Genomic DNA, 72,089 nt, shown 5'->3' with positions numbered 1-72,089 from the left:
TGTGTAAAACACATTTATTCGATATTTCATGTACAATTAACTGAAGGAACTTACGATTTTACGAAGCTTAATATAATACGAAATAAAGGCAAATTAATGTGACTTAAATTAATTCGTGAGCTCAAGAAATGGTTTGATAATTTAACAATAAATTATATATCAAGCTAGACTAATTAAGATGTTTGCAATGTTTAATCATACTTCGGTGGGCGGCATAAAACAAGACAGTGACAAAGTGCTAGTTATAATAAAGATCGAAAAAGTGACATAGAAAACTGTTCCACAAGAAAAACATTATAACTTTTTAATATGGCAAATTGTCTGCAGTTTTTCTAAATATGAATTTAAATTTTTTAACTATAAAGTAATGTAACAGTTCAAAATGACAACTATCAAATAATAAAGTTACAATAATTGTAAAATATTACTAGCGTCACTGGTACCTATCCGCACCCAATGGTGCATAGGGCGCTGCATTGAATTGATGCAATGTTAATTTGATCGTTTATTTTATGAATTTTGATGATCAGTCCAACGGTTTAGGTATCAGTCCAGGGTAATATTAAATAAATATAAGAGTGAAATAAACTTTATTTTTATTGTTATTATTTTTATTACATGAAAAGCAACTATTTTTATTACACTAAAAGCAAAATTTTACTAATTTTAATTACTTTTTTATACATATGTAAATTTCGTTCGGAAACTTTTTTTAACTGAGCTAGTTATGCCATTAAAAATTTTTATCAATTAAAATTAAATATCATATTAAAAATTAAAAATGTAAACTTACGAATCATAAAAACTCCCAAAATTATCTGTTCCTTGCACTCCATGATTGGTAAAAATAAACACTTATACTTTAAGTTATATCATAAGTAAAGGTCCATTAATGAATAAAATAAAAGAAAACACGATCGTTCGTTTTTCGAAGTTTAAACAAAACTGTCGTCGGTTTGTTTATATCACGTTTTCCCGCGCGGACGTGACGTATCTCGGACGCGAACCTTCTCAATCGAAATCGAGAGCTACACTGAAGTCGAATGGATGAATTTTCTTAACTGCCTACACTAACAGCGAGAGCGGGCCAACATAAAACTCAATTATTATTGTTACAAAAATGAAAGCAATGACTTTTAACATTAAATACCTAAATAAAGTATTTTTTTAATATATCGCTCACTCCTTTCGAAAACGTCATAAATCAAAAAACTTAATTTTTCAGGAGAACGTTTTTAAAGTTTAAATATATAATACAATGTATTAAAAATAAATATCAAGCCACTCATTGAACTTTTTACTGTGCAGCAGATCTTTTTAGATAAAACCTGAAGGTTTTTTCTCAGTTTTAAAAATATTTAGTATATTTTTAAAAATAATTAAACAATACATTTTCTTCAAAATGCAAAAACAACATTTTCTGCCCTATAGCGGGTAAATATTAAGGTAAAAATATGCCTCTTTTACTGGGATATAGTACATTTTCTGGGCATTCCGAATACATGCTCAACTGAAAATTTACGATTTTTGATTTATGATGTTCTTGAAAGGAGTGAGCGATATTCTATATCGCTCACTCCTTTTAACAACTTTTAACAACCTCGCCAGACTTTCAACTGTCATTCGCGGATTATTTTCTATAAGTAAAGTTGTCCAAAGTTTTTTGTTATTCTCATAAAGACTTCTGTCTTTAGACGGATAAGTTTATTTAAATGTGTAGGTAACGTTTTGTTTGTAAAAGTAGTTAATTATGATATGCTAGTAGCGCTATCTTCACGTCTTTACGATCAATAGATAGAGGCAACTACAAAAAAACAATAGCGCGTAAATTAAAATAATTACTACGAGCTAAAAAATCATAATTGCATATTACGTATGTCTGTCAAACTGATTTCATGGATAAATGGTTCTTTATATTAACATTTCTTTTCATACCACAAAACGGATGAAGCTATAGTAATTGCGTCAGACTTGATAGAAAAGTGTCTATGTTGATAGCAAGTTCAATGTGAATGTTAAAATCAGTCAGTCAAGCGTTCACGTGTCTTAATATCAGTAATGGTTTACTTTCCTTACAGCGGCAGCGGCGAGTCGCCAAAGCAGAAGCAAAGTGGTTTGTTCAATATAATTCATTATTCGTTATATTTTCTATAAGGTAACCAAACGCATGAACAAACATTCATCACTGCGATTATTCTGCCTTAGGACCGACTCGCACGTACGGTTATACTTTTTTGTATTTATTTTTGTTGAAAAAATTCAGCGACAAAATTCAGCGATTTTAATATCATTGAAATCGAAATAAGTTCATCACGTTAAAAGAACCATTGCATCGTAGAAATTTTCATGAAAGTTTTTACATCGATAATAAACATTAAAAAAATACTATTCATTTCAACGCTTTCGATTTGTTGCAATTTGTAAAATATATTTTTGAAAATAAAAATAAGGTTTTAATTATTGAAAATGGATATTTTAAACGCATTACGCTTTTTTTATAGAAAATAGATGTATTAAACATATTATGTTAATCATGTTGCTACATTTTTATTATTTTATAAAGATATCTTTCATAAGTAGGTGTTTGGTAATGTTTAAATAAAATAATTTATAATTTTACCGATATTTTATTATTGAAAGTTTTTTTTAAAGTTTGAATATTCTATAATCGATTCATATATGGGAGCGTTCGCCGCTCACAGATGCCGCTACTAGGAAACTGACCCTTTAATATCAATAATGGTGATTGTATGGCCAAGATTACGTCTGAAGAGAAATTTAATGTTACCACGATCATTAATCATAACAATTTTTCGACAACAGAAGCCATCGTTCGAGCACCTTTCGCGTTGAAATTTCAGCACTACTATGACTTGGTACAGTCCCGAAACATACTGCTCTTTTATTATTAATATTTTAATTAAAACATTTTTGACAGGCGTTTTGGCGTAGTTGGTTAAGAAATCTAAGTTTTTAATTCTGAAGTAACATTTAAAATATTAAAACAAATTATAAATCGTAATTTTAATGTACAAATCATTATGACAGAAAACTATATGTATGCAAATAAATATTATATATGCAAAGATTTATTTTTCAAATTAGCTACCATAAATTAATAAGTATGAAACCCCAAGTGTCTAAGGTATTTTCCTTATTCTCCTTTAATATTTTTTTTAAACCCTTATCCGCACCCGAATGGTGCATAGGGCACTGTGTCATATAAACGCAGTGTTATCTTGATCGTTTTACACATCAAGGAAAGGTGATCAGACCTCCGCTTCAGGTACCAGTCCATGGTAATATTTAATAAATATTCCAGTAAAAAAATTACTTATATTTATTTTACCCTCCTTGGGAATCGAACCCGGGACCTCCAGAACGGTAGCCGAGCGTGCTGACCATTACATTACGGAGGCGGACAATTTTTTTTTAATAATACCATCCACAATTTTTCCATAACGCAGCGATATCATTCACTCTCAGTTCTGAGCAAATATTTTGAATCTAGTTGTTTTTAATTTCATTAATATCTATCTATATATTTTCAGTTTAATTTTTCTTTGGTAAATACCACTGTTTCTCAAAAATCTATTTTGACACGTGTGTCGATGCGTTCCGCATCATTTTCTAATACGGGTGTTTGAAAATGATGCCGAATGCATCGAAACGCGTTAAAAATAGATTTACCAAGTAAAACTCAAATTTAAACATAAAGTTTAAGTTAAATGTTTATTTCTGTATAAGACTGTACATAAGACATTTGTACCAAAAGCGACTTCATTGATATAATGAAATAATTTTTATCTTATTTTAAAAGCAATCTTCATAAATTTGATTGTTTAATGGGCCATTGTGTTAGGTGAACTAGAAAAATGATGTGCACTAATATTTAGTTAATGTAAATGGTGAATGAAATTGATAGAGAGATAACACGATTTAAACTCTTCTTGAAATCGTGTGTTTATTCAAAACTTTCATATCATTAACTCGAATTTATTCAATTGAATTAAGCTATTTGTTTTTTACATTGGTACATGTTCTCTGTATTCAAGAGGTGAAAGTGCAAATAAACTCTTAAAAAATGTTGATATCATTATTTAATCTCCGTAAATAAGAATGTCAACATGATTTTATAGATAGTCTAAAATCTTTTACAGTTATTTACCGAATGCTTTGAAATGTTAACAGAACTTAGCTAAGCGGGTGAAACATGAAAATGATTTTTTTAACTGATTATTTTATAAACATGGCAGCACGATCTGCTGAATGTACTAGCTACACATATAATACTAAACATTCGATGAATAACGTTTTCATGTAAAAATGCACAATTTCTGCATTTTTTACTGTCTTGAAGTCTTGAAGTCATTCCTGTCAATTAGATCATTCTTGGTTCATTTTCTTTCTCTCTCTCTTTATCTTTATTCAGGTATGTACATGGGCAAATATAAAAAAATGATCCATTTTTATCTATCCTTGAACCCTAACTGTCTATCATATTATTATTCTTTGTTTCTTCCACCTCTTTTCCTCACCTCCTAACCTGATTCTACTTCCTTTTACCTCCTTATTTTCATTAATTTTCAGTTCCATTGATATAAATATTGTAATTAATTGTTTTATTAAAATTAAACACTTGAATAAACAACTTTAAAGAGTTTTATTTTTATTTATGACTAGTTTCGAAAACGACCGATGTTTTCATCTTCTGGTACAAATTAAAACTATGTTCTAATTATGTTTAAATTTGTACCAGAAGATGAAAACATCTGTCGTTTTCGAAACTAGTCGTAAATATAAATAAAACTCTTTAAAGTGGTTTATTCAAGTGTTAAATTTTAATAAAATAATCATGTCATTCCACAAAGTTAATGCCGAATCAATAAATAATATAATTAATTGTTCATTTTAAAAAATTCTGATGAACAAGCACAATCTGCCCTTTTATTTCAAACAGTTGGATGTGATAAAAAACATTGAACAGTATCCCCGGTATTTTTTTGTTTGATTGGAAGATATGGCTTCGTAGCAATACATCCGTCAATGAACATATTATCTGTACAAGAAGTAATAAATAACAATATTAAAATTAATATCAGTGTTGCACGTTGTTTAAATATAAATCTTCGAATTACGAAATTCAAGAAAGTCTATACTTAATTTTTTGTTCGTTTTTGAAAACCTTTCTATACAGTCTATAAAACACAATAGAACTTATTAGTTCACAAATCACGAATCCGTCTCCATTTTTTTCCGTTCTTTATGGAATTATAGACCATTGCAATAACACACTTGATGAACTAGAAATTAGGCCCGAGAATGTGAATCGTGCTCTGCTGTGATGACTCGACAACACTCACTAAACCTTTCTCAGTCAAAAAATGATGAAAATTTAACAAATATACTTTTTTAAATGGGAGTTGAATATATTATTTACCATGCTTATTATGTACAAGGTTTATAGATCAGTAAGTGGATTTTAGTTTCTTCTTACTAAAAAAATGCTGTTTTATTTTATTATTTGTAAGGAACAGGAAAAACAGGATAATCTAGTGTGGGTCAATCGGGAACTTCTCAACATTTGTTCACTGCTAGGGGGAAACCACCGAAAACTCTCCTGAGGAAGTTGGACTGTTGACTGTCGTCAATAGACCTTCCGTGCCACTAGAAGAGGATTCGGCGTTTTGTGTCCTCGCTTGGGTTTTGGTACCAATGTCCTTCACTATTTTTATCAAGTATGATTCCACCTCTCGTGACAAGTTTCTTGTGAACTATCACGGATCCGAGGTCGGATAGGTCCTCCCTCAGGCTCCTGCAACGCGCTTCAGTTTTAGTCTTTAGTCTTTGAAAGTTAAAGGGGGCAAAGGAGCAACAGGTAAGGGACATCTTGAGGTATCTCATCATTACACGAATAATTGCTATCGATCTCGGAGAGCTTTAATGATGCAGGTAGTTCATGAACCCACAGTGACTTGTGAGGATTTGAATAAGCCAAGTTTCTACAGTCTCCTGAAATCAAAAGCATGAAAAATGGTCGATAAGAACATTTTGGTCAAGTATTAAATTAAAAAATCAATAATATTCGGATGTTAAATTATCGCTTATGAATTCATTATAAAAGGTATTTCAAGGGTTTAAAACAGTGTGCAAGAATGTTTTAAGGGAGTACAGGTGTACCTTAATACAATTTTTATCTAGAAGCTTAATGTTCTTTTATGTCACGCTTTTCTACTCCTTGAAGAAAAACCATGAAATATCACAATACTGTGAATGTATAGTCATAACTCTGTATTCAACTCTCTGCTAAAGTATTTAATGATAGTAGTTTCTGATTCTCCTACTAAAAGTAAGTCCATATTTTCTTGTTAAAGCTGGGTTTATTCAGAATTCGATTCGAGATTCGTTTAAATTTAAAGTTTTTTTTTTTTTAATAATCCTTGTTTTTTTCGTAAAATATTTTTTGATATATTGAAATGGATAAATATTTCATTTCAGCAGAGAGTCGCGAAATATTGTTTTATGATAAGCGAAAATTCAGCTTCGAATTACTTAATACGATAATGCAATTATTTAACATGATGCCAATTAATTACTGCAATAATTTTTGCAACAATTTAGAACGATTTCTTTGTGCTCATTTCGCATATATAAAAATATATAAAAGGAAACCATTTTCACTTCCGAAATCTTCTTGAAATATAAACTAACTTACAATATATTATTCTTTTATACATACACACACACACATTTCATCTGAAATTTGAATACTGAATAAAGTGAATTTATATCTGTAAGTAAACATACCATCATGATCATAGATCGATCTAAGAAGTTTGGTGATCTCGGGAACTCGCTCGAAGGTTTAGAGATAATAAACGAGTTCCAGTTCCTTGGATCTCAAATCAGCAATGAAGGAACTTGTGAAGGAGAGATTAGACGTCGTATCGCCATCGCCAAAAGTGCCATGTCTAAGCTAGGCAAAATCCGGAAAAACCGGGGTGTGAGTAACAACACCAAGATGAAGCTTGTCAGGAGCTTGGTCCACTCCATTTTTCTCTATGCTACTGAAACATGGACCATAAAAGCAGCAGAAAGTAGAAAAATTGATGCCTTCAAAATGTGGTGTTGGAGGCGCATGCTCTGAATTCCATGGACAGCTAGACGCACCAATGAGTCCATTCGCCAGGAACTACGCTTGGATGGCTTGACTCTGGCCAATATCTGTACCCGACGGATTCTCCAGTTCTTTGGACACGTTGCGCGTGGTAACGAGGATAGCCTGGAACTAGTTGTGATCGGTAGCCTGGAGGGAAAGAGAGGGAGAGGACGATCCCCACACGATGGACCGATCAAATTAAGGCAGCAGCAGGCACCTCAGTGGTTGGAGCGCTACGTGCAGCACATTCAAGGGATAACTGGAGAAGAGTCATTGCTTCTGCAAGGGTCACAACCCTCAGCAATGAGGAATACGACGGAGAAAAATCATACAATTAATGATAATACACATACGTAAAAAAAATTCATTAATGTCCTAGTTATATTTTTTAAGCTGTAATGCTTGTAAAACTTCAAAGCGTTCAAATATTTGTGTACCCATAATAATGGAAAAAACGAATTTATTTTAATACGAGATAAAATAAATACCAAATAATTTTCAATGTATCAAATTAAAGGAAATGACCAAGATGAAAATGAAAAAAATCTTTACATAAAAAATTTACTGAAATCATTAAATCGCTGTGCAATTTTAGTCTTCATTCCGCAACTCTAATATTATTATTTTTATGTTCATATTTCGTTCTGTAGATATGTTTTAAATAACATCAATTTAAAATGCCATTTCAAAACTCAAATTATTGCTTTTTATTCATTTAAAATAAAGGTATTTCAGTGCTTTGAAATAGTGCTCAAGAATGTTTTGAGCTGCAGTACAGGGTGAAGCTTAAAACATTTTTTATCTATTGTGGATTTTTTTCAATTAAACTTTTAAGATAAAACGTAAAACATAATGTATTAAACATAACATAGTGAAGTGACAGGATATAGGGGATAAAAACCATATTAATTTCAAGGAAGGGAGAACATTACAAATATCCTAATGAGGCAAAAATTCAACTCTCTGCCAGTAAATTTCTGATCTTTATATTAAAAATTAGGCCATATTTTCAACATGTTAAATCTGGATTTAGTCTGAATATCTATTCAATTTTGTTTTAAACTAAAAACTGAAACCTGATATTGACAGAATCGTTTTTTAATGTAATTTCAAACAGACGCCGGCGCCGCGCCGTGGCGTAGTTGGGTAGACGCTGAACAGCGAAACTGACGTCGCGGGTTCGATTCCCGCCAATTGCAAAATAAATTCAAGAAAGATATACTTTCAATTGGTCTGGGTATTTTTGATGTACTTTTCACATTTACTTTCCATATCCTTACTATTCTACCTGCAGACAAGCCTCTAAAAATAGAGGCTTTGCGAGTTATTCCTTCAAAAACATATAAAAATAAAAATAATGTTTAAAATAATAAAATCATTTTATTCTTCAGATACATTTTTTTAGGATCCTCGGATCTAATTTATTTGTTTATTAACAACAGTAAAAGGTATTTATTAGAGAAAGTGAATTTAGTACAAATAATTATTCTCAAATATTGACGTCAATTATTAATAGCTTGTTAGTTTAAAGCCACCGTATTCCTTAGTATGATATTCTAAGAAAGTCGCTTTATTTCAAGTAACTAATAAATACAATTTCCATTTTAATTTTACATGCCCTCTGGGAAGGCAGACATTGAAAAACAGCTTAACCTACTTACAATTCAATAAGACAGACGGATACTGCGTTTTCCCATGCGACCGCGTACGCCCCTCATTATCAAATACAATTTATCTCTCATTGTACATTTGGCATCATTCTACATACTAAGGATTCCTTTTTAAAGGTTTAGTTAATTCACACAGTAATCTAAACAGATAAAATTACTGTTTTTATTTAAATGGGTTTATTTCTTCAAATGAATATTTATACATAAATGAAATATTTTTATTGTGTCCAAATTTTCGTTCAGAAGTGCTGGAATTTCTCCACTTGTACATATGAAGATACTCATATGTACAAAACTCAGTTTTTTATCGATACCAACTTGGACGGAGAAGTCTATTTCAATCTTAATAGACATTTTTTTAATTAAAAAAATATGAATATTTGTCATTTTGTTATTTACAAATATATTTCAAATTCAAACTATTTCTGTAAACCTAAGCGGTTAATTTTTACAAAAAGGCATCAAATTGTGGTAGAGTGGGTTCCCAGAAATTCTGACTCAAGAGTCCGCGACACTTAGCACCACCCACAACCTAACACTTCTTCATCTATGTTGAGATATCAATAAAAGCCTTGATGTAAATAACTCTGAAATAATTCAATCATTTTTTAAAGAAAAATTTAACACTCAAAATATTGTAAATAAAGTAGTGTAAATAATTGTAATAATTTAAAATGATATTATATTTACAATCGTCTCCTTTATAAAATATTTCGAAAAAGAAAAATAATCACATATAACGTTGGTGACTGATTGTTAGCCCTGAAAACAGACTTCTATATTACCACTTCAAAAACATTTTTTCTCTATTGTAATATAAGTAAACATCGTTATGGTTTTGTAATTACGAATCTATCACAATTAAAAACATGTATGTAAATTACTACCGCACGTGTTTAAGCGTAAGAAAATTACCTATCTGCTTATTCCATGTTTTACATCATTCGAAAAAATGCTAGCAGTAAAGGGGTGCAAGTTTTTTTAATTAATATATATTTATCGTTTAAAAAATAAATTGATTTTGGCACATGGGAGGGTAACTATTATGGGAAATCAAAGAAAGATTTTTACACCAATTTTAAATGAAAAGCAGTAATATAAAAGAACAAAGAAAACATAGTAACATAAAGAGGGCTGTACCCGTGATACGGAATCCACAACGTTATTATTGTATGTTCGTAGTAATTTTGAAATTTCAACGTATAATTAAGTCAATTTTTATAAACTAGAAACGAAATCTACAGAAATAATTTCATCGTGAATTGCGACTTCTATCATTTCCGTTGTTTTTTTGCAAGATTTTTTTAATTACAGATAATATACTACTACTCAAATATAATACTTTGTTTGATAAAAATCTATCAATTAGGACATTACAGGTAAAAAATTATCACATATTTGAGAATTATGGATTTAATTTTAATAGAAGGATTTAGTTGTTTATAAAAAATAAACAGTGTACTATTTTTTTGTTATTTTTATTTTAATTAATTTTTTTTTATTCATTTTATTATTATGTTGAAATGTATGGAAATGCAATGAAATATATTATTATATTATATATTTAACAGCCTTTTCGAGCCATCTTTTGTGTATTTCTTACATCAAATTCTTTTAATAAGGTTCTATCAGTAAATGTATACGGTGTATCACATCCTCCTGTCTAACAAGGTACGAGTTTACAGAATTCGTCGGTAGGTGTCGCCTTAAAAATAAAAATAATTTCTGTTTTCTTTAAAACAAGGTCATCCATGCAAACATTTTTTTTTGTAATTACGGTGTATATGTTAGGTAGTAAAAAAGATATTTTTTCTGAAAAGACTGACCGATAAAAACATAAAATAATGTATTATTTTTTGACATCTCATCAAAGATGAAGAAGAATATGGATGTCTGGGCATTTACGGGGCTGACGACCGTCATAGGCTGGTTGAAGTGATCACTTTACACACGTGTAACATTCACCAATTCTACCCATTATTGACAACCACACTACTCAAATTCTTGGAAGTTCTGTAAATATGAACCAATTTAGAAACCTTGTTCTTGAATCACTAGAACTTCACTAGAGACATCTATTGGTGAGATGTAAAGAAGCTTTTTATTGAGCATGAGATGTCAAAAAATAATATGAAAATAACTCCTGTAATTGGAGATAATCCAGATTTTGTGAACAAGTATTTGGACACACTCAAAATGTTGTAAAATAATGTAAATATCAGTGTGTTTAAACGTTATAATACTATGCAATATTATAAGCGTATCAAATCTTTGATTGTCCATTTCTTAAAATCCAGGATTGTCCTGGATTTTAAGAAATGGACAATCAAAGATAGTCCATTTCTTAAATGGACAATCTTTGATATAGGAGTTTTTTATATTGACATCAAAATAAATATGAATAAGAATGAAGAAGCCTGGAATAGGATTTTAAGGTTGTTATTGAATTTTAAAGTAGATGATTTTGATGATCGAGGACAAAAGAAAATAAAAGGTTTTAATACTTGTATTTAAATATTTTTCAAAATTTTAAATATGTGAATGACCAAAGATTTTTGCTAAATGTTTTGATATAAACGAAGGTATTAATAAGTTTATAATATTATTTATTACAAATGAGTAAATAAGTTTTTCAAAGTTAAAACATAGGTTTAAACATGGAAATAGTGCTACAACCATTTTTTATCATAAATAATAATTACACGTTTTCATTTATATTTTTTATTATTTTTAAATATAAATAGGCGCATACATACATACATATATTATAATGTATGGGTTATATTTATAAAACTAAAGCACGATCTATCACGTAGGTAGGTAGGTACTTATGAAACATTTATCGTATCCTAAATAAAAGCAGAAAAGTAGTTGAAATTATTTAAAACTCCGTATTGGAATTTCACAAAAAAATTAGTAAGATTTTTATTAATCACAAAATGTATGCCAATATTGCAAAACATTGATAAAAAATATTATTTTGGGTAAAATACAAATAATTTCAATTACACCGTCATGTATTTTTAATGATACTTAATTTTTAACATACAAGTATGAATCACTAAATAAGTGATGACCAAATTATCATAGATTTAATAAGAATAATTAAAAAAAAAACAAGTCGTTTTTAAAAGCTAAAAAGGACAATATTGACTGTAAACAGCTAAAGAGGGGTATGTGAAAGATGTCTACTTTTTAGGAGAATGTTTCCATTTCGATGAATCTATGAATAAAGTTGGTTGCTTCAAATAAACTATTAAAATAAATAGCAGGGATGATTGATTGCATTTGATTCATTGATTGATATGTATTTTAACAAATAAATACAACTAACTTATATATTTTAACATATGTATTTTAACAAATAAATACAACTAACTTACGACTCGTCCGCCTCCGTGGTGTAATGGTCAGCGTGTTTAGCTACCGTGCTGGAGGTCCCGGGTTCGATTCCCAGGGGGGGGTGAAAATAAATATTAGTGATTTTACACTGTAATATTTATTTAATATTACCCTGGACTGGTTCCTGAGCGCAAGAGTGATCACCTTGCCTTCATGTAAGTAATGATCAAGATAACAATGCGTCAATTCGATGCAGTGCCCTATGCACCATTGGGTGCGGATAAGGGTTATAAGTAAGTAAGTAAAAACTTACGACTATCATATATAAAGAATTATGGCAATTAACCGAGGATTTAAAAAAAATTTGTATGTTTTAAAATTAGGTATTAAAATTGTATCTTCCGAATGGCTCTATTCAAAGATTTATAATTTTTTATTCCACCCAACTACAACATTGATAACACCACTTGGCCTGGGCAACGAATGGACATTGTCTTACCATTAAGTATATTAAAAATTATGTATTTTATGTGTCACAAAAAATAGTGTATTTTTAATGATATTATAATATGTTCTAATGTTTAGAAATTAAGATTATGGAAGTTATAAAGGTAGTCGAGAAGAACAAAGAGACGCAGTTCAGTAAGTTTTAAATGTTACAAATACTGTCCCCACCCCATGCAACGCCTTTAAAATAGTATTTAAGGGGTGGCGGACAAATATTTGTGTGTTCAGATTAGACAATATTCAAAACGCGTATACGCCGCGCTCGCTCTGTTTTTATATTGGTGTCGCTCTGTTCTTCTCGCCCTTGTGTTTGGTAATTTTCGATATATTGGTGAAATTTTGTTATTTTCACATTTATAACTTTGTAATTTTAATAAATAAAACATTGTCTTCATTTGCGCGTTTTCGTCTTCCTAATAAAAGTGATCCAGTACCGTTAGTAGTAACAAAAATTATAAAAGTTTATGTAGATATTATCGATACACCATATATTACATAAAATATAAGCAATGTTTATTAACAATAATAATTCCGTAAGATACGTGAAATTAGGCAATCAATTAGAACAAGATTCAATCAATTAAATTAATAGTTTATTAAAGTTCTATGGTTTTCAAAATTAACATCGTCTTATCAAATTATCTATGCAGGAAGATTTAAGAGTATGAATTGTATAATTATTTTTATTCAACATAACTTCTTACTCTCCTGACTAACCAACTCTCTACGTTTGGACAAAGTTTACATAAGCTATGCAATTATTAAAATCGATTATACAGTTTTTAAAGCAATACATTCTATGAAATAAGTACAAAAGTAATAATAATAAAAAATATCTCACTTTCAATGTCAAATCGGAAAAATCATATATTTGAGTTCTGAAATTAATACCACTCGAAAACATAATGCAATAACAGCTATAATTTACAGAGAATATAAATAATTAAAATTATAATTCTTTAGTTTTTACAAGATACGTTTTTTTGCAGCCAACAATATCTTTATCGTATTATTAAATGTATTTATTTCTTAGTTTTCAATGCATTCTGGTAACATTTTATGTACAATATTTTAAAAGTAAATGTATTATTATTTATTCTTCTTTATTTTGATGTTTCAGTTAAAGAAGTCTTTGAGATATTTATTGCATTTTTTGCTCACTTATTGTTTAAAATCTTACTGTTTATGTAATCATAACATCATGACGTTCGAAAATCAGAGGTGGATTTTTTCTTATTAAAACTAATTTATTTAACGAAAATCATGAAGTCGAGATATCCAAAAAAGGACTGTTTTATTTCTTAGAGAATATATTTTCTAGGAGATCCTTGGTGATGTATCGGTGCGGTTTGGTAGGCTCCACAGTTGGTCTCCTGTAGAGACGATCATTTAGGAAGTAAAGCTTCTCAGAGAGCTCACACCGGACATTGAACCACCAATCGCAGACAAACACAGACTGGGAGAATTGTGTGCCGTTCGGACACAGGAAGGTTGCTTGCCTGCCATCGATATCGCAGTAATGCCAACCTGAAAACAAAAGTTAATAAGTGAATATGAACAACACCAAAAAACACATTGTAGCGAGTTGCAGATGTATAAAATTGCTCTTAGATTAATATATATCATATAACATGATGTAAATTAGTTTTTTTTTTTATATCATGATTTTTCTTTTTCTTTAAATACGTTTTATTTTGTGCATATAAAATATATTTATATATATATGTTTGTACATTGTAATTGGCTTTAACGTCTTGTATATGTAAATTTAAATAAATAAATGAATATAATTGTAGAAAAAATAATTGCGTTTGACGTTTGTAGGCTATTTTGACAGGTTTTGTAGTAGTTTTGGTTATATTTTAAGTACCGCAAAAAATTAATTGTGCTGTTTGTAGAAAATATAGAGCAATATACGTTAAAACGGATTATTCAAAATTATTGTCGGATAAAATAGTATCAAAATATTGATCGTTCAAAGGCTGCAATAAAATTTTAATTTGGAATTGTTAGTTTTAAATTATTTCACATGTTAAGAATTCTTTCGCATTTCCCTTATATTATTTTAATATTCAATATAGTAAAAAATGTAATTAAACTTGAAACATACATGGCTAAAAATCTAATCATGATTCAAAACACATTTTGACCTTAAAAATGGTTATTAATATAACTATTGGCACTATTTTTCTCACAATATAAATTTCTTAATGGTGTGATGTATTTTAGAAAATCAATTGTTCAAGAAAAAACCTAATGTTTAACAATGGGTATGCGGTATAATAAAGAAAAATATGGTTCATTTAGATTTAAAAAAATTAAAAGATTAATTGATTTCTAACAAATTTAAAATTTAAAAATCAATTAACCTTCGAAATTGTAATAAGCAATAGTCATGACTGAGATTCTTTACTTTGAGTGAAAAGTAAAAACGAATCGCGTGGGTAGTAGAAAAAAAAACTTTTAAATATAGACATTTTTGTATGTGTGTGTACCTACGTTTCATGTAAAATACTAAAATAATAAATTTATAAACAATATTATAATAATTATATACAAAATTTAATTATTTTTAAACAATATTTTGATACTGACATGGCGTAAATTACTGCCTATAAACTTTAAAATATTCCCAGCAAAATGGAGCGATTTCATGAAGGAGCGATATTGAATGGAAGCCCAAAAGGACTCTTAATTCGAATGGAAAATCGTTCATTTTAAAATAAAGAGGCCATGTGTTGCGAATTTACGACCACTCTCAAACAAAGGCCAAGGACTCAAGGATTATAAATACAATTCTTAGCAGTACCAGAGCTTAGGGTAAGTTTTTTCCTACACTTTACGATATTTTGTGGCATTCGTTCAATTCTAAAGAAAACAGATTTACATAATCAGCGACCTAGCTTCATTCACACGGTCAACCTTTACCTACATACGTTCAGCCAGATCAATACAACAATGTGTATATACCTAAACGATATATATATATATATATATATATATATATATATATATATATATATATATATATATATATATATATATGTGTATATATAATAAAGGTTATTGAAATAATGTTTATACTAATTTTGCAAGTATAAAATACTGTAATATCCAGTAACGTGCAATTCACGTTGATCTTATATCTAAGAGTGCATGAAGTGATAGGCATACATTCTTAAATTAATCTTATTCAGAAAAGCTCACCCACATGTCATGTTTATTTTACATTCAAAGTCTGTATGACCTTCTAATTGATATAACATTTACAGTTCAGTTTTGGTAGGATGGCCACACGTTTGTAGGGAAAACTATTGATTTAAATCAGGATAATCTCTACAACAATATGAAATATCTGAATTGTATATGTGCCGCAAATATCTTTGCGACTTAACCGAGGACATGGGCAGTTCGACGTATGAAAAGCTGAAGAAGGTTTGGCAAAATATACCGGAATGGCAAAGGAGGTGTTATTTGTTACTGCAGACCAATCCACAAGATTGTGACAAAAGAAGAAGATATTTATTTCGAAAATAACCAGGGTCACCAGTTGCAAACTGCATAGTATGACAAAATACAATATATCGTATCGCATACAGGAGAAAGACACCAAGTGCATTTTTTACAAAAACGTGATCATTGACTATTTGATATCTTACTAGCTTAATATTGCCATGAAAAAATCCCAAAGGATTTTAAACTTGGAAGTATAATATATTGACTTGTTAAAAATGACTAAGTGCATTGATGTTTATTTTCTTGCCAAGTAAAAGTGACTTAAATGGCACTCCTGAACATTTTACGTTTTTTGTTTGTTTTGAATATTGAAAGCATTAACTTTGTGGATCATATTGATATATTATTTCGAGAAATAAAAATACTTTGTGTTCTAATAAATATAACCCCAAAGAGGGCAACAGGTTGTTGCCGAAACTAGTTGGTTAATAAAAATTTGAGTGGATCAGAACACAAAGTATTTTTATTTCTCGAAATAATATATTTTACGTTTTGTTATTTGGTCACTTTCTCCTGTGCTACTACGATATGTATCTCAGCTCTAAAGAAAAACCAAAAAAGTTATAATTTTGGATCAAATGTCAAATTTCTACCATTTTTTATTTGACATTTGATCTAATACCTTTCGCATGGTCATCGTCATTGTTTGTATTGTACTATACCATATAAACACGTATTGGTTATGTGGATTTTTTTGGTTATATTATGGCAATATACATAAATGAATTCAAACATATGTACTTATGGAAACAGTATTTATACTATATACTTGGCATAAACGAGTAAAACTGTTGAATGCTGGTTTAATCTCTATATTTTTTTGTAGTATTTTTCTATAATTATTGTAATATTGTACTATAATGGCTCCTAAACAGGTACTAGAAATATTACTCAATATTTACCGACAATAAACACTTTACAAAAATGTTTTAATGGCTTAAAACCCACATGGCAATAAAATATTACTTACATTATAAATATTTTTTATTCATTCCACATTAAAACTGAAATGTAAAAACGACTGACTTCGAAAAAATAACAAATAATTTTTATATTTTTGAATTCTCAACATAGATGAAGAAGAATTTCGTGTTGTGTTTTCTTGTAGTTATTTACAGTCTTATGAGTATTGTTAGATACCTACAGGTTATTTCGCAGAAATTCTTGCGATTGAGCAGTAATCAGCAAACTTAATAGCCAAAGTGCATATTACAACGATTAAAAATTTTCTTGAGAGCCCAAATGTGTGTGCAATTCTAATACACCTTTATTATATTTTGACATCTCAACATAGATGAAGAAGAATATTAATATCTGCATATTTACATGGGTTATGTCATAGGCTGGTAAAGTGATCACTTCACACACGTGTGATATTCACCATTCTAAGCATGATTGACAACACTACTCAAATTTTTGGTCACCCTTTTTTTTTCTCTGACTACCCCTGCGTCAAAACGGCTTGTTATTAAGTCATCTTCTTTTTCTTTTTAGTAAGGACTGTGTCCTGTAATTCTTGGAGTCCGCTCCTGGGAGGTGGAAGACCAGCTGTCTTCCAACGTTTAGGTGGTCTTCCTTGGGGTCTGTTACCTCTTTTGCTGCTGTCTGCTGCTATCCTCACCACTCGATCCGAACTTGCTCTTCCTACATGATTTCTCCAGAAACGTCTTCTTACTCTTTCAAATCGCACAAAATCTTCGACATCGCCGATTTTTCTTATTTCAGAGTTTCTAACTCTGTGTTATTTAGTGAGTTAGTTAAATATAAAGTATTAAATTGGTACCTTGACATCTCGTCTCAGGATCAGCAAAGAAGCCAGGATAGGGCTGCTCGTCACAGTAGAAATTAGTGTAAGGAACCTCTCCCAAGATAGGGTAATCAGTTCCCGGTCGTCCTGTAATTGAGAGAATATAATTTGACTTAATTAAATAACCTTATAAGGCGGAAATGGGAGGGAAAACCAAAATATAGGCCAAATTTTTATTTATCATTATTTTAAATGTGTCATAATTTACGTTAAATGTTAAAATAGATTAAAAAAAATTGTATGCATTGTAAAAAACTCCATCGATAAGACACAAGGTGGCTTGGTGGGTCTCTGAGAAAAAAATTATGGATATGTCGAGTGGTTATATACTAACATTTTTGTAAAAATAAAAATATAAGTAAATATGACTAACCACAAAGTAAAAGCTTTAAATATTAATAATATTGAGAATATTAATTAAATGTACTTGAATTTATTTGACCCGCCGTATTTATAAATTCAAATACATTTTATTTTTTGACATCTCATCAAAGATGAAGAAGAATATGGAAGTCTGGGCATTTACGGGGCTTACGACCGTCATAGGCTGGTTTAAGTGATCACTTTACACACGTGTAACATTCACCAATTCTGCCCATTATTGACAACCACACTACTCAAATTCTTGGAAGTTCTATATATATGAACCAATTTAGAAACATTGTTCATGAATCACTAGAACTTCACTAGAGACATCTATTGGTGAGATGTAAAGAAGCTTTTTATTAAGCAGAAACTCTTATATTAGTATGTGAGATCCGAATCCTGGATTATAATCACACACATGAGAAACGCCAGAAAATATATAATACGTTTGATTAATATTCTCGGCGGGTATGTATGTATGAGGAGATGCATGAACGTGGAAGAGGCGAAGAATGTTTGCAAGGACAGAGTGGTCTGGCGCTCTATTCTCTCTGCCTACCCCTGCGGGTGGATTGTTAGTTAGTTAGTTAGTTAGAATTTATAAATGTATGCATGTATGTGTACATATATGTGCGTATGTTTTTTACAAATAAATTAAATAAAAGAAGAAGAAAGATATATATGAAGGAAATATGTAAGTCTCAAATAATCTTCGCAAGTCAATAATTATTTTAAATATATTTGATTAACGTGTTGAAACTACTCGGGCTAGATATTAGAGAAATCCGGGTTAAGAAATAAAAAATGATTTAAAGTGTATAAAATTCACAACATTTATTACGATCATATATTTTATTTGAACACATTGAGTAAGCTGCTCTGTCGACATAATTGATGTTCATTTTGATCATCAAGTGGTTTATTTGCCTTCAACAACGTTTTTTTTATTCTAATGCTTAGAATAATTTGTAAATTCTAGTTAATAAATAATTTATCTCTCAAGTTTATGAAAAAAGACGGTTTAAGTAATGCAAAATGGATATTACTTTATTATTATGGTATCTCAAAGAATATACCACCGTTCATGATTAAACAGGAAGGCAAATTTGATGAAAGGAAGAGTAGGGAATAGTATTATAAGGTCATTCATACATTCATACGTGAATAATAATATAATTTTAGCATTCTTATGTGTGTGCAAATACTTGTTCACATATCTGGATAATTTCCAATTAAAGGAGTTATTTTTCATGTTATAAAGTTTCGTAATTGGTTCATATATCATATTTAGAACTTCCAAGAATTTGAGTAGTATGGTTGTCAATAATGGGTAGAATTGGTGAATGTTACACGTGTGTAAAGTGATCACTTAAACCAGCCGATGGCCGTCAGCCCCGTAAATGCCCAGACTTCCATATTCTTCTTAGTCTTTGGTGAGATGTCAAAAAATAATATGACTTTTTAAGTTTATTGAATATTTAATTAAGATAATCTTTCAATAATGTATTAATTAATACATAGAAATAAACGACGACTAAATAGCTTTTTTCCATTGTTAGCATTCCAGCATATTGAATTCAACTTGAAATCCTGAAATAACTGCTGCCAATAATTCACATATGAAAGAAAGTGTCAATTATACGATATATTATATCCGAGTATATGAATTCGAAAATTTTAGTAAAGTGGTAGGCAATCATGGGTATAATGGTGAATGTTACACGTGTGTAACGTGATCGCTTAAACTAGCCTATGACAGTTCTGTAAAAATCCAGACTTCCATAATCTTATTCACACATCTGTTGAGATCTCCGTTTATTTTATTTGTGCAGTAATTGGGTTTCGTCCTTACAGGTATCATTAGACTGGTGGGATGCTTTATTTGGTATTTAAATCTCAACAGATGAAGAACAATATGAATATGTGGACATTTACTGGGCTCAAGACCAGCCATAGGCTTATTTAAGTGATCACTTTATTTATACGTGTAATATTCGTCATTCTACCTATGATTGACAAACCATACTTGTACTTTCGAAAATCATATTTACACTTTCGTGTTTCGTTGATATCTTTTATTAAAATAAAAAATAAATAAATACTAGCAGAAACCTTCATAAAATGTGTGTATTTAAAATATTTAATAAATATTCTTAATAAATACCTTACCTAACCCTTATCCGCACCCGATGGTGCATAGGGCACTGCATCGTATAGAAGCAGTGTTATCTTAATCACTAAAAACATGATGAGCCTTCTGCTTCAGTTACCAGTCCTGGATCATATTAAAATAAATAATAAATACTGAAAACTCACTAATATTTATTTTGACACTCTCGGGAATCGAACCCGGGACCTCCAGCATTGTAGCGTAGCGTGCTTATAATAAATATAATAACTGTTAAATAAATTAAATAAAAAAATATTTTATTACTTTTGTCTTTGATTATTTTTTTTCTTTAAATATTTTAAAACCATCTCAGTTGGAGTAAGACTATTTCTCTAATACATTGCTCAAATGAAAATTTACTTAATACGTAAATGCAAAATGTTATGAAAAATATTGATATTTCATGTAAACAGTAATCAAATACCGCATACTTATACATGAGTGTAAAAAACATATACATACACAATGACTTATACAAGCATGATCAGATCTCGTCCTCTTCTTACTGTAACCTCGCGTGACCGGAGTGAGTTTTTGACTACGCTAAGTCCTTGGAATATACAATAAGAAGGCGCGTTTCGGTATTGTGGAAATGTATATGTAATGTGAATACACACGTATTACATGAATCAGGGATGGCCAAAGCGTCGACCCCGTTACCATTCTTAGTCGCCCGTCTGTCTGATTTTTAAACACTACTGAGTAATGAAAAGCTTTTTAAAAATATGGAATACCATATTTCTAGAGCGTCCTCTGATACAGGTTTTTCACTTCAAATTTGACATTTTACAAACCAAATTAAGCGCCTTACAATTCAAAATGGATGTTTATCAAATGAAACTGGACGTTTTACTTAACAAATTTGATGTTTTATTACACTTAAGAAGCGGATGTTTACAATAAAATAATAATCATATGTCAAAAAATGTATTTACTGTGAAATACGAGCATATTCACATTTATAACATCCCAATATAAAAATACTAAAGAAGAATGTGCTGAGTAAAGCAAACTAAAGAAGAAATCATAGGCTGGTTAAGTGAACGCTTTACACGCGTTCAACTTTCTTTCTTTAAAGAAAGAGAAAAAATTGTGTTTTTATTATTTTCATAAATATTTCAATTTCACAATTTTTATGTGAGCCTTAGCGGCTCATTATTAGAAATAGGTATCAAATTACGGTAGAAGGGTTCGAACCGAGAAACTCTGACTTAAGAGTCCACGACACTAACCACGGGACCACAACCCGATCATTGTAACCATGGCAACCATTGACAACCACACTACTCAAATTTTTGAAAAAACTCCTACATATATCATTAATCTCATGACAGGAAACTCGAGGAAAGCTTTTATTTAGCGGAGACCCTTTTTTTTAAAACTCAGATTTGTGAACAAGCATTTGGACATACAAAAATGTTGTGAAACATATTCCTTTATTGATTTCCATTCTCATGTAAAAGTTGAAAGTAAAAAGTAGTGCAAAGTTAGTAAAAAGGAAATTGAAATAATTTTATTCATCCTATATCCGTAATAACTATTAAATAACTTAGCTCTTGATATACAATTATATTTTGTAATATATAATATAATAATGTAATATATAATAAATAACATTCTAAAAAATTCTAAAAACTCATCTTTAAGAGTTATTCAAAGATAGCTTTGATATTTTGAAGGAACGTTTCATTTGAATACTAACACAGTTATTTATTTATATGCAGTTTTCTTTTTCATTAAAAGAAATTAATTTTGAAATAAAAAATAATTATTATTTCTTTTCAAAATATCTTGATATTGAATTTGTATTTTCAATGCTAAATTTGATATTTTTTACCTTAAATGACATTGACAACTTCAAACCTAATATTTTAGCAGACCGTCGCTTATTATTTAAAAAACAAATCTGCAGTAGAGATGAAAAGTTTGGCCACCCCTGTTATATGATTTTGTGGTTTTATGTGTGACGTATAATAATCACGTGTGTGTTGTTTGAAATGAATTATTTAGATTTATCCGGGGTTGAAGGTTGTGTCTTGTCTCATGAGTTTTGATATGTAAACATATATTTATTTGCTAATTTAACTCACATATACGCCCACATGCTTTTTACAAGAATAAGCTACACGAAATATAGAATTTAGTTTCAGTAATAAAGTCATGGATATGTGTAACTATAAATGTTAAAAATAAATAACATTCATAAAACATTGAGTAAGGGATTTTTTTAAAGACTGCTGTGGTTTGGTCGAGTTGATAGAATTACATGTATGTACCATTACAAAACGCACCAATTAAATATTTAATTTAAAAAAAAGATTCAACAAAATTCAGCTATTCCTAATGAAAATATAAACAAAGAAAGATGTATAATTGATTAAAATTTAAATTTATTTATTTATTTAAATTTTCATTAATTTTTACAATAAACATGTTTTACACCTAAAAATCTATACAAAAGGAATTTTGATTTGAGTTTGAAAGCCTTTTAAGGATGAAGAGATTTCTTTTTGAATTTAAGTTTAAGTTTGTAAAACCACTATTTCTTATTGTGATAAAAATTTACCTAGATTTTTAGACAAAATAAAATAGATTTATTTTACCTCACAGTGACTGCTGAATTAATTAATGAAATTAAGAGAAGTTCTATAGTTCGAAAGAAGTTATGATTACATTGTATATTTTGTGTATTTTTTTCTTGAGTGTTTATTTTATCTATATCCGGTTACCCGTGCTATGGCTCAGTCATGTTAAATAAAAAAGAAACCACATATTTCTTATTTTTTTAATTCTTAATCCTTGCGAAGCAATGTAAATATTGCAAATCTTAAACCAATAATACAGTCAAACACATTGAAAATGAAAAGTGACAGAAAATGTCAAGAAGGAGGCTGTCCGTCAGAAGCAATATTTGATATTGCGCTTATTGCTGTTAAGTTCAACAGATGGCGCTACCATTGCGTTAAAAACTGGTTTTATAAGTCACTGGTTAAAAAAATGTGGACATAAAAACAGACACGTATTGGAATGCAATAAAAATTTAAAGCAATCACTTGATTATTTTAAGAGATTCGAGGTTTTGAATAAGCTAGCATTTATGTTTTTATTTATAAAGATTTATATGTTCGATTCATTAGACTGCTCACTTTCAGTAAAAAATTCTTCTAAATGCATATATGCTAAAGAAATAAATAAAATCAAATAATAAATTGGTTTTTAATAAAATAATATTTTACATATCTCCTATCCTACGCAGTTAAATAGAAAATATAAAAATACAATGAAGATTATGTTGAACAGCATAAGAAAATCCACAAATAAATCTTAGAATTTGCATATTTAATTTAATTTAAATGAATTCAAAGGCCAAATGTCGCATTCCGTATGAATCTTGAATCTGTGATTTACCAGCGGAGATCTCAAGCAAAAAATACTTTTTTTAGATCTTCTTCTTAGAACATCTTTACCTAGAAATCTTGAATTAGCATACTGGTTTTCTTGCTATTGAATCATAAGTTTAGTCATGGTCTTACCTAAAATCAAAACTAAGTTGCTATTTTAGCATAAAAAATTCAGTACAAAACTTAAACGTTAGTTTATATTTCGCTCACTCCTTTCAACATCAAAAAACTAGATTTTTTTGGAGATCGTTTATAAAGTTTAAGAATATAATCAAATGTTTTAAAAATAAATATCAAGTCACTTATTAAACTTTTTACTGTGACAGATCTTTTAAGGTAAAACCTTAAGGGATTTTCTATATTTAAATAATAATAAGTATATTTGAAAAATAATAATTAAACAATATATTTTCTTCAAAATGCAAAAACAACACTTCTGCCCTATAAATATTAAGTTAAAAATATGCCGCTTTCGCTGGGATATAGTACATTTTCTGGGCATTCTGAAAATATTCACAACTCAAAATTGATGATTTTTTATATATGACATTGTTAAAAGGAGTGAGTGATTTGTTAGATCTGATTACGAAATGTACAAATGTATTTATTGAGACTGCGTTGCAATGCATCTTTATCATTATTTATATCACAAATTTCGTAAAAAAGTGTTTACTGTGAATCAGCGTATAATTCGGGTATCAAGGTAAACCTAACTTCATCATCGACCCCAACATGTTCCTACTAACGCAGACGCAATGCTCGTATATTGTATATGGAGCGTTAAAAAAATACTTTGTGTTTTTTTGTCAGTCCTATCTTCTTCTTACCCTTATCCGTACCGAATGGTGCATAAGGCATTGCATCACATAAAAACAATGTTATCATGATCATTTACACATGAAATAAAGGCGATCAGCCCTGCGTTACAGGTAATATAAAATAAATATTAGAGTAAAAAATCACATATTTATTTATTTATTTATACACAAAAACGCCCAGATCACAGGCACGATCACGTATGCCAAATACTTGTAAGTGGTCAGGTTAGGAGTCATAACTATCGGCGGGTATGTATGAGGAGATGCATGAACGTGGAAGAGGCGAAGAATGTTTGCAAGGACAGAGTGGTGTGGCGCTCTATTATCTCTGCCTACCCCTGCGGAGAAGCGGCGCGATGGTTAGTTAGTTAGTTAGTTATAAACGCCCAGAGGGCTTTTGCAAGTAAAAATTTAAGTTACATAAAAATATAAATACATATTTGACCCCCTCCTGGGATTTATACCCGGGTTCTCTAGTACGATAGTCGAGCGTGCTGACCATTACACTATGGAGGCGGACAAAATTCAGTTGGGCTTATATAGATATAATATTCAAAACAATAACTTAAGTGTTGTTATCTCAATTTTGATGGCGTTCGGAATAAAACATTGTTAAATTATATTATTTTATTTAAATATTTGTACTCATTATACAATGTTTATATTCAAATATCTATTTGGCTCAGCGGCATCAGTTAACATGGCGAAAGATATTTTATTATTATTTATAAAATACAATTTCACACTATTTCTGTGAGCCTGAGCGGCTCATTATTAGAAATATGTATTAAATTGTGGTAAAGTGGGTTCGAACCGAGAAACTCTAACTCAACAGTCCGCGACACTAACCACGGTACCACAAGACGACGCTTATTTTCACCTAATGATGTAGTTTCTTTATTTTTAAAGTGTGTAATACATCATTTAATCATTTTCTCGTCCGCTTCATAGTCAGAAGTTATCTAAATTTAGGACAAATTTGATGTATTCTTGCTGCCCGTGTATGGATGACATTTTTGTGAGCAGCATCGTCACACCAAGCAGTGAAACAATGGCTGTTTGGTTAACCCACGTTTTTATTCATCGAGAGAACAATACCGGTCGATTATATGTTGTGAACAAATGAGGTTTTTCCTATCTGTGATTAATTCCAACTGAAGAAAAAAGTGAAAACTATTTACATAATATATCCATTTTATTTTTTTTTGTTAATAATATTTATTAGTTGCCTAAGAAAATTCTCCTTGCTTATTATGTACAAGGATTTAAAGCTTATTCAGTTTATTTATCTTAAAAATGACACTACTCATATTCTTGGAAGTTCTATATAAATGATCCAATTTCGACACATTGTGCTTGAATCATTAGAATTTTCACTAGAGACATTTATTGGTGAGATGAAGAAGCTCACTTAAACCAGCCTATGACGGTCGTAAGCTCCGTAAATGTCCAGATTTACATATTTTTCTTCATCTGTGTTGAGATCTCAAAAAAATAACTCCTATAATTGGATATAATCCAGATTTGTGAATAAGTATTTGGACACACTTAAAATGTTGTGAGGAAAAATTGTATCCATGAGCATTATGTCTCCCTCTATTTCTCTAAATGCCCAGACTCCCATAATCTTCTTCATCTATGTTGAGATGTCAAAAAAAAATATATAATTTTTCTTACCTGGAATAGATTTCCCCAGTTCTAGATATTCCAGGACTGATGGGCTGAGGAACGAAGGAGGCGCTTGCTCTACAGCAGAGAAGTCATCTCCCTCCCCCGCTCCCTTCGCTTCTTCGTCTTTGTCGTGCCTGACTCCTTCCCGCGCCCCATAGTCCAGCCTCTGCGGAGGGTCTCTGGGGGGGAGGGGGGCGGCGGGGGCGCGGGGACGTTTCCTGCTTACCCCCTCTTCAGCACATTCTGAAAAGAGTCGACAAATAAAAGAGACAATAAATAAAAGAATCAACAAGTAAAAGAGTTAATAAATAAAAGAGTCAATAAATAAAAGAGTCAATATAAAAATAGGAATAAAAAAGGGTTATTAGGTATTTTTAGTAATGAAAAACGTCGATATAGTGTAATAGTTACTGCATTTGGTTACCGCGCTAGATATTGCATAGGAGCTCAGAATAAATATAAGGGAATATGCGCAAAATCATGAGAGAGATGGTTCCAAAGACAAACGCCGTGGTAGACGCTCGACTGTTGTGTAGAAACTGGCGTCGTGGGTTCGATTCCCGCCAAGTGTAAAATAAATTTAAGAAATATTTATTTTTAATTGGTTTTGGTGTTTTTTATGTATTTTTTACATTTACCGTGCCTAACCTACCTGCAGAGCTAAGCCTCTAGAAGAAGTAGAGACTTCGCAAATTCTTCCTTTAAAAATAAAAATAAATTAAGTATAAATATAACATCCAAAATTTAAGAAGTGTAGTTGTCAACCATAGGTAGAATGATGAATGTTACACATGTAAAAAGTAATCATGTAAAGCAGTCTATGACAGGTCGTAAGCCCTGTCATAGAAATAAATCGATAAAAGAAATATCCAGATTTCCAAACTTATATTTATCTAGGTCGAGATATTAATATAAATTTGAGTATTTTTACTCCATTATTCATTTAAAATTATTTTATAGTATACCAGTATGTAGCGTAGAACTGATTACCTGGCCTTCATATGAATAACCATCAAATTATTATTTATCAATTTGATACAGTGCCCTAAGCATCACTGAATGCGGATAAGATCAAAATCAGTATGATTAAATTATTTCAAGTCTCAAGGTAATTGAGAATTTTACCATGTGAAATACTTCTCAGCTTACATACTAACCGCACCTTGAAAAAAATCCTATTTTACAATGTACTAAAATCCTATTTTACAATGATCTAAATTTTGTTTATTTGCTTTTTAGCAGACATTGATCAAACAATGCCTTATAACTAGAGGTCAACACACCAAAAATATTTGTCATTGTATACAATACATGTATTCTACAAATGATAATTATAATTAAATTTCTTCGTGTTCACACAGTCCGGTTACTATGTATGTATCTACCATAGAAATGGATGAAATCACTTCAATTAAAGAAATTATTTGCTACATTTTCCAACGCGATACAGAAACTTTATGTTACTTGTCTGATGCCCACTTGCAAAGCAAAGGTTCAGAAACTAACATTTTAGGTAAAACCTTAAGGGATTTTCTATATTTAAATAATAATAAGTATATTTAAAAAATAATAATTAAAGAATATATTTTCTTCAAAATGCTCAAACAACACTTCTGCCCTATAAATATTAAGTTATAAAAAATATGCCGCTTTCGCTGGGATATAGTACATTTTCTGGGCATTCTGAAAATATTCACAACTGAAAATTGACGAGGTCAACATACCAAAAATATTTGTCATTGTTTACAAAACATGTATTCTACAAATGATAATTATAATTAAATTTCTTCGTGTTCAGACAGTCCGGTTACTATGTATGTATCTACCATAGAAATGGATGAAATCACTTCAATTAAAGAAATTATTTGCTACATTTTCCAACGCGATACAGAAACTTTATGTTACTTGTCTGATGCCCACTTGCAAAGCAAAGGTTCAGAAACTAACATTTTAGGTAAAACCTTAAGGGATTTTCTATATTTAAATAATAATAAGTATATTTAAAAAATAATAATTAAAGAATATATTTTCTTCAAAATGCTCAAACAACACTTCTGCCCTATAAATATTAAGTTATAAAAAATATGCCGCTTTCGCTGGGATATAGTACATTTTCTGGGCATTCTGAAAATATTCACAACTGAAAATTGACGAGGTCAACATACCAAAAATATTTGTCATTGTTTACAAAACATGTATTCTACAAATGATAATTATAATTAAATTTCTTCGTGTTCACACAGTCCGGTTACTATGTATGTATCTACCATAGAAATGGATGAAATCACTTCAATTAAAGAAATTATTTGCTACATTTTCCAACGCGATACAGAAACTTTATGTTACTTGTCTGATGCCCACTTGCAAAGCAAAGGTTCAGAAACAAACATTTTACTAGTTGTATCCAGCTACGCGTTCCATGGTTAAGTCTAGGTAAAAGGAAATGATGTTTTGAATATTGAAAGCATTAACTTTGTGGATCATATTGATATATTATTTCGAGAAATAAAAATACTTTGTTTTCTGATCCACTCACATTTTTATTAACCAACTAGTTTCGACAACAACCTGTTGCCCTCTTCAGGGTTTCATTTACTACTAAATGAAACCCTGAAGAGGGCAACAGGTTGTTGCCGAAACTAGTTGGTTAATAAAAATGTGAGTGGATCAGAACACAAAGTATTTTTATTTCTCGAAATAATATAAAAGGAAATGAATCAAAACGGAAAGCACATTTTCCTATTATGTTTAATTTCACAATGCTTGTCTATATACATTATTTTAGTACATTTCAAGAAGCGCGCTGTCTTCCATGAGCAATGTTTAAAAGTAGAGCGTATAGCTGGTACATTTAAAAACACCAAATAAAAAATTAGTATTTCACGAAATTGCATCAATAATAAATCACTACACGTTGAATAACGATGGTACATTATTAGTAATATACACGCTGAATATTCAGTTTTCTTTTTGTCAAAATATGTTGCAAAATATTTTAATTTAAATTATCTCTAATGATTGCATTTGATTTATTTTCATATAAGCACTGTTTTTTGCTGAGTCACTTGTGAAAATATCAAGAAGTATCCATTATTCTACAGATATTTAGATTCTATACTATGTAAAGCGTCATTGGTTGCGAAACATTGAATTTCACATTCATTTAATAAAATTATCGCCGCATTCACTTCTTATAACGGTCCCATTAATGATCTCTCTTGATATGCTCGACATAGTTGTTTTTAGAAGGCCTCGAGTCTAGCGAGTCTCTTTATTAAACCTTTCCCGTATTGAACATTCAAAAATGATACGTGATCCAAAGCGGGGAACCAAAAGACCCCGGTTCATATTTGTATGGAAATCGTAGTACGCAGATTGTAACTCGCCGCCAGCTGAGTCACAGATTCCACATCCTTTCCAGCGCGTAGCCGATCGCCGACTAAGCGAGAGCGAGTCGATCGAAATCGGAGTTGTCTAATCGTCTAACTCTCTCCTTGTGGTTATACCACATTCATTATACAATTACCGGCACAATAGAAGTGACGTGGACACGGAGTACGCAGTGTGTGCTCGAATTATTAAGTCCAAAATGGGCATGTTCAGAAATATGCGCACACATATATAGCCTCACATGGTGAAGACGAAATACCCGAGCGCGAGTTGGGAGTTATTATTATTAGTGAAAGAAATAACGTGTCGCTAGACAGACAAAAAAAATAAGGTCCTGATACATAAGTACGTAGAAGTCGCGGTACCGACTGATTTTGTTTATCATCAAAGAAACTTTAAACGATTTAAAAATCATAAAATAAAAAACTTATTTAAAAAAAAATAAACATCGCACTGTACGGCCAACCCCATGGTAGACGACTCTCAAGCAGACCATCAAAGAAATAGATCGATAGCTGGGAATCGACACGCAGGAGGCTAATCCCTCTTAAAAACAGGCCACAAGGCCTACACCAAGAAAAAGAAGAGAAAAAGAAAATAAAAAAATGGGAAAATTTTCTTAACCATTATTCTTAGTATTACAAAAATATGGAGTAAGTAGCTCTTATTATACTTAAATTATCGAATTAGAATTTATATGTGGGGTATTTCAATCCCCCTGTCCGAGTCGGCTAGGTTGACAAAACCAGAAGTGTTTAGCGAAAAAGGTTAAATATTAAATTAAGTACAGTTTGTTCACACAATTAACAGCACTCGAGTTCAATTACTAATAATGACGCTGACTTATAATATATTTTAAATATTTTTCTAGAATTGCATCACTATACGAGTAGATGGATTAAGTTTTAAAATGATTTTGGTTGAAGTGTCCTGTCAGAATTTGATCACGACATTTGCATTAACCTATTAGAAATCGGTGTTTACTGACGTAATTAAGAAAAGAATATTTATTTTACAATTGAAATTAAATGGGACTATACGAGTAAAAATAGATTGAGATTTGTTTGTTGATATTAAGTGATTGGTAATTTAAAAGCTCTGTTCAAATGAAACTAAAATGTAATTAAATATCTGACAATGATTTAATAACGCATAAAATATTATCTACAGTGAATCTACGGTTATTTTACCTCTAGTTGTTAGGTTTTTTTGTAAATATAAATAAAAGGTAAAATAAATATGAACATTAATAAAATAAATATGTATAAAGTAAAATAAATATGAACATAAATAAAATAAAATAAAATAAATATGAATATAAATAAATTGTATATATTATTACATTAAAACCAATATTTTTAGCTTTTCCACTTTATTTTTATTTGACCAGCGACCGGGTTTCGTCCTTACCGACATCATCAGACTGATCTACTCTGATGATGTCGGTAACGACGAAACCCGGTCGCTGGTCAAATAAAAACAAAGTGGAAAAGCTAAGAATATTGGATTTAATCTAATAATATATTAAAATGCAATTCCATCACGAAGTGTCAGTGGATAATATAAATCTTTAAATAAATTAAAGGTAAAATAAACAGTACATGATTCAAACAGAAAAAAATACAACATTTTGAGTGTGTCCAAATATTTTAATTGTAAAATGGAAAATCACAAAGTTAGTGCTTCAAATATAAATTATAAAAACTTGATTCCTTTTTATATCGTTGATATCAAACAGCAACGTCACTTCACGACGAGTGTCCAAAGGCAGTTTTTTTATATCTAAATAAATTATTAATTTTTTCAAAATAACTTTTTTTAAATTTATTTTAATCTTTTTTGTATATCACGGACTTTCCGCTTTAACTGACACCCCATCCCTCAATTAATCCCTTATATCGAGACGTTACTGTATAAAATTCACACAAGAAATGTATATTTTCAACAACAAAAAATGAATAATTGAGTATGAAAAATAATTGTTTATAATGTAAAATATATCCCATTATTAATTTCCATTATAGCTTAAAAATTGAAAGTAAAAAGTTAAAAGTAGTGCAAAGTTAGTATAAAGGAAATTAAAATAATTTTATTCATCCTATATCCGTCTACAATAACGACTACTCAATAGGTTAGCTCGTGATATACAATTATTGCGTACATTATGTAATATAAAATAACAAATAACATTAATAACAGCAAAAAATAACTAAAGCTAAGCACGCGACTCAACACAATTGGAATCTTAAATGCTAAATGCTTCACCACGAGATTTAATATAATAATAATTCCAACAGATTAAGGCTACTTTCGGATTTATTATTCACCTTTAATATCAGCTTAAAAGTAATAGGTACTTTGTTGTAAAATGTAATATTTACTTTCGATCTTTACTTTTGATCTTTTCTATCTGCAGTATGGTAGTTGCAAAACGTATTGTTAATAGAATCATTATTGAATCCGAATTTTATATACTTTGTAATATTAAAAAATAACATTATTTGGAATTAGAAAATGATGTAAATAAAATTCAATACAATTATATTCAAACTCTAGATCTCTACTCAGTGTAATTTAAAAAAATGTTTTTAATAAAACTAGAAAAAGCTTTCTTAAAATAAACGCGTTCCAGTTATATTATCTTCTGTCTTTCAATTGCCAGTATTAACAATTTATTATTTTTTTATCAATATTTATAAACGGGATAATATCGACACTGGATTAATCACCCTTCGGATATAGACATATGTCTATATTATTACAGTAAATCGTAATGCGTTATTTAGGCAAAATAAATAAATGTATATGTCTCAACTAGGGATGAAACGTCTACCTTTTTTAAATTAACCGCCCTACACATACGAACGTACGTGATACGCGTGGTTTTTCTTTCACCATTCCGCGATAACCCGTATGACCTACGCGCATCAGAAAAGATATCTGTTCCAAAGATATTTAATGCGTACCGGATACACTGACACATTTCAAAGTTTCATACCTGACAATATTTTTTGACAACAAACGCTGTGATTTTTTTCGCTTGATTATAAAAAAATATACCTTAAAATAACCCGAGAGTAGGGTGGTTAAGAAAGTCTGAGCATTCAAGGGCTTAGGACCTAACATTTGGTCGGCTATATATATATATATATATATATATATATATATATATATATATATATATATATATATATATATATATATATATATATATATATATATATATATATATATATATATATATATATATATATATATATATATATATATATATATATATATATATATATATATATATATATATATATATATATATATATATATATATATATATATATATATATATATATATATATATATATATATATATATATATATATATATATATATATATATATATATATATATATATATATATATATATATATATATATATATATATATATATATATATATATATATATATATATATATATATATATATATATATATATATATATATATATATATATATATATATATATATATATATATATATATATATATATATATATATATATATATATATATATGTACATGTTAGTTTACCAAGATCAGGGTAACATGCGAATAAATCATTCAAACAATATTAATTCATAGTTTAAATGCTATTTCTAATAGAAGGTCTAATAATTTAAAAATCAATTATCACAAAAAATTGTATCTTGACTAACGTTTGCAAGAGTCTGTAGTAATGTGTATATCCAATCGTGACACTCCATTTTATCTCTTGACGATATCCTGATCCAGATTGTGCTTAAAACGTTCTCATATTAATTTTGTGAGTCATTATGTTTATCTGAATTATTACATTATTGATACAAAGCAAATTATTTAGGCTGACCGAAGGAAATAGTTCAAGGTTTGAAAGTTAGTCGTGACTTTTTCACTTCCTCTCTAAATAAAACTATTCACAACCATTGTTGGTCTACTACAGTTGCCGGCAAACTTATTAGCCTAACAGCCAAATATCTGAAATTACAAAATTGTTCAAAATATTGAGAGTCAAATCTGTTACACTCTAAGTACAATTCTAGTACAATTCTGCAATTCTAGTACACTAAAGTACAATTTTGAGCCTTTATTAAATTACGAATATACTCAATAATACTTGAATTACACATTGTTAGGATTATATTCATTGATAAAAATCTTTTGACTAACCAAGGAATCCACAAAAATCTCCTTTGAAACTTTGATTAAGTCAGGTTTGTATATCGTTATTTAAAGCTGCCGCCTCCGTCCGCTTTCGTCCGTCTCTGTAGTGTAATGGTAAGCATGCTCGCCTACCGTTCTGGAGGTCCCGGGTTCGATTCCCAGGGGGGTTTAATAAATATAAGTGATTTTTTCACTCTAATATTTATTCAATATTACACTGGACTGGTACCTGAAGTGGAGGGCTGATCACCTTTCCTTCATGTGTAATCGATCGAGATAACACTGCGTTTATATGAAGCAGTGCCCTATGCACCATTGGGGTGCGGTAAGGGATTTATTATTTTTATTTAAAGCACGTTTCCTGGTTCTCTTTAATAAGACGATTTCTCGGATTGCTTTTATTAAGGGTTATGCTTCAAAAATATTGTTCATATGAATACGTAGAGTATATTTGTGCCGGTGCCGCATTTCAAAGGTCAAAGAGCCACATGCGGCTCCCGAGCCACACTTTACCGACCTATGGTCTAGAATCACATTTTTTTTAAAAATATAATTTTGCCATATAACTATAAAAATACAAAATGTCATTTCAATAATAATTTTAAAAGTCTTGTAGTTTTGTTCAGTACGCACAAAGAACATTATTTTTTAAGGGACTCCAACATTATATAACTTATCGTCCAAGTGACGCAAGCTAATACGAGTAGAGTTATACGAACCGAGTGCCCTTACCATAGCTAATATTAACTGTTTTCATCCCTAAAAGTAGGATTGTCCTACACCTTGAGCACCTTCACATTTATCATCTTCAAAAATTTGTGTTATTGTCAATCATGGTTATTGTAGTTAGTATTACACAGCGTATAAAGTAATTACTAAAACCAGCCAATGACACGTCGTAAGCCCTGTAAATTTCAACCCCGAGTAAACCCGACATCGATATTTTTTTTCATCTATATGAGATATCAATAAAAAATATTGACACCATACGCGGTTTAACTTAACATACTGTAGAACGAGGCTACTTGAACTTTACTTGAGCCTAGTTTAAAAAAAATTAGATCGTGGTATCGATCGAAGTATCGTGACAATAAGTGTCACCTATCAGGGAAACAATGAATCATATCGATACGTTAATTATTGTAGACCAAATACAGATTTTTTTTTGTAGTGGGCTTAAGTTACACATCAAAGTTCAAGTAGCCGTTCTACAGTACGCATTATGTATTTTGATTTACATGCCTTTAATGTACTTTTAAACTTAAATAATATAAAATTAGAAAAAAATCATTCTATACTAAATGTAAAATAGAGAATATCATAAGTCAGTTTTTACACAACGTAATTATGAAATTAAACCTTTTTTTTTAAATGTTCGCATGTGCGTTCTTAAACGAGTGTTTTTTTATGATTTCTACGACTAGTAAAATAATTATCTCAACTTAACTTCCTTCATCGGAAGATAATTGCCTCAGGTGGTACAGTAAATTACATGTACTCTATATTATAACACAGTCTTTGTTCTACCAAAAGTCATTAAAACATGTTTTTGAAAAAATTACTTAGCTTAAAATTGAGTACAAGTTTATTGGGTTGGTCTTAAATACCATTAACACCAGAAACGTAAAAAAAAATCTAAACGAAACACAAAATGAGAACTTAAAAAAATTGTGGATATTCTAGCTATTTTGAATAAGCAATTAAATTAATTTAAACTTTTTAAAATTAAACAACTTTGTTTTAAGCACTTTTTTATTATTAGTACATTTTAACCAACCGGTTTCGACAAGAACTTTATCATCATCAGGGTTTATTGAATTCTAAAACATTAAATGCTCATAGTTAATTACATTCCCTTACCAAAAACTTCCACACACTCCGTACACCATATAGAAATATGATTTAAAAAATATGATTTGAAATATGATTTAAAAACTCCTTCATGTCATTTTTATTGTACATTACGTAGCAACTCCAAATAACAACTACGAATGGAATCGCCCAAAAACATTCAAAATATTAAATTAATGAATTTTTCAATATTTTAGAGCTGCCCAAGAAAGATACAATTTCTTTCAAATGATAGTTGACGTCCAGGGGACCTGATATGACACAAAGAAGAAAAATAATTATTTCTGAAAAAAAATATTATTTGAATATTAATGACTTACTTGTAAAATGTTAAGTTTATCTTACGAAAGCTGCAGTAGGATGAAAAGCCTTCAAAACGAAAAGTTATTGTTATAAATAATATTTCTTAGCTTTAATTTATGTTACCTTTCCAGTACATTATTATTTCTTGATAAACGCCAAGTTATTCATAAACAGATAAAATAAAATAAAATAGTTTTTATTTTATATTACGATTCCATAACATAAGGATAGTTTAGTAAAAATTAATAATATTTCTTGAGATTAGCATGCCACATAATTGAAAGCCCCTCAAGAAAGGAGGAATGTAAATTCGTGCAGATTATGTTAATAATAAAATTCATCGTTAAACTTTTCTCCCTTTTAAGTTTTAAGCCGAAATCATAATTAAATATATATATATTCACACATTTTTTTATGTTACTATAAATTTATGAATCATTATATCAATTTTTATCAATAAATACATTCTTGTTTATACCAATTAAAGAACCTTTCCAAGTATACAAGGAATTGATTGTTTTATAAAGCTTTTATTAAAGTTAGTGGTATCCATAAATCACTGAGTGTGTGAATAATAATTTAATTGACGCGGTTATATCATTTTTGCTATTTCCTTAATATAATCCTCATAAATTCAAATCAAAATACAAAAAATAAGGAATACTTTATATGAAGAGCATGTGTCTATTTAATTGGAAAAATAATATAATTAAAATAGTTTTAATCCATTATCACCGCAATATTTTACAATCTAATGTTGAAGTTTTAGCACATTCATTATTTAAACATAACATATGTGTTCGCGTCATGAAATATATTAAAATTAAGTGGTAATGCATAGCAAATTGTAATGAATTATTAATGATGGTTTCATGAAGCATACCCCAACCAAAAACAATAATTTAACAATGGGAAAAACAAATTATATTTTAAAATTTAACATTACTTTATACCACTTAATTGTAACTCGTGTTTTAATGCACTAACCGTCATTATCAAACACTATATATTGTATAATATTAAAACACGACAGATGTCCATTTTATGAATAAAATGGATAACATCTGTCTGATTTTTTTAACGTAAAACGTATAACAAAACTCGTGTCAAAATACATTTTCAAGAAATACTGGTTTTTACAAAGTAAAAATTAAATAATAAAAGTTAATATTCTTTATGTTTTTATAAAATAATAATAAATATATCATACTGTATGCAGTACACTTTATATATTGTACTTTTAATTTTATACTTTGTACTGGGAACTGTCAGTGTATGCAATCATATTTTTTTGCATATAATTTTTTACTCAATTTAACTTGTTTTATTTGTTTATCCAATTTTGGAAACTTAACTGGTAAAAATTATTTGTTTTACTGGTAAAATTATGAATATTCTTTTATGCACCGTTTACTTTGTTAGCCAAATAAATACAAGTGTGAGGTTAAAACATTTATTCGGAAAACCATACTTTTAATATTAATTTAACACGATTTTTTTATTCTACTAAATTTATGAACTTTGATTTCTGAACCCTGCCCTTATCAAATTGACATGAAAAACTCATAATAAAATAAAGTATACTGACGTTTAAGTAAACGTTCCAATGAACAATCAGTATAATTAATTCATGAACGATTGGAAATCCAGGGGCGTGCATTCCATATAGGCAGAAATGCAGTGTCTATCTTAACTTGCCCACGTGACATATAAAAACACAACCAGCACCTACCCTACCTTACTAAGTAGTACCTAGCTTACCTTACTACCAACCTATACGGCTTACCTTAGTAAGTAGTACCTATGTAGTGTCATTCACCTTAAGTATCAAATAACATCTAAAGGCGATACCGCACACAAGACACCAGATAGCACTTGCAAATCCCTGGAAAACATTCCGTAGAACAATGGAACGACCGACGCGACTTCTCACGTCCTGGGTATCAAATAGCGTCTGGAGATAACACATTGTCTGGGCAGGAACAAATGATCTGGAGAGTAAATAAGACTGATCCCTCAGAAGCTACTATCACAGTTCTCTACCGGGAGAGTGGCCAGTACCATCGTAGTTCTACATTAGCGACGCGAGCTCTACGACCAACGAAACTCGGAAACCGCTATGCGTCTACTACGACGCTATGTTAATTACATGAAAAAATACTATCAATCCGAGTGTTTCAATCACAATCCCTGGCCCCCTATAACCAGCGAGCCCATACCAGCTTACCTTACTATCTACTTCTACTGCCTACTCTAATTAATTTACTGTGCACGCCACTGTAAAAGCATTGGGTGTTTTTTGTGTGGGAACAATCTTGTTGAACGTATCCGCACGATGTTTCCGCTAGTAAAACAATTAAAGTAATTGGAAATAGGGAAATGTATTGTACACCGGTTCATAAGCAATAACAATAAGACAGTTGTTGGTTGCCTGGCAGTAATTTAATGTACTGTTCATTCATATAATACAATGTACCAGATATTTCATGTTCAAACTACGTTATACATTGTTCATTATCGTATTTACAACTTCCCTGAGATTCCACTTCATGTAAAGTGAAGAAAACATTCATTGAAAAAAAAATTGATGGACAGCTCACGATTTAATGGTCACGCGATAGATTTTGGTAGCGTAACGGTAAAATGGTTTCCATTTCACCTTGTATTTTAACCAATTACAAAGTATCAGCGCCACCTTGCTATGATTACTGTCCGTTCTACAGTACGACACTATTCACCAGTAAATTTAGAATATAACCCCACACCAATCTTCCTTTGCAATCTTCGCCTCTTCCGCTTTCATACATCTCCTCATACATACCTGCCGATTATTCCTACTTCTAACCTGATCACTTTCAAGTATTTGAACATGCTAGGTATATATTAAATATATATATATATATATATATATATATATATATATATATATATATATATATATATATATATATATATATAATTATATATGTATATATATATATATATATATATATATATATATATATATATATATATATATATATATATATATATATATATATATATATATATATAAATATATATATATATATACATATATAATTTTATAATCAATTATCTTTTTTTTTAAATACTTTTCCTCTTTTGGCTCGTCACCTAGTTGACATTTTAAATACCTAGTGACCCTAATCCGCTCCTACATCAAATTGATACAGCGTCAATTTGATCGTTTACTATACGGAAGGAATGAATGTGATATTCGGTGGTGATATGTGAACTCTCACTTATACCGTATTTGATATTCGATGGTTATCTGGGAACTGTCACTTATACTGCATGTGATATTCGATGGAGATCCGTAATTTGTCGCTTAAACTGAATGTTATATTTGTCATATCATGTAATCTACCTTTTAGTCCCCTCAAATATATCAGTTTTATTCCAAAGTCAATATGAAAAATTAACTTGAACGAATGCACGTGGTATTTGTAATCATTTCTACTGGTTTATTTAGACAATTATCATATTCACCCACAAACAAATCTTTAAAATTCTTTCCTGATCAGATCATCCTCTAAATTTATGGTTTCTTTTTTTGGTTATATTGAATCAGCACTATCCACCCACTTCTTCCATAAATCAATTATAGTTGGGAGTTATAGCTATTCAATGCTTTGCAAACATTTTATATATTATATTATATTATACATACGAAATATGTGTATGACGAACAAACATATCAATAAATATTTATCCTTTAATTTTACCAATTAGTTTCCATTCAGACCTATCCATCAATAAAACTTTTCTTTTCTTTTTTTAATCATATGTTGGTATTTAACTAATCATGCAAAGTTGTTAAAATATATATTTTTTAAATATATATTACTGATGAATTCAAAGTCCGCATCACTGTCAGTGGGGCATGTAAGTTAATACAAACTAGCGTGTGCAATCCACCACTATGTTCTTATACCCAAAGTGACAGCGACAAGAATGTTCTACTAAGGGGGGTCCCTTAGGAAACCACCCGCACTGACAGGCTGACCTCCCACGCTCTATACTCACCCCTAAACCAAAAGTCCTTAGGAAAAATACCAAATCACCTAATATTATCACTATTGAATCCAATTTTTTTTATTTATTTATTTTTTTTTATTATTTGATACGGTAACAAAAGTTTATTTTTTAAATAATTTTAATTCATTTTCGAAAGATTTCTACATAGTTCTCTCCAATAAAGAAACTAAGCTCTTGTGCTTGAAGAGGGACTTACAATTGTTATTAGTTATGTTTGTGGGTAGTAATTTTTATTTTATTATTTATTGTGATTTTTTTCTTTCTTATATTTTAGCATTTTAATGTCTTCAATTTTTTTATGTCTGTAGGAAGGTTGTTGAAGCACTTAGTTCCCAAATATTCAAAGTTCTGTTAGAATTGTTTGGTTTTGCATTTTGGTATTGTTATGTCATGTTTATATCTCAAAGATGAACTTTTATTTAGATTTAAGTAATTTTCCTCCTTAAATAGTTGGAGAATTGGAGTTAAGTTGTTTATACTCAAAATGTTTTTTTAAAATTTATATGGAATACACAATAATCGAAATACCATTTTGGTTAACGACTTTAACTACAAAACGATTAACAATATTTACATTTACAACATTTGAGTGTGCCCAAATACTTGTTCACAAATCTGGATTATCTCCAATTAAAGGAGTTATTTTTCATATTATTTTTTGACATTTCATCAAAGATAAAGAAGAATAGATGTCTCTAGTGAAGTTCCAGTGATCTCCAATTATAGGAGTTATTTTTCATATTATTTTTTGACATCTCATCAAAGATGAAGAAGAATAGATGTCTCTAGTGAAGTTCTAGTGATCTCCAATTATAGGAGTTATTTTTCATATTATTTTTTGACATCTCATCAAAGATGAAGAAGAATAGATGTCTCTAGTGAAGTTCTAGTGATCTCCAATTATAGTAGTTATTTTTCATATTATTTTTTGACATCTCATCAAAGATGAAGAATAATTGATGTCTCTAGTGAAGTTCTAGTGATCTCCAATTATAGGAGTTATTTTTCATGAAAACTAACTCTTATAATTGGAGATAATCCAGATTTGTGAACAAGTATTTGGACACACTCAAAATGTTGTAAATAAATAAACTAGTCAAATTATAAGCTAAAATAATAAAAATATAAATGATATTTTCTGGCATTTCTCATGAACTAATGTGATTATAATCCAGGATTGGAACCTCACATACTAATATAAGAGTTTCTGCTTAGTAAAAAAGCTTCTTTACATCTCACCAATAGATGTCTCTAGTGAAGTTCTAGTGATTCAAGAAAAATGTTTCAAAATTAGTTCACATTTATAGAACTTCCAAGAATTTTAGTGGTGTGGTTGTCAATAATGGATGGAATTGGTGAATGCCCAGACTTCCATATTCTTCTTCATCTTTGATGAGATGTCACAAAATAATATGGAATTAACATTATGTATTATTTCAGACACTAGATTATTCACCCTACGGATGAGATGAAACATGTATCATTCTTGCTTAGACTTCTTTCATCTTATTTCAAAAAAGGAAAGAATAATACATTTTTCATATCAAGTTAAGACACCTTTAAAAAACATAGCGACGAGTTTGAGAGAAACAAAAATTGAATGGCCATATTCTATTTATTTCTAAAAAAAATTATCTATCCATTATATTTTTTTAAATTAGATATGAATAATATTATATGTTGTAAACTAGTGTTTACCAAACAACATACTACAATTAAGGCTATATGTATAGTTAAATGATTCATTGAAGTGAATGTCTTTACGTTCTAATACTACGTTTGAACATTACGTTATGTAATAACCTCACACATACAATATTATAATAACAATTACCTATTATGTTAATGCTGCAAACACTAAAATGGTAGATTTCATGCTATCACACCCTATCAGATGAATCCCAAGGCTACTTACTATATACCTTACTATGTATAACCTTGTATAGGGTGTTTTTTTTTTAGAGGTTTACAAATATTTTTTTTCTTTTAACCCTTATTCGCACCCAATGGCGACGCAGTATTAACCTGATCGTTAAACTATGAAATTAACATTGCATCATGCAACATGCATGGGTCGATCTTCTTCAAACCCTCATCCGTACCTGATGGTGCATAGGGCACTGTATTATATAAACGCCATGTTATCTTGATCGTTAACACATGAAGGAAAGGTGATCAGCCCTCCGCGTCAGTTACCAGTCGAGGGTAATATTGAATAAATATTAGAGCGAAAAAATCACTTTAATTGATTTAACCCTTCTGGGAATCGAACCAGGGACCTCCAGTACGGTAGCCGAGCGTGCTGACCATTACACTACGGAGGCGGACGCATCATAGACATTGACACTAATTTAGTGTTTTTTATATTGCAAAATAATATGAAAAACATTAAATAAGTGTAACTGTATATGATATTCGCTTTGTTATATAGAAAATTTAATAATAACATTTTGAGTGTCCAAATACTTGTTCATAAAATCTGGTTTATCTCCAATTACAATTAATTGGTTCATATATATAGAACGTCCAAGATTTTGAGTAGTGTGGTTGGCAATAATGGGTAGAATTGGTGAATGTTACACGTGTGTAAAGTGATCACTTAAACCAGCCTATGACTGTCGTAAGCCCCGTAAATGCCCAGACTTCCATATTCTTCTTCATCTTTGATGAGATGTCAAAAAATAATAAGAAAATTTCATGCTTTTATTGTTTAAATATCATTTCGGGCATATGAGAGCGTCGTAGGTTCGGTGGATGGGCCGAAAACAATATTCAGCTGTATCCCCTTTTTCAACGGAAAATTTTGTTCACCGATGAGGTACATTTTTGGTTAAATGGCTATGACAATAAGCAAATTTGCCGAATTTAGAGTAGAGAAACCCCAGAAGCCTTTGTTGATATGCCCTTACATCCATTAAAAGTCACTGTTTGGTGAGCTTTATGGGCAGGTGGAATCATTGGCCCATATTTTTTTTAAAGACTGTTTTAATGTAAAGATGTAATCAGTGCTTTTTCTTATTACCCTTAAATTTATTTTTAACATAACCTCTATTCTTCATAGCAATTTATAATTTTGAATCCGATGAAGTGAAAGAAAAACTCATTTGAAATGAATAATACTATATATTTTATTAAATTAAATTAAAACTCAACTTGTGTAATATTAAGACAGCGATAAATACAATATTACAGTGATTAATTATTGGTAACTAAGTAAAATATTATTTATGAAATTACCAGGATGTTGGTAAATGAATAACTTTACCGGAAGTTTACTAAATACCTGGGACCTAGATACATTTCGCACTCAGATAATTATTTTTAATTTTACGGTATAAAATAATAAGTAATGCGTTTAGATTAATCACAATATTTTAATTTAAATACGGTTTAGTTAGTGATATTTGTAATTATGTTGTAGCTGTAAGGTACACAGCAAATTTATATACACATCTATTTGATTGCATCATACATAACCTAAAGCAGCGGTTCTCAAAGTGTGCCCCGCAAGGCTCCGCCAAGGTTCTGCCACGGCAAGCAGCATAAAAGTATGAATCTTTAGTTCAATGAATCTTTTTTAGAAATGACACCAAATTTAAGCATGGAATTATTGTTCAAAACAATATCCCTTTATATTTTTTATGTAGTTTTTAAACACCTTCATACTTTCCGAAAACAATTTTATAAATTTACTGTGAAATTAACACGTAATATTCAGTATCGTATTATTTTATGTTTTTTAATGTAAACTGTTTTATAGACTACAAACTAAAGTACTGTTTTATTTTTGATTTTTTTTATTTATGGAAAATCAACAGCTGCAAATACACGACAGTAAACAAAACAATTAACACAGCCAATTTAAGGTCTTCACAAATAGATAGGTACATGGTATATAACAAACGTTCATTCGCAAACAAACACACTCACACACATACGCTCACATGGACACACTACACACATAAACACATACACTCGTATGGACACACTACACACATATACACACACGCACTCACACAATTACATACACATACATATGCACAATTAACCATTAATCGGAGAGCAAGCGCCGCACACTAATGTGATTGTTTTCTAACAAGTCCATGTTGAAGGTTTTCGAGATTGTATTAAAATTGTTAAAAATTCGCCATAAATAAGAATTCTATCTATAATTACTAAAATATTTGTTTTCAGTACTATCAGCAGTGTGTTATCTACCTACTTTCGTACTATGTGATTTCTATTAAATAATGAACATAAAACGAGGTTTAGCTTATTTTAGAAGCCCCGTAAAATAAGAGTTTTAAAAGAGTTCCGCCGCCAAAAAAGATTGAGAACCACTGAACAAAAGTTTCGTAATCTTTAGTATTGTCAAAGATAACGACAAATTGAATTGGTCCGTTGGTACCTACAGTTAATGAATTTTAGTTTAACACGACTCCAATACGCTTACTTGGTGTAACTAAGACATAATATGAACTTTGTTTTTTTCTATGGATATTTGAAGTTTTTTTATTTTTTTATTTTTTTTTATTCATTTAATATATTTACATTTTTATTTATAACATAATACATTTGAATCATTGATACATATGGAGAACTTTTATATTTCGATTCGCTGTGCCTCTCCATAAAAGAGTCTGTGCTCTTGTGCTTGGAAAGGGACTTACACTCGTGGTTTAATGTTATATAATAAAATATATAATAGTTTTTTTAATTTTTTTTTAAGATTTAAATGTATAGAGCTTTAATTTCTTTCTTAAGGATTTTTATATCATCTATTTTTTTTATTTCTTTAGGGAGTTTATTGAAATGTTTTATTGCCAAATATTTGAAGTTTTGCTGAAATTGCTTGGTGTTGCATTTTGGAGTAGAAAAATCGTTTGAGAATCTCGATGATAAATTTTTTGTTAAATTTAAATAGTTGTCACCCTTTAGTATTTGAAAAACTGCGGTTTTTTATAAATGGATACTATATTTGGGACTTATGATTATTAGTCATAATTTAATATACAAAATACGAGACAGCCACAATAGAACAAACACTCTTTCGCAGATTTGATTGTAGCGACATATCATATTACGAATCTTTAATTATTCATTATGACGTTGTTTCACTAAATGAGCAAATATCGTAAATTTGCTATGAAATTGGTAAATTTTAAATAAAAAACATAAATAATTTATAAAAATAATAAAAAAAAATATGATACTAACCACTACTCCGCTTCCCCGTAAGGATAGGCAGAGATAATAAAACACCAAAATACTCTGTTTTTGCAAACATTCTTCGCTTCTTTCACATTCATGCGTCTCCTCATACTACCCGCCGATTATTCCTGACCTGGCCATATTCAAGTATGTATTTAAGTAACGTGATATTGCCAAGTTTTTCTTAGTCCTTTTTTGCCCCTGCTTCCAACAACGTTCGCCTAGTATATTTGTTTTACTGTTATTTCCTCACTCATTCGTTCCACATGTTCAAACCATCTCAACACACCTTTCTTAATTTTATCGATACTGCTTATGTCAGCCTTGCATTCGTTTTCTTATTTCACCATTCGAATATCTATCATACATTGTTTAGCCGTACACTCGTCTGAGAGATCGCATTTCTATTTTATTCAATCTACTTTTATCCTTCTTTTGCCAATCTTTCATATATCGCTCACTCCTTTCAAGAACGTCATAAATCAAAAATCGTCAATTTTCAGTTGCGCATGTTTTCATAATACCCAGAAAATGTACTATATCCCAGCAAAACCAGCATATTTTTAACTTAATATTTACCTGCTACAGGGCAGAAAGTGTTGTTTTTGCATTTTTAAGAAAATGCATTGTTTAATTTTTTATTTACATAAACTAAATGTTTTTCAAATGGAGAAATAACCTTCAGGTTTTACCTAAAAAGATCAGATACACAGTAAAAAGTTCAATAATTGGCTTTATATTTATTTTTAATACATTGTATTATATTTTTAAACTTTAAAAACGTTCTCCTGAAAAATCAAGTTTTTTGATTTATGACGTTCTTGAAAGGAGTGAGCGATATATCCATCCATTATTCCGACTCCTAACCTGTATTAAATACTCTCCTTATAATTCATCGTTCACATTGTGTAAAAAACACTACTTCATGACTACCGGTTTCGGAACAATCATTCCACCATCATGTCAATTAATATTACCATACTACAAAGTTAACAATGCTCCAAACACACATAATATGTTTCAGTATTCAGACATTCAATTATTTGAAATATTTGATCATGCCAAGTTTTCTCATAAAATAAATTACATATAAATTTAATCAGAAAATTCGTCGACCTATTAAGGCTTTTTTTAAACCCTGCATTTTGCAAAGATTTATGGGAACTATGTCAAACATGCATAATGCTCTAATTTTTTCAGTATTAAACAAATACTATATTTTATATAAAGCAAGAAGGTTTGTTTTTGCATGCACTATGCCTTCTCATTACATAATGTTTTTATTCTAATGTTAATTCTTAAGCTTGATAAATGAACAATGCGGGAAAAAAACACTGATTTTGTATGCTTTGAAGTGTGACCAAAGAGATTAATTAAGCGAAAAACTATGAAGTACAGTGTAAGTACATGAAATACTTTTAATTTGGTTGATTAGAAAGTGATATCTCTCAGTGTTTCTGATTGATACAAGTCGTCCAGTGACAATTTCTGCACGTTAATAACCGGTTATGAACCGATTATACAAGTCGGTAGAATGAACAATGAAAAACGGTAAAAAATGATTACATATCGCTCACTCCTTTCAAGAACGTCATAAATCAAAAATCGTCAATTTTCAGTTGTGCATGTTTTCGAAATGCCCAGAAAATGTACTATATCCCAGCAAAAAAGGCATATTTTTAACTTAATATTTACCTGCTACAGGGCAGAAAATGTTGTTTTTGCATTTTGAAGAAAATGTATTGTTTAATTATTTTTATAAATAAATTAAATATTTTTCAAATGCAGAAAAAACCTTCAGGTTTTACCTTAAAAGATCTGTTGCACAGTAAAAAGTTGAATAAGTGGCTTGATGTTTATTTTTAATACATTGTGTTATATTTTTAAACTTTAAAATCGTTATCCTGAAAAATCAAGTATTTTGATTTATGACGTTCTTGAAAGGAGTGGGCGATATGTATATCCAGGGCTTTTTTTCATGTAACGCAATGAGACAGCGTTCCGACATCTTTATTACGGATTTTTTTTCTTATTTTTAAAATAAATAAGACGAAATAATGTTTACACTTACGTTATTACAACCATATTTATATAATTCATCAAAATCATTCAAATCAATCATGTCGGTTACGACGAAACTCGGTTGCTGGTGAATAAAATTCAATTCAATTCATGTAATTTAAATGTGTAACGATATATTATATATTATTGATAGCTTATAACCCTTTCACTTGCCAATAGTGCATAGGACACTACATAAAATCAAGGCAATAATAACCATTAATTATATATAATAATGGAACAAATATATTGGTTTTTCTACATTTATTTTATTTGACCTGTGATAGGATTTCATTTTTACCGACATCATCAGAATAATGTCGGTCATCACTGACGATGTAACGACAATATGTCAAAAGTCAAATGAAATAAATATGGAAAATAAACTATATGGTTGTTATTTTATTACATAAAATACAGATCCACAAAACATATCAGTCTAAAACTTTAAACTATTGATGACACAAAGGTAAAGTGACCAGTTTTGCGCTTTTTATTTTCACGTAGGTATATAAATTTAGCACTTGTACGTATATAAAACCACTTAATAAGTTTTGTTTCATTACAGACGATCAGTTTCTAAAACTAAAGATGTTTTCATCTACAGTTTTACTTTTCACTTGTAGATAATAACATCTGTAGCAATCGAAACTAGTCGTGTGTATTGAAATAAAACTCAATATATGGTAATAGAAGTGGTTTTTTTATTTAATTTTTGATATCTCATCAAAGATGAAGAAGAATATGGAAGTCTGGGCATTTACGGGGCTGACGACCGTCATAGGCTGGTTTAAGTGATCACTTTACACACGTGTAACATTCACCAATTTTACCCATCATTGACAACCACACTACTCAAATTCTTGGAAGTTCTGTATAAATGAACCAATTTAGAAACCTTGTTCTTGAATCACTAGAACTTCACTAGAGACATATATTGGTGAGATGTAGGTTTTTTGTATTAAAAGATGATATTAAATTCTGAAAGAGATGTTTTGAGATTCATATTTATTATGTAAAAACATAAATATAAATAAATAAATAAAACATTTAAAAAGTTTTATAAGCTTATTTCAGTGATAAGTGATATTTTTAATGAGCAACATAAAAATATGAATGTAACCTTGAAAGTTAGTATATTTTTAATGATAAGTAGTACCGCAGTAACTTTCATTCATTATAATGATTAAAGAAAACTCTTCGTTTTTTACCACTTGAGTTTTATTATAGACTACATGTTTCAGAAGTTAAACTTCCATTATTCAGGTCTGTATAATAACTAAAATATAAAATATAAAATTGTTCTATAAATAAGGAGAGGGGAAAGTAAGGGGAAGGGGTTAGTTAAGGGACGGAGTTTGAAAACAAAGGAAAAATGGAAAACAAAGGTGAAGAATTTTGAAACAATATATTATTTAATAAATTATTATTAGAATTTAGGTTTTTTTGGATTTCTAAATTTTCAAGATAATTCATAATGTGGCCTTTATATGGAACAAGGTGTAATAATTTTAATTTATGAGAGTGAAATGAGTAAAACTCAAGTGGTAAAAAACGAAGTGTTTTCTTTAATCATTGTAACATGTCTTACCACAAAGTTAATGCCGAAACAATAAATAAAATTTCATTCATTATGATTATTATTTTATGTGACATGTCTTTACGCCCGTGTAATGATGGATCCTTTTATTATCACCGGTAAATGAAATTAATACTGACTTTTTATTCGCTAAGAGAAACACCTTGACATTATTTAACTTGTATTATTGTATGCAAACCGCAAGATCAGTCAGACGACTTTATTATAATACCGAAACAAAAGTGAAAATGCAATTAATATTAATGATCCGAAATTCAGGGACGCCAAAAACGTAAGTGAAACATATTCAAAGTTTATGTTAAGTGTTTATTGTAGCTAGCCATATTGGTTTGTAAGGGAAACATATTGAAGGTTTATTAGTTTTTATTGTAGCTGAAACATATTAATGTAAGTGTTTATTGTAGCTAATCATAAACGTAACCAGTAATAGTTACTCCGTTTGTAAGTCAAGTTTCAATGCATTTTCTCTACTTAAAAAATAAAAAGAAGAGTAAATTCACATTATGAATTAGTGTTTATTGTAGCTGAAACATTTTGATGTAAGTGAAACATATTAAAGGTAGGTACATGTTAAGTGTTTATTATTGTTAATCATAAATGTAACCAGTAATAGTTACTCCGTTTGTAAGTCAAGTTTCAATGCATTTTCTCTACATTAAATATAAAAAGAAGAGTAAATTGACAACATTATAAATTAGTGTTTACTATAGCTAATCATAAATGTAACTAGTAAATGTTACTCCATTTGTAAGTCAAGTTTTAATGCATTTTCCGTAATTAAAATATAAAAGAAGAGTTAATTTACAAAATTATGAAATAATTTGAAATGAAATGATGTGAATAAAATAACTGGTCAAATTAAAAGCTGCGTAAAATCGAAAATTAGGTTTTAAGGAGCTAACCAGTATTTATTTGATTAGTAATTTAATTTAGTATGTACATTAGACGAAGTGTTGACAAAGACAGAGCGGTGAGGAGTTCTTTTCTCTCGGCTTATGGGCGTTTGTGCACTACACGGAATTACACGGAATTTTACCGTCCGGCACGTCAGTTAGCGTTTTAAAATGATGATTGGCTTGGATTGGCTTGTGCTTTTGTCCATCTTTCTTCGGATCAGTGCTCTTGATCGGTGTGTGAACATGTTGCGCGTAAATTCGATCAAGCTTAACTGTCGTAATCACTTTCATTTTTCAAAACCGGACTGCCGGACGGTGAAATTCCGGGTAGTACACAAACGCTCTATCTCTGCGGGGAAGCAGCTGACCAGTAAGTTGATAAAAAAATTATCTAAATTTTACTTTAAATAAAAAAGTGAAATTTTAATTAAAAGTGGATAGATATTACCACAAAGTGACTGCTGAATAAATTAATGCAATTAATTAATATCTGTTACAATTGTCATACCGATATAGTGCGTTCTGCACCATTTGGGTCCAGTAAGGAGCCAAAAACATATTTCAACATTATTGCACAAATTCCAAGTTACGCGGTAATTACTTCTTTAGCTAACTAGATACTTAACTTCAAGAAGATATTATTACGGAATTTCTTGAGAAAAAATGATGAGAAATCGGGTCTAAAGCATGGACCGATAATTCTTGGAATTTATCGAATTGGAACCAACTCCGAGTCGAACAATCACATTTACTCCATATCTGTGTTGAAATCACTAGTTTACAATAATCGCTGGAACTGAACAAAGGGAAAATAGTTTTAAAATATTCGGTACATTGTTTAATCATATATTCTTAGTAGAATGGAGAAACAATACCGAATTGCGACTTCTTTAATTATCTAGGATCACATTATCTAGGATCCAAAAATGCCAGCCAAGCTTAAGGGAAAAGTCTACCAAACTATTGCCAGACCCGCACTTCTCTACGGCGATGTATATCACCGACTCTAGGCAACTAGAAACTACTAAAAATGCGAATTCTTATATGGTTATTTTTTTTTAGATGGGAATTGCATTTATTATTTACCTTGCTTATTATGTACAAGGTTTATAGATCATTTAGTGGATTTTTGTTTCTTCTAGCTAATTAAATATGTTTTTATTTGAATCTGTGTTGGGAACAGGAGGGATAATCTAGTGTGGGTCAAATAGGAACTTCTCAGCATTTGCTCATTGCTGGGAGGAAACCACGTAAAACTCCTCAGGAGAAGGCGGACTGTTGACTGTCATCAGCAGACCTTCCGTTATTCTTATATGGTTAGCTGGAGTGTCCCTTAGAGACAAAATAAAGAGTTCACGCATTCGTGGAAGTCTGGATGTACGAGTAATGTACATCAAGAGTAAGGTATATGAAAGCAATTGAGATAGCTTAGGCACATACGACGCAGAGAACCTGATCATATTGTGAACCAAGCAATCGCCATGGATCTTCCCCGAGAGACGTCTAGAGACAGACCAAATAATTTATGGATGTTGCTGAAAAAAAATAATATTTGAAGGTATGTCCTAGGTAACGTTGCCCATGACAAAAGGACCTAAAACTTGAGGACGAGGAGAGCTGACCCCAACAGTCTAAAGAGACGATTAGTTGGGATGGAGCCGGGAAGAAGAAGATTTTTATCCAGATGTAAAAAAAAATCGTAGTTATTAAATCACAATGATTATTGATTTTTCAACTAGATTAAGAAGCATATGGATCCCTGGGGATCCATATGCTATGCTAATATCCAGATATTTACACGGCTTAAGACTTGTCATAAGCGTGTTTAAGTAATCACTTTATCAAGTGTGACATGCACCATTCTACCCATAGCTGACAACCACACTAATAAAATTTTCGGAACTCCTAGATATATAAATCAATCTTATATTAAGTTATTATGTTTCAAGTTATATTTATGCTTCAATGAGAATTTATTTTTCGTATGCTACTTCTTCGGCACTCTCTATAGTTGAATTTAATTTAAAGTTTTTTTATTGGCAAAGACCTTCATGAAATATATGCACGATTCTTGCCGAATTATTTTACACACAACGAACGCTTAAAAATATCATTTAATTTATTTTTTTAAACTATTTTATGTTTCATTCAATTAAAAAATTATACCATGTGCTACTTATTTGGCGACATCTTTGGATGAAGATTTTTCTTCTCCAAAGTAAATCGTGTTATTTTGAAAACATGTTAAAATAAAGTTCCGTCAAAGCTTTTTTTATAAACTCTAGAATATTTTTCAATCAAATATCATAATTCACGACAAAATTAATGATTAAAAAAAAAAATCCGTAAAAAAGTTTTAAAAATCTGCCATAGAGGTTAATTTGAGTAAGGTTTTAAAATTTTTGTTAATTTAGCGAAATATTTAGCAATGGTTTTATCTGAGAACGAAAGTAATGGCAATATTACAATAAATTTAAACATCTGCCAGGTAATAGCCTGAGTATTGAGCAGCAAAATATTTCTCAATAACAAAGTCATCGTAGATTCGCTGAGCATTAATTTTTATTTTTGAGAATAATGAATAAAATAAGTTGCTTACTTATCATGTCGATACCTCTACGAGTCCATCTATGTAGGTACTTAATTACTAGATCGTAAAATATTACCATGACTTAATTATGCAATATATGAGCTACACGCCGATCGCCATTTGATAACAACAAAACTAACACAAAAATGAAGAAAATAAACAGTTTTTTTTTTATTTTATTTTGAACAATGGATCTAAAAAAAGATATTAACATTTAAAATTGAAGAGTGCACAAAAACAATACTGTACGGTACATTTAGCAGAAATTCAGCAAATGATGCAGAAAATCGAGGATAATTTTCTTCATTAGTCTTTTACTAAAAAATGGAGAAATATCTTTACTGTAGTAAGTATATTATAAATTCAAAACATTCCTTCGGGCAATATTTCTTTCTTTTTTGTGGAGTGTAAGATATTAATTTCATCTAAATTTGCGAGTACATATAGTGTATTGTATTATATAAGAAACATTGTAATATAACAAATTGTTTTAGTTATTGTTACTCACTCGTGTACGTATGTATGTATGATATATAAATGTGTGTGTGTGTGTGTGTATGTGTGTGTGGATATATATATATATATATATATATATATATATATATATATATATATATATATATATATATATATATATATATATATATATATATATATATATATATATATATATATATATATATATATATATATATATATATTTATATATATATATTTATATAAATATATATATATATATATATATATATATATATATATATATATATATATATATATATATATATATATATATATATATATATATATATATATATATATATTATTATTAAAACCCTTATCCGCACCCCAATGGTGCATAGGGCACTGCGTCATATAAACGCAGTGTTATTTTGATCGTTTACACATAAAGGAAAGGTGATCAGCCCTCCGCTTCAGGTACCAGTCCAGGGTAATATTTAATAAATATGATATAGTGAAAAAATCACTTATATTTATTTTACCCCCCTTGGGAATCGAACCCGGGACCTCCAGAACGGTAGCCGAGCGTGCTGACCATTACACTACAGAGGCGGACAAAATAAATATATATATATATATATATATATTTATATATATATATATATATATGTATATATATATATATATATATATATATATATATATATATATATATATATATATATATATATATATATATACATATATATATATATATATATATATATATATATATATATATATATATATATATATATATATATATATATATATATATATATATATACATATATATACATAATAATAACAATAATAATCTTGGATGATTTATATAGCGTACTTAGTAAAATAATAAACAATGTTTAGTATTACGTGTGTTGCTATAATGTTCAACAGATGACGCCGCCATTGCGATCGTGAAATAAATATTGTTTTCAAAAAAACATATTCTTATATTTCACAGGTATATAAAAACACGAATTGTACGAATTCAACATTGTTTCGTGATTTCAAATCAATCAGTGAATTACCTTTGTAGATAAGACTTTAAACAAACGAATATTTACATTTTTATTTATATGTAAGTATACATAAATAAAAATATCCTTAATTAAATGTCCGCCCCCGTAGTGTAATGGTCAGCACGCTCGGCTACCGTTCTGGAGGTCCCGGGTTCGATTCCCAAGGGGGGTAAAATAAATATTAGTGATTTTTTCACTGTCATATTTATTCAATATTACCCTGGACTGGTACCTGAAGCGGAGGGCTGATCACCTTTCCTTCATGTGTAAGCGATCAAGATAACACTGCGTTTATATGACGCAGTGCCCTATGCACCATTGGGGTGTGGATAAGGGTTTTATTATTATTTTTATAATTAATTAAATCATTTTAAAACTGGTAGCCCTTGAATTAAATTTAAGAATGAAAAAAAAACATTCCTTTGCCTTTTGACTAATTTGTTTGTTCTAAATTATCTATTGTTATTAAATTATGAATATATTTACCGATACAAAATACTACAATGGAAATACTAAATCAAGTCGTTCGTGACAATGTATTATGTCATACAAATCAATTTCAAGGCGTTGTGAGACAGTTCAGTGCCCTTGACTTAAAAAAATTAGCACAATAATACTCGAAAATCGATGTGGTGAATTGTCTATGAACGATAGTAATGTTCAAAAAACATGAGATCAAGTTTTAAAAAAAAGAATAACAAATCGATTTTTAATTGATAATTCGAACCTAAATTGTTATTTTATCAACAGTATCTATATTAAAATGTATGTAAAAGAAACACAGGAAAGATTTTTTCTTCGTTTCAAATGATCGTAGGTATCAAAAATCCCTCTAAATTGTTATTTCAGGTTCTTTTTCCTAAAGTAAAACGTAACTACAGTGCAAATAACTTTTGTTTCTTCTTTTAGGGCATTTTCAAATGGACGTGCAATATTGCCACGAAAATATTTTTTTTAGATCGACGCAGTACCAAAAAACTGTTTTTTTTTTTTTTTTTAATTATGTTCCTCAACACAGTTCCACAAAATAATGGGGCATTTTCAAACGAATGTGCATTATTATTGTTACAAAAATATTTTTTTTAAAACATAAGCTTACTGCCAAAATTTTTGTTTTTCTTTTCAAATTTATTTCCTCAACACAGTTCTATAATAAAATTAAATATTAACTATACATCGGTCTACATACTTTTGATACAGGGTTAGCTTTGAGATTGTTCTATTCGAAATACGTATTTCATGTAGATATTTGGAATGAAACGATTACACTTGGGTCTGTTTTTATGCGATTTTTAAATGTACCATAATGGAACCTATCCTTTGTTTTTTAATGTAGTTCAAGTATTTTTTATTATATTTTAGATTTTAAAAAAATCTAAAATTTAGACTGGTGCAGGTCACAACCGTTAAAGTGTGATTGTGTCTATCTACAATCTAACATCGTATTTCAAAGATGCTTTATTGGAAAAAAAACAGAAGAAACACTTGTAATTAGGATTAAAGATTTATCTCAAAAACAATTTCCCATATGTAAATATTTAATTAAGGAAAAAGCTGTTTTGTTTTTATTTTTATAATTATTTTAAAAACTTTTTTATGCGATTTTTGGTACATTCTATCATTTTAATTTGAAGTTATGCGGTTTTTAAAAAAAATAGAACCTATCCACAGTTTTGTATGTACTTCAAGTATTTTTTTATGCGATTTTTTTAAGCGACTCCCCGTGGAACGTATCTATCGCATAAAAAGAGACCCATGTGTATTTTGAAAATTAATTTCATAGTTATTATTCGAACATTTTTCAAATTTGGGCTAATTTTGGCAATCATAGATATAAACGATAAATACCACACATCAAGTACCTACGAGTATTACAAATCATATGAAATCAATTTTGTAACTCAAGTAATCATTTAAAAAAAAGTGTTTTGACCAATATATTAGTTACAGAGAATTATCCAAGCGACTAGGATATCTAATTCAACACACATGTATAACAAATATACCATAATGTAGAATAATATAGACAGTGCTAAGATCATTAAATAAATTGTGTGTGTTTTATGGCATACATTTTTATTGCAATGCCATTCTTATTATCAATTACGTATCTTTATGAACCATATCGTATCTTATTTATTTTTAGTGGGGTCAACGTCTAGATTTTTATTTTTTGTATTCATATTTGTTTTAATATTTATTGTTTCGGCATTCACTTTGTGATACGACATCATTAAATTAAAAACAAAATATTCGTTTTATACCACTTAAGGTTTATATTTCATCACGACTGGTTTTGGAAGCTACAGATGCTTTCATCTACAAGTATAAATATAAACTCATATATTTATACCTGTAGATGGAAGATGCTTACAGTTTGTTAGTATTGTTTCAGTTTATATTATTTCAGCATATATTTAAAACTGTATGTAGTATATGGAAGCATCTGTTTCCTTCTTCAAAGCTTCCAAATCTAGTTGTAATAAAATATAAAACTCAAATGGTATACAATACGTTTTTTTGGGTGTTAATTTAGATTTTAAGATCTATGGAGCCTCGGTATTCGTCATTAATCCATTGAGTGACGAATATGAAGAGAAATAAACACGTAGAACTAAAAGCGATTCAATTGATTTATTCTTAAAAGAAAAAATATTAAATAAATAAATTTATCAAAAAACTTTTATTGTACCGAGAATATGTAAGAGTATAGATGAAAGAGATAAGAAGTAAGTATTGTTTAACCACCCTACTCTCGGGTTATTTTCAGGCATATTTTTTATAAACAAGCAAAAAAATCATAACGTTTGTTGTCACAAAATATTGTCAGGTATTTTTTTTTTTTGAATTACCTAACGTCCAAGTGACTCTGAAATCTATCTACAGCTTATGCAACACCGCATATCATGACCCTACTGAGGCTTCAACATTTCAAGTTTCATTGCCTATGCCTACTTGTGAGTGGATTTACTCTTTATGTTTAAAGTTACTATAATTTCATGTAATTCATGAGTGAAAATTCTAGGCAAAAACACTCGCTTATATTGTCAGGTATGAAACCTGACAAAAAATTGTCAGTGTATCCGGTACCCATTAAATATTTTTTTTTACGTCAGTGTAGGTCATACGGGTTAGCGCGGAAAGGTGAAGAAAAACCGCGCGTATCACGTACGTTCGTATGTGTAGGGCGGTTAAAAGGACAGATACATCAATATAATGTAACCATCAAACCATATTTATGGTATAAGTTTTTATTTAGCTGATGATTCAGTAATGTTCGATTAAACTGAGAACTTATCTAATGTTCTTTGTAATTGTCTGTTTTTTTTTTAATGTTGTTTAAGTAATTCATCATAATAGCATTTTTTATTTCATCACCCGACTGACCACAACTCCCCACAAAAGTGCTGAGTGATTATGCGACCATAGTGCTAAACGATGTAATTTCCATCGCAATGACAAATATCTACGTATATTGGAACATATCATATTTTGATATAGAACTGTGCCGAAAATAGATGTTAACGAATATGAAGATTTTAATATACTAATAGAGAACTGTTCTTTGAACCAATGCAAAATTACTTACTTATAACCCTTACCCGCACCTTTTGGTGCATAGGTAAACTGACCATTTATTTTTGTCCCCAAAACAGGACATTTACCAATTTTAACCTTATAGTATGGATATTCAAGAAAATACGTATTTTTTCATAATTTTTATGAATTATTAAAAAGAAAGGAATTGATAAAGAAAATAAGAGGAATAAATTTTATAAAAATGAAAAAAAAAAGTTGTTTTATATTGGGACAGGCTATGTAAAAACGGGACGGTCCCGTTCAAAACGGGACGTATGGTCACTTTATGCATAGGGTACTGCATCGAATTGACGCAGTGTTATCTTGATCATTACTTACATGAAGGCAAGGTGATCACTCTTGCGCTCAGGAACCAGTCCAGGGTAATATTAAATAAATATTACAGTGTAAAATCACTAATATTTATTTTCAAAATATGCTAAATTACTTTGATTCTAATAATATTTACGAATTATTCTATTTCCACTTTTTGCTTCAAAACGACAAAAGTTTCCTTTTAGAAAATGTAATCATTTATTTTTATAAGTACTAGTAAATTATTCAAATTTACCCTTAGGGCAATAACGTTTCCTTTTTAGTAATGTGAGAATTAATTATGTACTATATTGGAATCTACATCTGGAATTGTGTAATATTGATAAACGTAAATAAACTATACCAATTTGTAAGAAAACCCGTCAAATGCACATTTTAATCTTTAAGCTATTGAAACGTTTTTATTTTTAAATAATAAAACCTGAAAAGCCTATGTTTTTAAAGACTTGTTTGAGGAAAGGATAATTAAGATCCAGAAGAACGGTGTAACTTTGTATCACAAATACCCAGACGAATTGAAAATAAATATTTGTGGAATTTTGTAATTGGCGCAATTCGTACCCGCTATGCCAGTTTCATGGTCGAGCATCTTCTCAATTACGCTACTACTATTTTTTTTTATTTTACGTATTTTTACTTCAGTACACGCAGGTGCAGTTCGAGTATTATAAAACAAGTACTTGTAGTGTTTCAATTACAAAATTCCACATTTGTATAAATACCTGGAAGAGGGACGGGAGGGAGGAAAAGGGGAAAGGCGAAAGATCAAAGCACAAGTAAAAGACAAATTGTATGAAGCAAGGGACATACCACAATATCAATGTCGAGTCTAATATGTTTTAATTTTACTCTGGACTGGTACCTAGAGCGTAGGACTAATCACCTTGCCTTCATAAAAAACTATTAAATTAAATTCACATTCATTTTAAAAAGTGCCCTATGCACCATTGGGTGCAAACAAGGGTCAGTAGTAGTTATATTTGTACCATTTATAGTTGTTTTAAATTGGTGAATTGGTAGCGCTAGTATACATAAATGAGAAGAAAAAATAAGTATATATAATGAGGAGTCGCTGGATGTACAATATTATTACATAATTATAATTGTATGTTGATGATATCTACTGTAAATTGTCGAAAAGAAAGGAAAAAAGTTGGGAGAAGATGAAGAAGAAGAAGAAGGAAAGATGAAGAAGGAGAAGAAGGAAAGGATGAAGGTTTTCAAGGAGAGATTATAATGTTTAAGATTTTTTTACTTAGAGAGGTAATTTATTCCACAGTCTGACGACTTGACAATTAAATATATTACTGAAGAAAAGTGTATTAAAATATAACGAGAATTGGAAAGTCAAGCGTTTTCTCCTCTGAGAAGTGAGAAGCAAATGGTACATGAACCTCTTAACAAGGTATTTGTGGTGAACTGAGATTATATAGAATATTCTAGAGAGCTGTGGTAGATTGATTATGCGCTGCTCAAACGATCCCATTTTAGTTCAGTGCCCGAAGGTAATACATAAGAGGAAATTACACCTCTGAAACATATGTTGTTTCTTCGTCTTTTCACAACTCATATAATATGTACATACATACGAGTTTACAAGATTCGTACGAGTATGTATATGAAATATTAATGCAACATTTTCTTATGTGTACCACTACATTTGATTATTTCATATTTAAAGTCAGATATTGCTCGTCAAAATGTAAAATAATTCGTTTCGTGAATGTTTTTTGCTGATACTTCGTGGTACATTTTATAAATTTTATAAAATAATACTTAAACTTTTTTCAAGTATTTTTATTTTCTGTACTTTTTTCCAACCGGTTTCGACAAGCACCTTCAGGGATAGATACGTACCTACGTATCTGTCCTGCGCCTCTTGTACCAGCCTACGATAATATTAAATAAATATGAGAGTAAAAATCACTTATATTCATTTCGACGATACTTCAAATGCTTTTAATCTCTCTTTTTTGAAAAAATAAATGTTTAATAATGTAAGTATTCAAAACTTAGAAAATAATTCGAAATACTTCATTTAATTGATAAATATTTTTGTACTGAAAGGTTGAAGAGACGGATAGACAGTATATTTTTATTTAAATGTTAATTATAATAATTGCGTCTTATTTTAGTCAGGAAATTGCCACGTATAATGATACGCTATGTGTATATTAAAATATTTGGTTTGTGCCCTATGGCGTTAGTACATAGCTCTGATCTGATAAATGCCGTTGATCTGGGCGGTAACTAAATCTTTCCTATTATTACATTCAGTAAACAGATTTATCAGGTCTATTCTGCTAAAAAAAACAACAACAAAAACACAAAATCAGTAAAAAATATACGATATCACATGTTCAATAAACCATCATGCTATAGACTAATAAAAGTATTGACTAAAGCCTCCCCCTATTGTTCACGTTCCCATTGAAAAAAATAGCTTCTACCCTTTTGTCACCATTCAACGTTCCACGGACATAACTCTTAAATTAAGACTTAGCTTCACATACGGTGTTTGAAGATGATGAGGAATCCGTCGAAATAGTGTAACAATAGATTTTAAGAAAAAGTGGTATGTACCAAGTAAAATTAAAAGTGGTATTTACCAAGTAAAGATGGGCTGAGCCACACAGTGGCTATCAAATCAATTAAAGAAAAAATACAATATTATACTTTTACTATACAGGTATGTGCACTATTTATACACGTATAACATATATATTTAAATTAATTATTTTCTTGATAGATATGCCTCCGTTGTTTATTTTTTTAAATTTATTAAAAGTAAAAAAATAATTTCGAGATTGAATAACAAATAAAAGAACATTATTTACATTGATACAGTAATGACTTGGGCTAAAATACAATGAGCAGTAAGCAGTCAGGGAGAGTAAACATTTTGATACACAAAATGGTAAATGTGTTTTTTTCTGTGTAAAAAAAAATAAATCAAAGAATTGGCTGACAAAATGGAACGATTCTATCAAAAGAGCTACAGGATTTTCATTAACAGTTACTCTGAGGATACAAAATATTGTTTTAGGTAGAAGCAGGCTATCCACCGCACATATGACCTTTCCTCTCATTTCAAGATTCACTCTCGAATCAATTAGCTTTTGTGATCACCTGTCGATGGAAACATCTGTAGTTTTCGAAACTAGTCGTGTGAAATAAAACTAAATTCGTAGTCTGATGCAAGTTTTTAATTTTTGATAATCAAGATGTCATTCCACAATATTAATGCCAAATCAATAAATAATACAGGAGAGAGGATGATTAAGATGCTCAGCAATAAGGACAACGATGCAGAAGAAGAAGAAGAAGAATACGAATATCTCCCTCTTGTAGTGCAATTTTTTTCCGCCTCAGTAGTTTTATGGTCAGCACGCTCAGCTACCGTACTGGAGGTCCCGTATATGACTTATGTTTGTAATATGTTTTGAAAAATAAATGAATAAAGCACTTTTTTTCTTGAATGTTTTCCGCAGATACTTTGTGGCACATTTCATAAACTTTATAAAATGAAATAACTTTGTTATAAGCAATTTTTTATTAATACAAGGTAGGTTAAATTGTATTAATGAAATAGTGGTTATGTCAAAGTTATTTCATTTTATAAACTGAACAAAGTACTGTTTGCCAATGGTTTAGTACCCCTGTCCCGGTGGCGTAGCGTCACGGAGAGCCTCGAGGTTGTCCCAGATAAGTTACACAACATGTAATGGCGTTTCCCGCCCATACTCCATGACGTGACAAAACAGTGTTTATTATGATTCACTTACGAATACGCGATATTCTTGCCCGCGGGGCTATTGTTACATTCATTCTCAACCAAATGTGATACCGAAATAAATAATCACATTTTTATAAACCGTTACACTATCAACACATTCAATCACAAGTAGATTCTACTTGGTCCAAAAATGCAAAAAAAACGTACTACAAAAAAATGTCCCTTACTGTGCTTTAATTTTGGACAGCCGATCTGCGCCGAATGTCAATAATCAAACATAAGAATAAAACACATATCGCTCACTCCTTTCAAGAACGTCATAAATCAAAAATCGACAATTTTCAGTTGTGCATGTTTTCGGAATGCTCAGAAAATGTACTATATCCCAGGAAAAGAGATATATTTTTAACTTAATATTTACCCGCTACAGGGCAGAAATTGTTGTTTTTGCATTTTGAAGAAAAGGTATTGTAAAATTATTTTTTTAAATATACTAAATATTTTTCAAATGGAGAAAAAACTTTTAGGTTTTACCTAAAAAGATCTGTAGCACTGTAAAAAGTTCAATACGTGGCTTGATATTTATTTTTAATACATTGTGTTATATTTTTAAACTTTAAGAAACGTTCTCCTGAAAAATCAAGTTTTTTGATTTATGACGTTCTTGAAAGGAGTGAGCGATATGTAAGACTTTTATTGATATCTCAACATAGATGTTCACAGTGGCGTGCATTTCATATCGGCACATAAGTAGTGCCTACCCTCATCATCATCATCTTCTAAAGGCAGCGCCTTGTAGTGTCAGCCACTTGTCTCTGTCAGTCGCCATCCTCTTGAGCTGCGAATAGGAGGAGACGTCCATGAGCCGCTTCAAATCCTGGAAGTATGAAGTTCTTGGGCGGCCTCTTGTTCGTTTTCCCAAGATTCTTCCTTCGAAGATGTTGCTAAGAAAGGTGCTATGTCTAATTGAGTGCCCTATTAGCTTGGCCTTCCTCTTCAAAATATGATTTAAAAGCTCTCTTCTTTCTTTTACGTCCTGCAACACCTTTTCGTTGGACTTCCTTACAACCCATGATGTCTTGGTCATCTTCCTCCAAACCCACATCTCAAATGCTTCAAGCCGGTCTTTTTCGTACTTTTGGATGGTCCAGGTTTCACACCCATACAACAAAACACTCCAAACAAAAGCCTTTATGAATCCTTTTCTTACTTCAATTTTTAAATGTTTGTTTGATAGGAGGCTGTACTTTTTCATAAAAGTTTGCTTGGCTAGCGTTATCCTCTTTTTTATGTCTAGGGTACATTTATTGTTATATGTTAGCGTGCTACCCAGATAACAGAATTGATCCAACTGTTGAATTACTCTATTTCCGAGAAGTATTGTTGGATGGAGGTCAGATCGCTCTTTTTCAACGATCATTGATTTTGTTTTGGCGGCATTAATTTTCAAATGGAACTTATCCAGAGCATTAGAGAGAGTGTTTAACATGTGGTTCATGTCACTCTCGTCCTCTGCTATCAGGGCGATGTCATCAGCGAATCTTATACAATGTATTTGTTGACCGTTTATTTTTACTCCATTTGTTTTTTCCTTCAACTCTTCAATGGCCTCCTCTATGAACAAATTGAATAGATAGGGTGACAGCGGACAACCCTGTCTCACACCTTTTCTTATCTTGGCTTCTTTTGAGGAACCATTAATATCTATGAGAGTGGATTGGTCCTTGTACAATTTGAGGATGATTCTTCTGTCCTTCCAATCAATTCCTCTTTTCTTCATGACTTTAAACAAGAGGTACCAATCCACTCTATCAAAAGCCTTCTCTAAGTCTATAAAGGTCGTGTATGTTATAAGATTCACATCCAGTGCCTACCCTAATGGAATGGAAAAAAATATGGAAAACTGCATGTTTGCGGTTCAACCCTTCTTTTTCTCAAGTTGGTTTTCGAGTCTACTAAAATCGCATATGTTAAACATTTTTAGTAGTTTTAAGTGTGTTAATAGTGCCATGGTAGCGAAGGGTAATATTGTTTGAATGTTGTGGTAGTGAATGTCCTGACGAAGAGACGGTTACGTCTCGAAACCGGTAGACATAAAAATCTCGGTGAGTGGTCATATTCTAATATCACTAACATTTTCGTAAAAAAATATGAAAGTAAAAATGGAAAACTGTGATAATATTTTTTTTTAATAATTAAAAAGTAAGTTTTCTCAGCAACTTCTCCGCAATAAAACACGCATTATGTATGATGTGCCCATAAAACCCACCAAGCAGTGACTTTTAATGGATGTAAGGGCGTCTCGATAAAGACTTTTGGGTTTTCTCCACTTTCACCGGCAATTCTGCTTATTGACAAAGCCATTTAACCATTGGTGAATAAAATTTTGCGTTGGAAAAGAGCATCAAGCCGAATATTGTTTTCGGCTTATTCACCGAACCTACGACGCGCATAATGGTCTATACATGACAGACATTTAGTCTATACATAGTGAAATAGCACAACGACTGTCTACAAATCAACTGTCAACTGTCGAATTTGTAGTCTCTTATAAAACAATTTTGCCAGGTTGAAAACCAAACCTTTAAAAGAAAACACCATCATTATTCACCCAACGTATCCCTTTTTAAAAAAATCAAATATTTTACGTTTTTATGGTATACACATCGCTCACTCCTTTCAAGAACGTCATAAATCAAAAAACTTGATTTTTCAGGAGAACGTTTTTAAAGTTTAAAAATATAATACAATGTGTTAAAAATAAATATCAAGCCACTTACTGAACTTTTTACTGTGCATCAGATCTTTTTAAGTAAAACCTGATGGTTTTTTCTCTATTTGAAAAATATTTAGTTTATTTAAAAAAATAATTAAACAATACCTTTTCTTCGAAATGCAAAAACAACACTTTCTGTCCTGGAGCGGGTAAATATTTAGTTAAAAATATGCCTCTTTTGCTGGGATATAGTACATTTTCTGGGCATTCCGAAAACATGCACAACTGAAAATTGACGAATTTTGATTTATGACGTTCTTGAAAGGAGTGAGCGACATCGTCTTAACAGTTTCTTTGGTAGCTTGGGGATTGAATCCAGTATTTATATATTATACACAGATTTGCAAATACCTTAAAAAGGATTTTCTTGCAAAACATAAATAACATGGCCTTTAGGCGGAGTTTATTGATGTTCGATAATCGGGTTTCAGAATGCGATGTCCTCAGTCCTTGACAAGCATTCGCCATTGTAGAAAAATAATTATTAACCAAGTCGCTTTACAAGTGCTATTAATGGAAGAAATTGCATTAATTAATCCCTTGTGTGATTTGTCCGAATAGGTATTTTGCTGGCAACTCACATTCACAACAATTCACAACATGTTAAAATGTTTACAACATTTTGAGTGTGTCCAAATACTTGTTTACAAAATCTGGATTATCTCCAATTACAGGAGTTATTTTCATATTATTAAAAAAAGCTTCTTTACATCTCACCAATAGATGTTACTAGTGAAGTTTTAGTGATTCAAAAACAAGGTTTCTAAATTGGTTCATATATATGGAACTTCCAAGAATTTAAGTAATGTTGTTGTCAATAATGAGTAGAATTAGTGAATGTTACACGTGTGTAAAGTGATCACTTAAACCAGCCTATGACGGTCGTCAGTCCCATAAATGCCCAGACTTCCATATTCTTCTTCATCTTTGATAAGATGTCAAAAAATAATATGTTAAAATGTTGTTTCAAAAATAAAAGTTCATAATAAATTCTGGTCACAATTTTCGCCACAAAGCTCCTGAAATTTTGTTTTATATGTGTGACTAGATGGCTAGAGTTTCCGTTGTTGGGTAATATTCCAAAATTAAACACGGTTGTTGGATTGAATTCTACTTTCTTTACATATATATGATAATATGTGACGCTTTTCGTCTCATTAAGACTTAATCATACACATTAGAGTGTTTGATAATGTCTTAATAAGATGAAACGCGTCACATATTATCATATATGTATATGTAAATAAAAGTAGAATTCAATCCAATAACCATGTTTAATTTTGGAAATATTACCCAACAATTCAATATGGAATTCTACCAACTGTCTGAAGTTACAATAAATAGAGTTTCCGTATCTGGGAATTTGGCGGTAAGTATTTCTTCAAACCCCTTATCCGCACCCGATGGTGCTTAGGGCACTGCATCATATAAACGTAGTGTTATCTTGATCGTTAACACACGAAAGAAAGGTGATCAGCCCTCCGCTTCAGGTACCACCAGTCCAGGGAAATATTGAATAAATATTAAGGTGAAAAATTACTTATATTTATTTGACCCCCTCTGGGAATCGAACCCGGGGCCCCCAGCGCGGTAGCCGAGCGTGCTGAGGCGCACAAAGTATTTAATCAATGCAATTTTAAATATATTAAATATGGCGACCGGTCTGTATTATATAGTATATTGTGTAAACGTGATCCATGAGGAAACTCGAGGAAGGTACCCATGCACTTAATACGAGTCGCGCCGTATATGAAGTTGATCTCTCTAGCCCCTTCGATCTTATGACATTTGACTTGGCTGATCGAAATAAATAAGTTTGTTTTCGCTCAAGCAATAAGAAATATTGCCCATTGTGTACATATATTTCTTTTTTAATCGATTTGACATCACAAATAGCAAAAATAGCAAAAAAATAATTATTAGTAATAATAAAGAGATTCTATTGGTCATTTATTGTGTAAGGATATTTTTTTTTAAACCCTTATCCGCACCCCAATGGTGCATAGGGCACTGCGTAATACAAACGCATTGTTGTCTTGATCGTTAACCATGAAGGAAAGGTGATTGATCAGCCCTCCGCTTCAGGTACCAGTCCAGGGTAGCATCGAATAAATAGTACAGTGAAAAAAATCACTTATATTTATTTTACCCCCCCTGGGTATCGAACCCGGGACCTCCAGAACGGTGGTCGAGCGTGCTGACCATTACACTACGGAGGCGAACAAACAAGTAAGGATATTAGGTTGGTTGATTAATTTCAATTATGTGCGTAAATGTGAGTAAACTCGCCATTTCAACACGATTTAATAGTATTATATCATTTTTTATCCTAATACGGAATAGAAAACATAAAAAAAACAACTTGTTATTTATTTTGTCCGCCTCCGTAGTGTAATGGTCAGCACGCTCGGTTACCGTACTGGAGGTCCCGGGTTCGATTCCCAGGGGGGGTCAAATAAATATAAGAGATTTTTTCACTTTTTTATTTATTGAATATTACCTTGGACTTGTACCGGAAACGGAGGGCTGATCACCTTTCCTTCATGTGTTAACGATCAAGATAACACTGCGTTTAAATGATGCAGTGCCCTATGCACCATTGAGGTGCTGATAAGGGTTTGAATTGAATGAATATCGTTTTAAAATAAAATTATGATAAATACAGAAAAAAACGTTTCTTAGATGGTTTCATGTGCAAAATATTTTTATTATCATTGAACGTAATTTTAAGATATGGATAAATAAGTAATCAACTAATCATAAAAAAATTATAAAATAAACTAGAAAATAAGTCTGAGTTAAGGTTAATAATAATAATAAAACCCTTATCCGCACCCCAATGGTGCATAAGGCACTGCTTCATAGAAACGCAGTGTTATCTTGATCGTTTACACATGAAGGAAAGGTGATCAGCCCTCCGCTTCAGGTACCAGTCCAGGGTAATATTGAATAAATACTACTGTGAAAAAATCACTTATATTTATTTGACCCCCACTGGGAATCGAACCCGGGACCTCCAGAACGGTAGCCAAGCGTGCTGACCATTACACTACGGAGTTAAGGTTAATTTTCGGAATTCCGTGAATTTTAGAAAGTTCAAAAAATAAGTAGGTACAGCGTTACAATTTCCATAGGCTTTTGCGCTAAGCACTTATCGCTAAATGTAACGAGAGGCAGTTAACTCAACATTTACCTTAACTCGGTAATTTCATGCTCGCAGTTACATAAACTGTCATTATTATCATTGCAGAGATACTTTGCTATAACCATGAATAGTATGTGAAGTGTTCACTTAAGTTTATCATTGAAATATGGACGTTGTGAAACCTTTTGACTACGCTAACAATTTGATCCTACTTAATACTCGGCTGTCCAAACTCAAAACCCAGTAAGGGACATTCTTTTGTAGGTACTACGTTTTTTTCGCATTTTTGGGCTAAGTAGATTCTACTTAGTCCAAAAATGCAAAAAAACGTACTACAAAAAAAATGTCCCATACTGTGTTTTAAGTTTGGACAGTCGTACTACTGACTGTGTAATAACTGCCTACAACGTTCCCCATTACTTTTTTTGAAATATCAGATCATATTATTTTTCGATTTTGAAAAATTTTGTTTGTTAAATTGCCATTTATTACTGCAAACTCATTACTAAAAATGACATATCGCTCACTCCTTTCAAGAACGTCACAAATCAGAAATCGTCAATTTTCAGTTGTGCATGTTTTCGGAATGCCCAGAAAATGTACTTTATCCCAGCAAAAGAGGCATATTTTTAACTTGATATTTACCCGCTACAGGGCAGAAAATGTTGTTTTTGCATTTTGAATAAAAGGTATTTTTTAATTATTTATTTTAATAAACTAAATATTTTTCAAATGGAGAAAAAACCTTCAGGTTTTTCCTAAAAAGATCTGTTGCATAGTAGAAAGTTCAATAAGTGGCTTGATATTTATTTTTAATACATTGTGTTATATTTTTTAACTTAAAACACGTTCTCCTGAAAAATCAAGTTTTTTTGATATTTCACTTTCTTGAAAGGAGTGAGCGATATGGTATTTATAAAATTAATTCCAGAAAAACTGAAAAGTTACCGTAATCGAAATTTTACTAACGTTCTAGCATATTACATGTAATTACAGGAAAAACCAAACTTGTTATTTTACTTAAAAAATAATTCGTACTGCGAATACAATCAATTATTTAATGTGTATTGCATTGTAGGATTTGTATTTATACTTATTAAACCGCATCTCTTTAGTAAATAATGGTATGTTATAAAATTAAATCCAGAAGAAAAAAAACATTACCGTAATCAAAATTTTATTAATGTACTAGCATATTACATGTAATTACAGTAAAAACCTAACTTGTAATTTTATTTTCAAAACATTTAACACTGTGAATATCATCAATTATGTGGATCGCATTGTAATTTTCTTATTTATTACTCATGGCGAACACCTTACTTCTTGACAACTGTTGTCACTCAGCATATTCAATGTATTCTATAGCATTGTTGTTTCATAGATTATTTATAACAGTTTCATCGCTTCATAAGCAATGCGAAATAGAACATAGTAAAAATGTGTGATTTATATTTTCTTTTTTTTTTTTCATATAACCAGATTTAGCCATAGCAACGCATGGCCGGGAACAGCTAGTTTTAAATTATATAAAAGACTAAAAGAAGAAGAAGAGAGAATTCATATATTGGAGCCGGAAAAGGGCTATTGACTGTCAAGCGTCCAATTACCTACTATCAACAACCCTTTTATATTTGTTTTATAAAATATAATATATATAAAACGTAATTATTGTTATACCATGTCAAATTATTTTATTATAAATATGAATTTTTTTAAAAACCAGGAAGTAGTTCAGTAAATTGAATACTTGAATACTTCACACACTTGATAAAAGAATCCTAATGTTTTTATCCTAATGCGGAAGAGAAAATACAAACATATATAGAGAAGAATTCTAAACAAGATTTGTATTTCCATTTATCCATACAAAATGAAAGCTTATGCAACTTTGGATTAGGAAAGCATGAATGGATTAACAGTACCTAATATAACATACACGCGGCTCTTCTAATACATAGCAATGACTCCTTTCAAGAACGTCATAAATAAAAAATCGTAAATTTTCAGTTGTGCATGTTTTTGAAATGCCCAGAAAATGTACTATATCCCAGCAAAAGAGGCATATTTTTAACTTTATATTTACCCGCTAAAGGGCAGAAAGTGTTGTTTTTGCATTTTGAAGAAAATGTATTGTTTAATTATTTTTTTAAATACACTAAATATTTTTCAAATGGAAAAAAAACCTTCAGGTTTTACCTAAAAAGTTCTGTTGCACAGTAAAAAGTTCAATAAGTGGCTTGATATTTATTTTTAACACATTGTATTATATTTTTTAACTTTAAAAACGTTCTCCAGAAAAATCAAGTTTTTTATTTTATTTATGACGTTCTTGAAAGGAGTGAGCGATATATTATATTATATAAATTCAGTAAATGATCATACCTGACACATAGAGAAATTCCGATAGAATAAATATACTGCACATCCATCTTGCGTAATACTTCGACCACATTTTAAAATAAAACACTTGATTTGTCTACAAATCAGAAAATAATATATCTTCAATCGATCAATTCCATGAATCAATTTTGTTTATCAACATAGCTTTAAAAAATCAATGATTGTGTCATTGTGTAAGAAACGTGTATTTTTCAGAGATTTATTATAATCTATGGCACTGATTTATTATTATGTTTTACGTATTTTATAACGAAAAGTAAGTAACTTTATTTATCTTTCTAGGTCTATCCACAACCGCCGTTTATCGCTGTCGGGAATATACTAGTTGACCATGCTTGAAGAAATACCGGCATGCTGTAGTGTTGATACAATATTGGAAAGTTTTGTAGTACTTTATGAAAAGTATTATATTCTACTGACTATTCATTTCGAGATGCTATGGTTTGGAAATATTTTTTTACTCTGAATAAAGATTTGATTAACTATTATTAAATAAGTGAAAATTTAAACATACCCGGTGCAAATTTAAGATGAAAACAGTCTTTAAAATTGTTTTCATCTTGGGTTCTTTGAGTACATAATTGTTACGTCTTGGTTTTATTGAGTATCATGATTATGAATATGTATAATGTATACAAATGTAGGTTTCTCAGGTTATTTACACAATTTGATATCTCGACAAAGTTGAAAAAGAATATGGAAGTCAGTATTTAAAGAGCTTGTAGACTAGTCATGAGCTGGTAAAGTGATCACTACACACGTATAACATTCACATTCTACCTATGATTGAGAAACACACTTCTAATTCTATTCTTAAATGACTTCCTACCACTAACAAAAAAATACCAACAAAGGTTTAAAAAAATGTGACTTAAATTACTCACAAAAATTTATGTCAGTCAATACTTTTTGATTGTCATCCGAAAATTTCTTCATAAATATAATAAAACCGAGGTTTTGTCACTTTTTAAAATATTATTGTTACAAAAAAAGACGCGTTTATTTATTAACCAGATATTTTAACTAACTTATAAAATACTTATTATCGTTACTCTGTGACTGTATTTTATTAATGTATTTAATTTATTATATCAAATGACTATTTTTTAAAGTTTTATATCTTCCATTTTTTAAATCCATGAGGATATTTTAATTTACTTTTTTAAGATATTTTTTTTATTACAATTAATTGTTGCATTTCGATATACTAAAATCATTTTAAACGATTTTTAATGATGCACTCGTTGTTAGTTTTATGTTTTTTATTGTTTTATTGCTTTTTTGCTTTTTAATACTTGAAGAATCGCTTTTTTTATTTTACAATTACAACTCGTTTGAAATTAAAGTAATGTGATTGTTACTAAAAGTTGAAATATTACAAAGCGACATCTTTTGAGCACTCTTCATGGTACTAAGCTTAATATCATATCATTGATATACTGTTTGAAAGAATATTAAACTAGTTGTACGCTTGAAACACAGATCTATTCAATATTTTTTTTAATAAAATTAAATAATGAAAAATTAAAAAAAAAACCCAATGGAAAATAATTGCAAAAGAAATAATCACCCTAAGATTTTTTTTTAATTCTTACTTTTATACATATTTTTAATAATTTCAAAATAAATAAATGCCATTTATGGGTATAAAGAATATGGAAGCCTGAGTATTATATTTACAGGGCTTAGTACCCGTCAGAGACTGGTTTAAGTATCATTTCATACACGTGTAACATTCACCATTCCACCCATGGTTGACTACCACACTACTCAAATTTCAGAATTTTTCAAATTATGAGTGTAATAAAAATATATATGTTTTCAAGCGTTTCTTAGTACTTATATAAAAATAATACGGAAAGAACCATAAATACATTGTATGGATGATTCGGCTAAAAAACTAACTTATGTGAAATAAGGTGTCAATTGAAGACTGTAAATATCTAGACTTTTATATTTTTCTTTGTGTATGTTGAAATGTCAATATTGAGTAAACAAAAAAACATCTC

The 72,089-nt window shown here is 30.1% G+C and overlaps 2 protein-coding genes across 2 annotated transcripts in view; both read right to left on the bottom strand.

Annotated features, from left to right (window-relative positions):
* LOC148312879 (uncharacterized) overlaps positions 1-1,035 on the bottom strand; it is a 59,972-nt gene extending 58,937 nt beyond the window's left edge. Inside the window, exon 1 of the mRNA XM_088271988.1 lies at positions 794-1,035. Within this exon, the coding sequence (XP_088128114.1) occupies positions 794-836 (43 nt within the window). The 5' untranslated portion in view covers positions 837-1,035. The remainder of the gene's footprint in view (positions 1-793) is intronic.
* A 12,792-nt stretch (positions 1,036-13,827) lies between these two features.
* LOC148312878 (uncharacterized) lies at positions 13,828-70,403 on the bottom strand. Its single transcript, XM_088272000.1, has 4 exons — positions 70,063-70,403; positions 26,434-26,670; positions 17,978-18,088; positions 13,828-14,205 (listed from the first exon to the last, which is right to left on the bottom strand). The coding sequence occupies exons 1-4, from the start codon at positions 70,130-70,132 to the stop codon at positions 13,973-13,975; spliced, it is 651 nt and encodes a 216-aa protein (XP_088128126.1). The 5' UTR covers positions 70,133-70,403; the 3' UTR covers positions 13,828-13,972.
* Positions 70,404-72,089: the final 1,686 nt, after the last annotated feature.

This window comes from Brachycentrus maculatus, unplaced genomic scaffold, assembly GCF_059751285.1.
Source record: "Brachycentrus maculatus isolate JH-2025_06_01 unplaced genomic scaffold, ASM5975128v1 h1tg000030l, whole genome shotgun sequence".
NCBI lineage: Eukaryota > Metazoa > Arthropoda > Insecta > Trichoptera > Brachycentridae > Brachycentrus > Brachycentrus maculatus.
The sequence above is the reverse complement of the archived record's forward strand: the minus strand, read 5'-3'. Positions and strand labels throughout refer to the sequence as shown.

Excerpts from the sequence above, each read along its gene's own strand:
- LOC148312878 (XM_088272000.1), bottom strand. The coding sequence starts at position 70,132 with ATGTGGTCGAAGTATTACGCAAGATGGATGTGCAGTATATTTATTCTA. Across the intron at positions 26,671-70,062 it reads GGAATTTCTCTATGTGTCAG|AATGTGCTGAAGAGGGGGTA; the intron begins GTATGATCATTT and ends GACTCTTTTCAG. Across the intron at positions 14,206-17,977 it reads TCCTGAGACGAGATGTCAAG|GTTGGCATTACTGCGATATC; the intron begins GTACCAATTTAA and ends TTTTGTTTTCAG.